General features: G+C 42.1%; 1 protein-coding gene across 2 annotated transcripts; it reads left to right on the top strand.

The window, feature by feature from the left end:
• Positions 1 to 38,490: 38,490 nt before the first annotated feature.
• adcy3a (adenylate cyclase 3a) lies at positions 38,491 to 70,008 on the top strand. 2 transcript variants are annotated; one of them, XM_030071965.1, is made up of 21 exons: positions 38,491 to 38,682; positions 39,840 to 41,088; positions 44,245 to 44,394; positions 46,288 to 46,418; positions 47,262 to 47,373; positions 47,888 to 48,015; positions 49,593 to 49,751; positions 50,543 to 50,708; positions 51,567 to 51,683; positions 51,775 to 51,917; positions 53,153 to 53,314; positions 54,130 to 54,217; positions 56,251 to 56,367; positions 61,046 to 61,329; positions 61,824 to 61,905; positions 63,135 to 63,293; positions 63,954 to 64,100; positions 64,328 to 64,441; positions 65,179 to 65,305; positions 67,063 to 67,187; positions 68,331 to 70,008. In XM_030071965.1, the coding sequence occupies exons 2-21, from the start codon at positions 40,303 to 40,305 to the stop codon at positions 68,508 to 68,510; spliced, it is 3,477 nt and encodes a 1,158-aa protein (XP_029927825.1). In that variant the 5' UTR covers positions 38,491 to 38,682; positions 39,840 to 40,302; the 3' UTR covers positions 68,511 to 70,008. The 2 variants fall into 2 exon arrangements, with proteins under 2 accessions (XP_029927825.1, XP_029927824.1); XM_030071964.1 differs by having other exon boundaries at positions 51,564 to 51,683.
• Positions 70,009 to 72,089: the final 2,081 nt, after the last annotated feature.

The following is a 72,089-nucleotide window of genomic DNA, read 5'->3' as shown; positions in this document are numbered from 1 at the left end:
TCAAAGAGTCTCACCGATAACATCTACACTTTGATGACTGAGAAAGCCCAACAATTTCCCACAGCTCTGCCGAAACGCTCTGTCTCTGACTCTGCCATTGTCGATAGAAATAGAGAACAAGTTGAGTTCCTTTACACGCTGGCAGAAGACGAGGTCAGGCGTTTCCTGCAGCTGGGCATGGTCTGGCTAATCACAGCGTGCCAAGAGAGCAAGGCTCAACCGTCAGTCGGGGTCCCTCATGCTCCTGATGAGCCCGCAGGACCACAGGGACGCTGTGAAGATTTCATTAGCATGACACCTGTCGAAGAGTTCGTCTCAGAAGACAGAGAGCCAGAGGACTCTGGGTCTGGAGGGCTGACACCAAAAGCTGTGGCCCCCCAGATTCGTCCTGAAGAGTCAGACGCCTCTGCCACAACACCAATGTCAGAGAATGACGCAGACGACAGCCAATTTGTGACTTCGCTGCTTGTGAGGCTGCTCGGTTACATCTCCAGCAGCAGCAAGACATCACTGTCAGAGGTCAACTGTGATCGCATCATAACCCAGTTGTCACTCTCCAGGGGCCCCAGTGCAAAGACGATAATCGAGGCTGTGCGCAGTGATTTGCGCCAGGAGTTTGGCTCCACAAATATGCTGCACAAAGCCATTGCATCACAGGATCCAGCCTTCGACAGTATGCTTGTCAAGGCCTTGGTGACCCAGCTGCAGGTGGAAACCGCACCCAAAGTGGATTCCTCCACAGCTAAGGGAAAAACCCACGGGATCCTGTGCAGATTCTCCAGAGGCCTGAAGCGCCTTTGCTGTGTGTCCAACAAGACGGAAGACGACAGCCCTAATGACGCCCCAGCATGTGAGAAATCGCCCTCTGACAGCAAAGCCGCCAGCGATGAAGCTCCCCCTCCTCCCAAAAAGCACAAAAACCCGTTCAAAAAGCTCTGTTCACGGCTAGGAACGTTTTTGGCAAAGCCCTTCAAGAAGAAGTGACTTGCTTTTCTGCCCGCAAACCACCAATGACTGTCTTAACCTTTTTTTTTTTTTTTTTTTTTTTAATCTTTTACTCTCATCTCCCTTCATTTTGAACATCTTGAAGCATTTCTCATTTATCCCACCCCCGCCCTATACATCACTCTATCAAACAGAATGACGCATGGGACGCTCAAGATGCTCAACATGAATTATTTCTGCCCCAATAAAATGTTCAAACTGCATTTTGATTTTGACATATCTCAATGTCATAGATAGATAGATAGATAGATAGATAGATAGATCACAAATTGGGAAATTCTTTTGTTACAGCAGTAGGATGTTGCTATTAGATTTATGTGTGTCTGTGTGCGTGTGTGTGTGTGGGGGGGGGGGGGGGGGATGCATAAATTAAATTATATGAAATTGGAAAGACATTAGGAATATAAAAATGTGTGTATTAGAAATTTGTAACAAAAAAGTATGTGTATTATGTAGGGTTGCAAAGGGATGGAAAATTTCTGGTAAATTTCCAGAAGCATTCCAGAAACTTTCCATGGGAAGTTCAGCTGGGGAATTTTGTAAATTTTGTTTTGTCATAAGCAGACATGCGTGCAAACTAATGACATTTTTGACTTTGGCTTATTTTGAGTAGATTTTTTTCTGAGTTCTTCAAGATTGATGGTGGATAAATGAATAGAAATAGGTTCAATGAATAGCTGAACACTCCTCAGTCAGCAGCTAAATCAAACTATAACCTACATTCTTGTATGATAACTGTATTTGTGTGAAAACTGGCCAGCAGAAGAACCAGCATCACAGTTGAGCTAGCTAGCACCAGATAGATAGCCTCTTAAATAGGTACTGTGTAAACACTTTTTGACTTATTTTTCCCAGTTAAACCATAGGTCAAATATATTTTCCCCAGTCATATCATCAAAACCTACATTAATGGATGTCGTCCGTGGGCTAAAATGTTAAATGATATTAGCACTATTAGCTAACTAGCTAACGTTAGCCAGCTGTAGCATTTGCCCATGTGGTCTGATATAGGCTAGCTAACGTTAGCGTTTACTATTTACCACAGCCGATCTTATTATTTAAATTTGCATACCTAAATACTGTACATTATGCTTTTACTGAACTGTTGAGTGTGCATATGATAAGATTATGAAGGATGATGACTCGACTTGATAAATGCTGCCTGCAATACATAAGTCTATTTAAAACTGAAACTGTCTTTGCTTATTAACAGGTACTTCTTGGGCTTCAATCCTGAAAGAGGCTCAAAGACCAGGAAGCGGACGACAGTGAACCCTCATATGAGCACCTTTTGAGGAATTAACTGACTTTGAGTGGGCATCATAGTTTTTTTTTGTTTTTTTTTTGCTGCAGCAGTTGTCAGGCTCAGCTTTGAGTAGTTCTTTATGTACTTTTTTTTGAAGACAACTTTGCACTACAAGATTTTTGTACAACGCTGTTGCGTGTGGATTATAGAATGTTTGAGAGTGAGAGGAGTGCCTGACCCCTTCACGACATCCCTTCATCGCTCTCTCCCTTCCTCTCTCACCTTGCCATGTAGGCCTCATTCCCATCCTCTTACTGTTATTGGGACACAGCTGGGTAGTTGAATGGCAAGTTTCTGCACAGTTTCTCTGCATTTTAAGATGCTTTGGAAAGTTTGACTAGGACTAGGAAGTTGAATTTCTTGAATTCTTGAATTTCTTGGCATTTATATTGAATAACCCTTTATTTGTAAATAAATATCCCATTGGGCTATCATTGACTTTACCTCAGAGTTGTGTGTTGGTGTGTTAATTGTACAATGATTGTAAATTCACAGTAAATGGAAATTTCATCTGCATTACTTTCACAGTAAATTACTAGCCAATTTTTGCATGATTTCCACAGTATACATAGTAAATTCTCTTTGCAATTCCGGATTCTTGACCCTGAGCCGCTTGAGTGGGCGGGGCTTATTGGCGGTCTATTTCAAATTCAGTTCGATGCTGTGATGTCATCAACTTGATGTTGATTGCAGGTGAGTCTCTGGGACTGAGACTCTGAGCTGCGCAGCAGAACTTACACCTGGAAAAATAAATTCATTCAGTTTCACAAATCTGACACAAACTGCTGACAAGAGATGTCCTGTTCTGTTTTATTCCGTGACTTTGCTCATTTGTCTAATGTACACAATGTGTTATCCTGTGTGTGTTTTATATTTTATTATATTTACAGCATACACTAAAAGATGCTGGATTTGAAGATCGAGGATAGGTGTGTGTGTGTGTGTGTGTGTGTGTGTCTGTGTGTGTGTGTGTGTGTGTGTGTGTGTGTGTGTGAGTGTCTTTCATATTTCATGTGAAATGTAGGCCTATGTCCATGTTTAATATTGCAACAGTTTAAAAAAAAATAACAACAGAAATACCCAGAAGAGGGGAATCGCTGCTCACCGTTAAGAAGCTCTTTCATCAACATGTGATGCGCTTCAAATGCTCTGTGTAATCAGTGAAGAGACCAAGAAAGACAAATGTCAATCAGTCAATAAATAAACTAATAAATGAGGAAAAAATGATCGAGTCGCTGTCCAGCAGGTGCACAGCTGTTATCCATGATTTCGGGCTTCCCCAGTATTGAGCAGGTGCAGCGCCTCGATAAATGGCCTCTCAGCGCAGTGACAGCGGCTGCAACGCCGGGTCTCATTGTGCTGGGACGGAGCTGCGGATCAGCATTTGATTTAAACAGAGAACTCAAGCTGAAGCCTGTTGGTTGTAATTGTAAATGTGCTAAGTGACCGACTGACGGGACAAACTTCCAGCACACTCAGCTCACACATCTGAACTGGGTAATCCACATCTTTCATCATCGTGATCAGCTGCTCTGTGATCGATCAGGGCGGATCAGCATTTCTCCACGGGAAATGATCGGGTTTAATCCGTGCAGCGAGCGGCCGAAATGAAATGAAACAAAGGACATTTGTTTTGCCTTGTCTCAGCTGTTGAAAATGTGGCTGGTCTCTGAGCCGCTTGAGTGGGCGGGGCTTATTGGCGGTCTATTTCAAATTCAGTTCGATGCTGTGATGTCATCAACTTGATGTTGATTGCGTCACAGCATGGCCCTCAGATGGCATAAATAGGACTGGCTTCCCAGTGTTAGACACCCCGCTCCCCAAAACTAACAATGTCGCAGACAAGAGAAGAAGTCCACATCCATCAGCAGGATCCGCTCCCACCAGGGGCCCAAGGATCTGAAAAACCTATAACACTGATAAGGCCGGAGAACCTATGTTCCCTGGCCCAATCATTCCTCAAAGAAATCACTGACAGCCAGTGGCAAAAGATGGCAGATGGCTCTCCGGATGCAGAAACCAAGACCATCCTTGCCAACATGTGCATGGAGATAATCCAGCTGGTGTCTAAAGAAGTCCTTGAAGTCCTCTTCAATATGACTGAAAGGGAAAGAAGGACCACCCTCCAGGCCATGAGCAGATCCAGCACACCCTCAGGCTGTGTGGCATTGTCCGTGTCGGAGGATCACATCCAAGCTATGCTCGGTGATTCACTTCAGAGGTGTTTTGCTAACAGCCTAGGCGTGCAGGAACAGTCATCTGTGTGCTCCGAAAAGCTCACACAGTTGGTTGTAAGAGAAGTAGCACAGAAGGTCAATTCTGCCCTCTCTATCGCCAGTCAGACCCCGACCGGGGCCGCAGAGAAGCCCAAGGTCCTTGTGAGTGGCTGTGTCTCTTCGGCCAACACACTGCTTAAAATGGCCCTACAAACCACAGCCATGTTCAAGAAATGCATGGCTACAGTGAAGAAACGGTGCACAACGTGGAAGAGCCGCAAGCCCAAAAGTGAACTTGGCAAGGCTATCACAACCTCCTTGGAGAGTGAAGATCAAATAGAGATACTGATGTCTGATGAGTTTGACAAAACTGAATCTGACATTGACACTGTAAGTGACTTTCCTATGAGGCTCCTCACAGACAGTCCTACCTCAGAAGCTAGCCACGCATCAAACCCTGTTTATCTTTTCCCGTGCGATGGTACTACTGAGCCTGACACTGCTTACAGTTCAAGCCTGCAGACGGACCAGACTGAGGCCTCTGTTGTCCTGCAGCTCCCTGCATCACAAGATGCCGGTCTGAGTCACACACAAACTCAAAAAATCAGATTCACCAAATTCTCAACGAAATACATCAGCCGTGTGGTGAAGAATCTGAAGACCAAGTGTCAATTGCTCTTCAAAGGCCACAGAGGCAGCACGACAACTGTTGTGTTGAAAATGCAAAATGGTAGTCGATGTGTCAGTGCTCGTGTATCTCCGAATGCAGTGAGTCCTCATGAGACTGAAAGTCTGTTGTTGTTACCAGGTGCTGTACCCGAGTCCACCGTGGCTGAGGTGGCCCCTGAGGTTTCTGCCTCTATAAGCAGAACCACAATCATCAATAACTCTGAGGAACAGCTGAGCAACGGCATGCAGGCAGCTGCTGATACAATTCAAAGCCTGGCGGAGATGATGGTGCAGCGAACCACAGAGCTGTCGGCACAGAGATACGCTAACGCATCGTCTCTCTGCAGAGGGCTGGAGACATTCATTAACAGCCGTGAATTACAGAAGTTTTCAAAGAGTCTCACCGATAACATCTACACTTTGATGACTGAGAAAGCCCAACAATTTCCCACAGCTCTGCCGAAACGCTCTGTCTCTGACTCTGCCATTGTCGATAGAAATAGAGAACAAGTTGAGTTCCTTTACACGCTGGCAGAAGACGAGGTCAGGCGTTTCCTGCAGCTGGGCATGGTCTGGCTAATCACAGCGTGCCAAGAGAGCAAGGCTCAACCGTCAGTCGGGGTCCCTCATGCTCCTGATGAGCCCGCAGGACCACAAGGACGCTGTGAAGATTTCATTAGCATGACACCTGTCGAAGAGTTCGTCTCAGAAGACAGAGAGCCAGAGGACTCTGGGTCTGGAGGGCTGACACCAAAAGCTGTGGCCCCCCAGATTCGTCCTGAAGAGTCAGACGCCTCTGCCACAACACCAATGTCAGAGAATGACGCAGACGACAGCCAATTTGTGACTTCGCTGCTTGTGAGGCTGCTCGGTTACATCTCCAGCAGCAGCAAGACATCACTGTCAGAGGTCAACTGTGATCGCATCATAACCCAGTTGTCAGTCTCCAGGGGCCCCAGTGCAAAGACGATAATCGAGGCTGTGCGCAGTGATTTGCGCCAGGAGTTTGGCTCCACAAATATGCTGCTCAAAGCCATTGCATCACAGGATCCAGCCTTCGACAGTATGCTTGTCAAGGCCTTGGTGACCCAGCTGCAGGTGGAAACCGCACCCAAAGTGGATTCCTCCACAGCTAAGGGAAAAACCCACGGGGTCCTGTGCAGATTCTCCAGAGGCCTGAAGCGCCTTTGCTGTGTGTCCAACAAGACGGAAGACGACAGCCCTAATGACGCTCCAGCATGTGAGAAATCGCCCTCTGACAGCAAAGCCGCCAGCGATGAAGCTCCCCCTCCTCCCAAAAAGCACAAAAACCCGTTCAAAAAGCTCTGTTCACGGCTAGGAACGTTTTTGGCAAAGCCCTTCAAGAAGAAGTGACTTGCTTTTCTGCCCGCAAACCACCAATGACTGTCTTAACCTTTTTTTTTTTTTTTTTTTTTTTTAATCTTTTACTCTCATCTCCCTTCATTTTGAACATCTTGAAGCATTTCTCATTTATCCCACCCCCGCCCTATACATCACTCTATCAAACAGAATGACGCATGGGACGCTCAAGATGCTCAACATGAATTATTTCTGCCCCAATAAAATGTTCAAACTGCATTTTGATTTTGACATATCTCAATGTCATAGATAGATAGATAGATAGATAGATAGATAGATAGATAGATAGATCACAAATTGGGAAATTCTTTTGTTACAGCAGTAGTATGTTGCTATTAGATTTATGTGTGTCTCTGTGTGTGTGTGGGGGGGGGATGCATAAATTAAATTATATGAAATTGGAAAGACATTAGGAATATAAAAATGTGTGTATTAGAAATTTGGAACAAAAAAGTATGTGTATTATGTAGGGTTGCAAAGGGATGGAAAATTTCTGGTAAATTTCCAGAAGCATTCCAGAAACTTTCCATGGGAAGTTCAGCTGGGGAATTTTGTAAATTTTGTTTTGTCATAAGCAGACATGCGTGCAAACTAATGACATTTTTGACTTTGGCTTATTTTGAGTAGATTTTTTTCTGAGTTCTTCAAGATTGATGGTGGATAAATGAATAGAAATAGGCTCAATGAATAGCTGAACACTCCTCAGTCAGCAGCTAAATCAAACTATAACCTACATTCTTGTATGATAACTGTATTTGTGTGAAAACTGGCCAGCAGAAGAACCAGCATCACAGTTGAGCTAGCTAGCACCAGATAGATAGCCTCTTAAATAGGTACTGTGTAAACACTTTTTGACTTATTTTTCCCAGTTAAACCATAGGTCAAATATATTTTCCCCAGTCATATCATCAAAACCTACATTACTGGATGTCGTCCGTGGGCTAAAATGTTAAATGATATTAGCACTATTAGCTAACTAGCTAACGTTAGCTAGCTGTAGCATTTGCCCATGTGGTCTGATATAGGCTAGCTAACGCTAGCTAGCTAACGTTAGCGTTTGCTATTTACCACAGCCGATCTTATTATTTAAATTTGAATACCTAAATACTGTACATTATGCTTTTACTGAACTGTTGAGTGTGCATATGATAAGATTATGAAGGATGATGACTCAACTTGATAAATGCTGCCTGCAATACATAAGTCTATTTAAAACTGAAACTGTCTTTGCTTATTAACAGGTTCTTCTTGGGCTTCAATCCTGAAAGAGGCTCAAAGACCAGGAAGCGGACAACAATGAACCCTCATATGAGCACCTTTTGAGGAATTAACTGACTTTGAGTGGGCATCATAGTTTGTTTTTTTTTTTTGTTTTTTTGTTTTTTTTGCTGCAGCAGTTGTCAGGCTCAGCTTTGAGTAGTTCTTTTTGTACTTTTTTTGAAGACAACTTTGCACTACAAGATTTTTGTACAACGCTGTTGCGTGTGGATTATAGAATGTTTGAGAGTGAGAGGAGCGCCTGACCCCTTCACGACATCCCTTCATCGCTCTCTCCCTTCCTCTCTTACCTTGCCATGTAGGCCTCATTCCCATCCTCTTACTGTTATTGGGACACAGCTGGGTAGTTGAATGGCAAGTTTCTGCACAGTTTCTCTGCATTTTAAGATGCATTGGAAAGTTTGACTAGGACTAGGAAGTTGAATTTCTTGAATTCTTGAATTTCTTGGCATTTATATTGAATAACCCTTTATTTGTAAATAAATATCCCATTGGGCTAACATTGACTTTACCTCAGAGTTGTGTGTTGGTGTGTTAATTGTACAATGATTGTAAATTCACAGTAAATGGAAACTTCATCTGCATTACTTTCACAGTAAATTACTGGCCAATTTTTGCATGATTTCCACAGTATACATAGTAAATTCTCTTTGCAATTCCGGATTCTTGACCCTGAGCCGCTTGAGTGGGCGGGGCTTATTGGCGGTCTATTTCAAATTCAGTTCGATGCTGTGACGTCATCAACTTGATGTTGATTGCGTCACAGCATGGCCCTCAGATGGCATAAATAGGACTGGCTTCCCAGTGTTAGACACCCCGCTCCCAAAAACTAACAATGTCGCAGACAAGAGAAGAAGTCCACATCCATCAGCAGGATCCGCGCCCACCAGGGGCCCAAGGATCTGAAAAACCCATAACACTGATAAGGCCGGAGAACCTATGTTCCCTGGCCCAATCATTCCTCAAAGAAATCACTGACAGCCAGTGGCAAAAGATGGCAGATGGCTCTCCGGATGCAGAAACCAAGACCATCCTTGCCAACATGTGCATGGAGATAATCCAGCTGGTGTCTAAAGAAGTCCTTGAAGTCCTCTTCAATATGACTGAAAGGGAAAGAAGGACCACCCTCCAGGCCATGAGCAGATCCAGCACACCCTCAGGCTGCGTGGCATTGTCCGTGTCGGAGGATCACATCCAAGCTATGCTCGGTGATTCACTTCAGAAGTGTTTTGCTAACAGCCTAGGCGTGCAGGAACAGTCATCTGTGTGCTCTGAAAAGCTCACACAGTTGGTTGTAAGAGAAGTAGCACAGAAGGTCAATTCTGCCCTCTCTATCGCCAGTCAGACCCCGACCGGGGCCGCAGAGAAGCCCAAGGTCCTTGTGAGTGGCTGTGTCTCTTCGGCCAACACACTGCTTAAAATGGCCCTACAAACCACAGCCATGTTCAAGAAATGCATGGCTACAGTGAAGAAACGGTGCACAACGTGGAAGAGCCGCAAGCCCAAAAGTGAACTTGGCAAGGCTATCACAACCTCCTTGGAGAGTGAAGATCAAATAGAGATACTGATGTCTGATGAGTTTGACAAAACTGAATCTGACATTGACAATGTAAGTGACTTTCCTATGAGGCTCCTCACAGACAGTCCTACCTCAGAAGCTAGCCACGTATCAAACCCTGTTTATCTTTTCCCGTGCGATGGTACTACTGAGCCTGACACTGCTTACAGTTCAAGCCTGCAGACGGACCAGACTGAGGCCTCTGTTGTCCTGCAGCTCCCTGCATCACAAGATGCCGGTCTGAGTCACACACAAACTCAAAAAATCAGATTCACCAAATTCTCAACGAAATACATCAGCCGTGTGGTGAAGAATCTGAAGACCAAGTGTCAATTGCTCTTCAAAGGCCACAGAGGCAGCACGACAACTGTTGTGTTGAAAATGCAAAATGGTAGTCGATGTGTCAGTGCTCGTGTATCTCCGAATGCAGTGAGTCCTCATGAGACTGAAAGTCTGTTGTTGTTACCAGGTGCTGTACCCGAGTCCACCGTGGCTGAGGTGGCCCCTGAGGTTTCTGCCTCTATAAGCAGAACCACAATCATCAATAACTCTGAGGAACAGCTGAGCAACGGCATGCAGGCAGCTGCTGATACGATTCAAAGCCTGGCGGAGATGATGGTGCAGCGAACCACAGAGCTGTCGGCACAGAGATACGCTAACGCATCGTCTCTCTGCAGAGGGCTGGAGACATTCATTAACAGCCGTGAATTACAGAAGTTTTCAAAGAGTCTCACCGATAACATCTACACTTTGATGACTGAGAAAGCCCAACAATTTCCCACAGCTCTGCCGAAACGCTCTGTCTCTGACTCTGCCATTGTCGATAGAAATAGAGAACAAGTTGAGTTCCTTTACACGCTGGCAGAAGACGAGGTCAGGCGTTTCCTGCAGCTGGGCATGGTCTGGCTAATCACAGCGTGCCAAGAGAGCAAGGCTCAACCGTCAGTCGGGGTCCCTGATGCTCCTGATGAGCCCGCAGGACCACAGGGACGCTGTGAAGATTTCATTAGCATGACACCTGTCGAAGAGTTCGTCTCAGAAGACAGAGAGCCAGAGGACTCTGGGTCTGGAGGGCTGACACCAAAAGCTGTGGCCCCCCAGATTCGTCCTGAAGAGTCAGACGCCTCTGCCACAACACCAATGTCAGAGAATGACGCAGACGACAGTCAATTTGTGACTTCGCTGCTTGTGAGGCTGCTCGGTTACATCTCCAGCAGCAGCAAGACATCACTGTCAGAGGTCAACTGTGATCGCATCATAACCCAGTTGTCACTCTCCAGGGGCCCCAGTGCAAAGACGATAATCGAGGCTGTGCGCAGTGATTTGCGCCAGGAGTTTGGCTCCACAAATATGCTGCACAAAGCCATTGCATCACAGGATCCAGCCTTCGACAGTATGCTTGTCAAGGCCTTGGTGACCCAGCTGCAGGTGGAAACCGCACCCAAAGTGGATTCCTCCACAGCTAAGGGAAAAACCCACGGGATCCTGTGCAGATTCTCCAGAGGCCTGAAGCGCCTTTGCTGTGTGTCCAACAAGACGGAAGACGACAGCCCTAATGACGCCCCAGCATGTGAGAAATCGCCCTCTGACAGCAAAGCCGCCAGCGATGAAGCTCCCCCTCCTCCCAAAAAGCACAAAAACCCGTTCAAAAAGCTCTGTTCACGGCTAGGAACGTTTTTGGCAAAGCCCTTCAAGAAGAAGTGACTTGCTTTTCTGCCCGCAAACCACCAATGACTGTCTTAACCTTTTTTTTTTTTTTTTTTTTTTTTTAAATCTTTTACTCTCATCTCCCTTCATTTTGAACATCTTGAAGCATTTCTCATTTATCCCACCCCCGCCCTATACATCACTCTATCAAACAGAATGACGCATGGGACGCTCAAGATGCTCAACATGAATTATTTCTGCCCCAATAAAATGTTCAAACTGCATTTTGATTTTGACATATCTCAATGTCATAGATAGATAGATAGATAGATAGATAGATAGATAGATAGATAGATAGATCACAAATTGGGAAATTCTTTTGTTACAGCAGTAGTATGTTGCTATTAGATTTATGTGTGTCTCTGTGTGTGTGTGGGGGGGGAATGCATAAATTAAATTATATGAAATTGGAAAGACATTAGGAATATAAAAATGTGTGTATTAGAAATTTGGAACAAAAAAGTATGTGTATTATGTAGGGTTGCAAAGGGATGGAAAATTTCTGGTAAATTTCCAGAAGCATTCCAGAAACTTTCCATGGGAAGTTCAGCTGGGGAATTTTGTAAATTTTGTTTTGTCATAAGCAGACATGCGTGCAAACTAATGACATTTTTGACTTTGGCTTATTTTGAGTAGATTTTTTTCTGAGTTCTTCAAGATTGATGGTGGATAAATGAATAGAAATAGGCTCAATGAATAGCTGAACACTCCTCAGTCAGCAGCTAAATCAAACTATAACCTACATTCTTGTATGATAACTGTATTTGTGTGAAAACTGGCCAGCAGAAGAACCAGCATCACAGTTGAGCTAGCTAGCACCAGATAGATAGCCTCTTAAATAGGTACTGTGTAAACACTTTTTGACTTATTTTTCCCAGTTAAACCATAGGTCAAATATATTTTCCCCAGTCATATCATCAAAACCTACATTACTGGATGTCGTCCGTGGGCTAAAATGTTAAATGATATTAGCACTATTAGCTAACTAGCTAACGTTAGCTAGCTGTAGCATTTGCCCATGTGGTCTGATATAGGCTAGCTAACGCTAGCTAGCTAACGTTAGCGTTTGCTATTTACCACAGCCGATCTTATTATTTAAATTTGAATACCTAAATACTGTACATTATGCTTTTACTGAACTGTTGAGTGTGCATATGATAAGATTATGAAGGATGATGACTCGACTTGATAAATGCTGCCTGCAATACATAAGTCTATTTAAAACTGAAACTGTCTTTGCTTATTAACAGGTTCTTCTTGGGCTTCAATCCTGAAAGAGGCTCAAAGACCAGGAAGCGGACAACAATGAACCCTCATATGAGCACCTTTTGAGGAATTAACTGACTTTGAGTGGGCATCATAGTTTGTTTTTTTTTTTTTTTTTTGCTGCAGCAGTTGTCAGGCTCAGCTTTGAGTAGTTCTTTTTGTACTTTTTTTGAAGACAACTTTGCACTACAAGATTTTTGTACAACGCTGTTGCGTGTGGATTATAGAATGTTTGAGAGTGAGAGGAGCGCCTGACCCCTTCACGACATCCCTTCATCGCTCTCTCCCTTCCTCTCTTACCTTGCCATGTAGGCCTCATTCCCATCCTCTTACTGTTATTGGGACACAGCTGGGTAGTTGAATGGCAAGTTTCTGCACAGTTTCTCTGCATTTTAAGATGCTTTGGAAAGTTTGACTAGGACTAGGAAGTTGAATTTCTTGAATTCTTGAATTTCTTGGCATTTATATTGAATAACCCTTTATTTGTAAATAAATATCCCATTGGGCTAACATTGACTTTACCTCAGAGTTGTGTGTTGGTGTGTTAATTGTACAATGATTGTAAATTCACAGTAAATGGAAACTTCATCTGCATTACTTTCACAGTAAATTACTGGCCAATTTTTGCATGATTTCCACAGTATACATAGTAAATTCTCTTTGCAATTCCGGATTCTTGACCCTGAGCCGCTTGAGTGGGCGGGGCTTATTGGCGGTCTATTTCAAATTCAGTTCGATGCTGTGATGTCATCAACTTGATGTTGATTGCGTCACAGCATGGCCCTCAGATGGCATAAATAGGACTGGCTTCCCAGTGTTAGACACCCCGCTCCCAAAAACTAACAATGTCGCAGACAAGAGAAGAAGTCCACATCCATCAGCAGGATCCGCGCCCACCAGGGGCCCAAGGATCTGAAAAACCCATAACACTGATAAGGCCGGAGAACCTATGTTCCCTGGCCCAATCATTCCTCAAAGAAATCACTGACAGCCAGTGGCAAAAGATGGCAGATGGCTCTCCGGATGCAGAAACCAAGACCATCCTTGCCAACATGTGCATGGAGATAATCCAGCTGGTGTCTAAAGAAGTCCTTGAAGTCCTCTTCAATATGACTGAAAGGGAAAGAAGGACCACCCTCCAGGCCATGAGCAGATCCAGCACACCCTCAGGCTGCGTGGCATTGTCCGTGTCGGAGGATCACATCCAAGCTATGCTCGGTGATTCACTTCAGAAGTGTTTTGCTAACAGCCTAGGCGTGCAGGAACAGTCATCTGTGTGCTCTGAAAAGCTCACACAGTTGGTTGTAAGAGAAGTAGCACAGAAGGTCAATTCTGCCCTCTCTATCGCCAGTCAGACCCCGACCGGGGCCGCAGAGAAGCCCAAGGTCCTTGTGAGTGGCTGTGTCTCTTCGGCCAACACACTGCTTAAAATGGCCCTACAAACCACAGCCATGTTCAAGAAATGCATGGCTACAGTGAAGAAACGGTGCACAACGTGGAAGAGCCGCAAGCCCAAAAGTGAACTTGGCAAGGCTATCACAACCTCCTTGGAGAGTGAAGATCAAATAGAGATACTGATGTCTGATGAGTTTGACAAAACTGAATCTGACATTGACACTGTAAGTGACTTTCCTATGAGGCTCCTCACAGACAGTCCTACCTCAGAAGCTAGCCACGTATCAAACCCTGTTTATCTTTTCCCGTGCGATGGTACTACTGAGCCTGACACTGCTTACAGTTCAAGCCTGCAGACGGACCAGACTGAGGCCTCTGTTGTCCTGCAGCTCCCTGCATCACAAGATGCCGGTCTGAGTCACACACAAACTCAAAAAGTCAGATTCACCAAATTCTCAACGAAATACATCAGCCGTGTGGTGAAGAATCTGAAGACCAAGTGTCAATTGCTCTTCAAAGGCCACAGAGGCAGCACGACAACTGTTGTGTTGAAAATGCAAAATGGTAGTCGATGTGTCAGTGCTCGTGTATCTCCGAATGCAGTGAGTCCTCATGAGACTGAAAGTCTGTTGTTGTTACCAGGTGCTGTACCCGAGTCCACCGTGGCTGAGGTGGCCCCTGAGGTTTCTGCCTCTATAAGCAGAACCACAATCATCAATAACTCTGAGGAACAGCTGAGCAACGGCATGCAGGCAGCTGCTGATACGATTCAAAGCCTGGCGGAGATGATGGTACAGCGAACCACAGAGCTGTCGGCACAGAGATACGCTAACGCATCGTCTCTCTGCAGAGGGCTGGAGACATTCATTAACAGCCGTGAATTACAGAAGTTTTCAAAGAGTCTCACCGATAACATCTACACTTTGATGACTGAGAAAGCCCAACAATTTCCCACAGCTCTGCCGAAACGCTCTGTCTCTGACTCTGCCATTGTCGATAGAAATAGAGAACAAGTTGAGTTCCTTTACACGCTGGCAGAAGACGAGGTCAGGCGTTTCCTGCAGCTGGGCATGGTCTGGCTAATCACAGCGTGCCAAGAGAGCAAGGCTCAACCGTCAGTCGGGGTCCCTGATGCTCCTGATGAGCCCGCAGGACCACAGGGACGCTGTGAAGATTTCATTAGCATGACACCTGTCGAAGAGTTCGTCTCAGAAGACAGAGAGCCAGAGGACTCTGGGTCTGGAGGGCTGACACCAAAAGCTGTGGCCCCCCAGATTCGTCCTGAAGAGTCAGACGCCTCTGCCACAACACCAATGTCAGAGAATGACGCAGACGACAGCCAATTTGTGACTTCGCTGCTTGTGAGGCTGCTCGGTTACATCTCCAGCAGCAGCAAGACATCACTGTCAGAGGTCAACTGTGATCGCATCATAACCCAGTTGTCACTCTCCAGGGGCCCCAGTGCAAAGACGATAATCGAGGCTGTGCGCAGTGATTTGCGCCAGGAGTTTGGCTCCACAAATATGCTGCACAAAGCCATTGCATCACAGGATCCAGCCTTCGACAGTATGCTTGTCAAGGCCTTGGTGACCCAGCTGCAGGTGGAAACCGCACCCAAAGTGGATTCCTCCACAGCTAAGGGAAAAACCCACGGGATCCTGTGCAGATTCTCCAGAGGCCTGAAGCGCCTTTGCTGTGTGTCCAACAAGACGGAAGACGACAGCCCTAATGACGCCCCAGCATGTGAGAAATCGCCCTCTGACAGCAAAGCCGCCAGCGATGAAGCTCCCCCTCCTCCCAAAAAGCACAAAAACCCGTTCAAAAAGCTCTGTTCACGGCTAGGAACGTTTTTGGCAAAGCCCTTCAAGAAGAAGTGACTTGCTTTTCTGCCCGCAAACCACCAATGACTGTCTTAACCTTTTTTTTTTTTTTTAAAATCTTTTACTCTCATCTCCCTTCATTTTGAACATCTTGAAGCATTTCTCATTTATCCCACCCCCGCCCTATACATCACTCTATCAAACAGAATGACGCATGGGACGCTCAAGATGCTCAACATGAATTATTTCTGCCCCAATAAAATGTTCAAACTGCATTTTGATTTTGACATATCTCAATGTCATAGATAGATAGATAGATAGATAGATAGATAGATAGATCACAAATTGGGAAATTCTTTTGTTACAGCAGTAGGATGTTGCTATTAGATTTATGTGTGTCTGTGTGTGTGTGTGTGTGTGGGGGGGGGGGATGCATAAATTAAATTATATGAAATTGGAAAGACATTAGGAATATAAAAATGTGTGTATTAGAAATTTGGAACAAAAAAGTATGTGTATTATGTAGGGTTGCAAAGGGATGGAAAATTTCTGGTAAATTTCCAGAAGCATTCCAGAAACTTTCCATGGGAAGTTCAGCTGGGGAATTTTGTAAATTTTGTTTTGTCATAAGCAGACATGCGTGCAAACTAATGACATTTTTGACTTTGGCTTATTTTGAGTAGATTTTTTTCTGAGTTCTTCAAGATTGATGGTGGATAAATGAATAGAAATAGGTTCAATGAATAGCTGAACACTCCTCAGTCAGCAGCTAAATCAAACTATAACCTACATTCTTGTATGATAACTGTATTTGTGTGAAAACTGGCCAGCAGAAGAACCAGCATCACAGTTGAGCTAGCTAGCACCAGATAGATAGCCTCTTAAATAGGTACTGTGTAAACACTTTTTGACTTATTTTTCCCAGTTAAACCATAGGTCAAATATATTTTCCCCAGTCATATCATCAAAACCTACATTAATGGATGTCGTCCGTGGGCTAAAATGTTAAATGATATTAGCACTATTAGCTAACTAGCTAACGTTAGCTAGCTGTAGCATTTGCCCATGTGGTCTGATATAGGCTAGCTAACGTTAGCGTTTACTATTTACCACAGCCGATCTTATTATTTAAATTTGCATACCTAAATACTGTACATTATGCTTTTACTGAACTGTTGAGTGTGCATATGATAAGATTATGAAGGATGATGACTTGACTTGATAAATGCTGCCTGCAATACATAAGTCTATTTAAAACTGAAACTGTCTTTGCTTATTAACAGGTACTTCTTGGGCTTCAATCCTGAAAGAGGCTCAGAGACCAGGAAGCGGACGACAGTGAACCCTCATATGAGCACCTTTTGAGGAATTAACTGACTTTGAGTGGGCATCATAGTTTTTTTTTTTTTTTTTTTGCTGCAGCAGTTGTCAGGCTCAGCTTTGAGTAGTTCTTTTTGTACTTTTTTTTGAAGACAACTTTGCACTACAAGATTTTTGTACAACGCTGTTGCGTGTGGATTATAGAATGTTTGAGAGTGAGAGGAGCGCCTGACCCCTTCACGACATCCCTTCATCGCTCTCTCCCTTCCTCTCTTACCTTGCCATGTAGGCCTCATTCCCATCCTCTTACTGTTATTGGGACACAGCTGGGTAGTTGAACGGCAAGTTTCTGCACAGTTTCTCTGCATTTTAAGATGCTTTGAAAAGTTTGACTAGGACTAGGAAGTTGAATTTCTTGAATTCTTGAATTTCTTGGCATTTATATTGAATAACCCTTTATTTGTAAATAAATATCCCATTGGGCTAACATTGACTTTACCTCAGAGTTGTGTGTTGGTGTGTTAATTGTACAATGATTGTAAATTCACAGTAAATGGAAACTTCATCTGCATTACTTTCACAGTAAATTACTGGCCAATTTTTGCATGATTTCCACAGTATACATAGTAAATTCTCTTTGCAATTCCGGATTCTTGACCCTGAGCCGCTTGAGTGGGCGGGGCTTATTGGCGGTCTATTTCAAATTCAGTTCGATGCTGTGATGTCATCAACTTGATGTTGATTGCAGGTGAGTCTCTGGGACTGAGACTCTGAGCTGCGCAGCAGAACTTACACCTGGAAAAATAAATTCATTCAGTTTCACAAATCTGACACAAACTGCTGACAAGAGATGTCCTGTTCTGTTTTATTCCGTGACTTTGCTCATTTGTCTAATGTACACAATGTGTTATCCTGTGTGTGTTTTATATTTTATTATATTTACAGCATACACTAAAAGATGCTGGATTTGAAGATCGAGGATAGGTGTGTGTGTGTGTGTGTGTGTGTGTGTGTCTGTGTGTGTGTGTGTGTGTGTGTGTGTGTGTGTGTGTGTGTGTGAGTGTCTTTCATATTTCATGTGAAATGTAGGCCTATGTCCATGTTTAATATTGCAACAGTTTTAAAAAAAATAACAACAGAAATACCCAGAAGAGGGGAATCGCTGCTCACCGTTAAGAAGCTCTTTCATCAACATGTGATGCGCTTCAAATGCTCTGTGTAATCAGTGAAGAGACCAAGAAAGACAAATGTCAATCAGTCAATAAATAAACTAATAAATGAGGAAAAAATGATCAAGTCGCTGTCCAGCAGGTGCACAGCTGTTATCCATGATTTCGGGCTTCCCCAGTATTGAGCAGGTGCAGCGCCTCGATAAATGGCCTCTCAGTGCAGTGACAGCGGCTGCAACGCCGGGTCTCACTGTGCTGGGACGGAGCTGCGGATCAGCATTTGATTTAAACAGAGAACTCAAGCTGAAGCCTGTTGGTTGTAATTGTAAATGTGCTAAGTGACCGACTGACGGGACAAACTTCCAGCACACTCAGCTCACACATCTGAACTGGGTAATCCACATCTTTCATCATCGTGATCAGCTGCTCTGTGATCGATCAGGGCGGATCAGCATTTCTCCACGGGAAATGATCGGGTTTAATCCGAGCAGCGAGCGGCCGAAATGAAATGAAACACAGGACATTTGTTTTGCCTTGTCTCAGCTGTTGAAAATGTGGCTGGTCTCTGAGCCGCTTGAGTGGGCGGGGCTTATTGGCGGTCTATCTCAAATTCAGTTCGATGCTGTGACGTCATCAACTTGATGTTGATTGCGTCACAGCATGGCCCTCAGATGGCATAAATAGGACTGGCTTCCCAGTGTTAGACACCCCGCTCCCCAAAACTAACAATGTCGCAGACAAGAGAAGAAGTCCACATCCATCAGCAGGATCCGCGCCCACCAGGGGCCCAAGGATCTGAAAAACCCATAACACTGATAAGGCCGGAGAACCTATGTTCCCTGGCCCAATCATTCCTCAAAGAAATCACTGACAGCCAGTGGCAAAAGATGGCAGATGGCTCTCCGGATGCAGAAACCAAGACCATGCTTGCCAACATGTGCATGGAGATAATCCAGCTGGTGTCTAAAGAAGTCCTTGAAGTCCTCTTCAATATGACTGAAAGGGAAAGAAGGACCACCCTCCAGGCCATGAGCAGATCCAGCACACCCTCAGGCTGCGTGGCATTGTCCGTGTCGGAGGATCACATCCAAGCTATGCTCGGTGATTCACTTCAGAAGTGTTTTGCTAATAGCCTAGGCGTGCAGGAACAGTCATCTGTGTGCTCCGAAAAGCTCACACAGTTGGTTGTAAGAGAAGTAGCACAGAAGGTCAATTCTGCCCTCTCTATCGCCAGTCAGACCCCGACCGGGGCCGCAGAGAAGCCCAAGGTCCTTGTGAGTGGCTGTGTCTCTTCGGCCAAAACACTGCTTAAAATGGCCCTACAAACCACAGCCATGTTCAAGAAATGCATGGCTACAGTGAAGAAACGGTGCACAACGTGGAAGAGCCGCAAGCCCAAAAGTGAACTTGGCAAGGCTATCACAACCTCCTTGGAGAGTGAAGATCAAATAGAGATACTGATGTCTGATGAGTTTGACAAAACTGAATCTGACATTGACACTGTAAGTGACTTTCCTATGAGGCTCCTCACAGACAGTCCTACCTCAGAAGCTAGCCACGTATCAAACCCTGTTTATCTTTTCCCGTGCGATGGTACTACTGAGCCTGACACTGCTTACAGTTCAAGCCTGCAGACGGACCAGACTGAGGCCTCTGTTGTCCTGCAGCTCCCTGCATCACAAGATGCCGGTCTGAGTCACACACAAACTCAAAAAATCAGATTCACCAAATTCTCAACGAAATACATCAGCCGTGTGGTGAAGAATCTGAAGACCAAGTGTCAATTGCTCTTCAAAGGCCACAGAGGCAGCACGACAACTGTTGTGTTGAAAATGCAAAATGGTAGTCGATGTGTCAGTGCTTGTGTATCTCCGAATGCAGTGAGTCCTCATGAGACTGAAAGTCTGTTGTTGTTACCAGGTGCTGTACCCGAGTCCACCGTGGCTGAGGTGGCCCCTGAGGTTTCTGCCTCTATAAGCACAACCACAATCATCAATAACTCTGAGGAACAGCTGAGCAACGGCATGCAGGCAGCTGCTGATACGATTCAAAGCCTGGCGGAGATGATGGTGCAGCGAACCACAGAGCTGTCGGCACAGAGATACGCTAACGCATCGTCTCTCTGCAGAGGGCTGGAGACATTCATTAACAGCCGTGAATTACAGAAGTTTTCAAAGAGTCTCACCGATAACATCTACACTTTGATGACTGAGAAAGCCCAACAATTTCCCACAGCTCTGCCGAAACGCTCTGTCTCTGACTCTGCCATTGTCGATAGAAATAGAGAACAAGTTGAGTTCCTTTACACGCTGGCAGAAGACGAGGTCAGGCGTTACCTGCAGCTGGGCATGGTCTGGCTAATCACAGCGTGCCAAGAGAGCAAGGCTCAACCGTCAGTCGGGGTCCCTCATGCTCCTGATGAGCCCGCAGGACCACAGGGACGCTGTGAAGATTTCATTAGCATGACACCTGTCGAAGAGTTCGTCTCAGAAGACAGAGAGCCAGAGGACTCTGGGTCTGGAGGGCTGACACCAAAAGCTGTGGCCCCCCAGATTCGTCCTGAAGAGTCAGACGCCTCTGCCACAACACCAATGTCAGAGAATGACGCAGACGACAGCCAATTTGTGACTTCGCTGCTTGTGAGGCTGCTCGGTTACATCTCCAGCAGCAGCAAGACATCACTGTCAGAGGTCAACTGTGATCGCATCATAACCCAGTTGTCAGTCTCCAGGGGCCCCAGTGCAAAGACGATAATCGAGGCTGTGCACAGTGATTTGCGCCAGGAGTTTGGCTCCACAAATATGCTGCACAAAGCCATTGCATCACAGGATCCAGCCTTCGACAGTACGCTTGTCAAGGCCTTGGTGACCCAGCTGCAGGTGGAAACCGCACCCAAAGTGGATTCCTCCACAGCTAAGGGAAAAACCCACGGGGTCCTGTGCAGATTCTCCAGAGGCCTGAAGCGCCTTTGCTGTGTGTCCAACAAGACGGAAGACGACAGCCCTAATGACGCTCCAGCATGTGAGAAATCGCCCTCTGACAGCAAAGCCGCCAGCGATGAAGCTCCCCCTCCTCCCAAAAAGCACAAAAACCCGTTCAAAAAGCTCTGTTCACGGCTAGGAACGTTTTTGGCAAAGCCCTTCAAGAAGAAGTGACTTGCTTTTCTGCCCGCAAACCACCAATGACTGTCTTAACCTTTTTTTTTTTTTTTTTTTTTTTTTTTTAATCTTTTACTCTCATCTCCCTTCATTTTGAACATCTTGAAGCATTTCTCATTTATCCCACCCCCGCCCTATACATCACTCTATCAAACAGAATGACGCATGGGACGCTCAAGATGTTCAACATGAATTATTTCTGCCCCAATAAAATGTTCAAACTGCATTTTGATTTTGACATATCTCTATGTCATAGATAGATAGATAGATAGATAGATCACAAATTGGGAAATTCTTTTGTTACAGCAGTAGTATGTTGCTATTAGATTTATGTGTGTCTGTGTGTGTGGGGGGGGGGGGGGGGGGGGGGGAATGCATAAATTAAATTATATGAAATTGGAAAGACATTAGGAATATAAAAATGTGTGTATTAGAAATTTGGAACAAAAAAGTATGTGTATTATGTAGGGTTGCAAAGGGATGGAAAATTTCTGGTAAATTTCCAGAAGCATTCCAGAAACTTTCCATGGGAAGTTCAGCTGGGGAATTTTGTAAATTTTGTTTTGTCATAAGCAGACATGCGTGCAAACTAATGACATTTTTGACTTTGGCTTATTTTGAGTAGATTTTTTTCTGAGTTCTTCAAGATTGATGGTGGATAAATGAATAGAAATAGGCTCAATGAATAGCTGAACACTCCTCAGTCAGCAGCTAAATCAAACTATAACCTACATTCTTGTATGATAACTGTATTTGTGTGAAAACTGGCCAGCAGAAGAACCAGCATCACAGTTGAGCTAGCTAGCACCAGATAGATAGCCTCTTAAATAGGTACTGTGTAAACACTTTTTGACTTATTTTTCCCAGTTAAACCATAGGTCAAATATATTTTCCCCAGTCATATCATCAAAACCTACATTACTGGATGTCATCCGTGGGCTAAAATGTTAAATGATATTAGCACTATTAGCTAACTAGCTAATGTTAGCTAGCTGTAGCATTTGCCCATGTGGTCTGATATAGGCTAGCTAACGCTAGCTAGCTAACGTTAGCGTTTGCTATTTACCACAGCCGATCTTATTATTTAAATTTGAATACCTAAATACTGTACATTATGCTTTTACTGAACTGTTGAGTGTGCATATGATAAGATTATGAAGGATGATGACTCGACTTGATAAATGCTGCCTGCAATACATAAGTCTATTTAAAACTGAAACTGTCTTTGCTTAACAGGTGCTTCTTGGGCATCAATCCTGAAAGAGGCTCAAAGACCAGGAAGCGGACAACAGTGAACCCTCATATGAGCACCTTTTGAGGAATTAACTGACTTTGAGTGGGCATCATAGTTTTTTTTTTTTTTTTTTTTTTTGCTGCAGCAGTTGTCAGGCTCAGCTTTGAGTAGTTCTTTTTGTACTTTTTTTTGAAGACAACTTTGCACTACAAGATTTTTGTACAACGCTGTTGCGTGTGGATTATAGAATGTTTGAGAGTGAGAGGAGCGCCTGACCCCTTCACCACATCCCTTCATCGCTCTCTCCCTTCCTCTCTTACCTTGCCATGTAGGCCTCATTCCCATCCTCTTACTGTTATTGGGACACAGCTGGGTAGTTGAACGGCAAGTTTCTGCACAGTTTCTCTGCATTTTAAGATGCTTTGGAAAGTTTGACTAGGACTAGGAAGTTGAATTTCTTGAATTCTTGAATTTCTTGGCATTTATATTGAATAACCCTTTATTTGTAAATAAATATCCCATTGGGCTAACATTGACTTTACCTCAGAGTTGTGTGTTGGTGTGTTAATTGTACAATGATTGTAAATTCACAGTAAATGGAAACTTCATCTGCATTACTTTCACAGTAAATTACTGGCCAATTTTTGCATGATTTCCACAGTATACATAGTAAATTCTCTTTGCAATTCCGGATTCTTGACCCTGAGCCGCTTGAGTGGGCGGGGCTTATTGGCGGTCTATTTCAAATTCAGTTCGATGCTGTGATGTCATCAACTTGATGTTGATTGCGTCACAGCATGGCCCTCAGATGGCATAAATAGGACTGGCTTCCCAGTGTTAGACACCCCGCTCCCCAAAACTAACAATGTCGCAGACAAGAGAAGAAGTCCACATCCATCAGCAGGATCCGCGCCCACCAGGGGCCCAAGGATCTGAAAAACCCATAACACTGATAAGGCCGGAGAACCTATGTTCCCTGGCCCAATCATTCCTCAAAGAAATCACTGACAGCCAGTGGCAAAAGATGGCAGATGGCTCTCCGGATGCAGAAACCAAGACCATCCTTGCCAACATGTGCATGGAGATAATCCAGCTGGTGTCTAAAGAAGTCCTTGAAGTCCTCTTCAATATGACTGAAAGGGAAAGAAGGACCACCCTCCAGGCCATGAGCAGATCCAGCACACCCTCAGGCTGCGTGGCATTGTCCGTGTCGGAGGATCACATCCAAGCTATGCTCGGTGATTCACTTCAGAAGTGTTTTGCTAATAGCCTAGGCGTGCAGGAACAGTCATCTGTGTGCTCCGAAAAGCTCACACAGTTGGTTGTAAGAGAAGTAGCACAGAAGGTCAATTCTGCCCTCTCTATCGCCAGCCAGACCCCGACCGGGGCCGCAGAGAAGCCCAAGGTCCTTGTGAGTGGCTGTGTCTCTTCGGCCAACACACTGCTTAAAATGGCCCTACAAACCACAGCCATGTTCAAGAAATGCATGGCTACAGTGAAGAAACGGTGCACAACGTGGAAGAGCCGCAAGCCCAAAAGTGAACTTGGCAAGGCTATCACAACCTCCTTGGAGAGTGAAGATCAAATAGAGATACTGATGTCTGATGAGTTTGACAAAACTGAATCTGACATTGACACTGTAAGTGACTTTCCTATGAGGCTCCTCACAGACAGTCCTACCTCAGAAGCTAGCCACGTATCAAACCCTGTTTATCTTTTCCCGTGCGATGGTACTACTGAGCCTGACACTGCTTACAGTTCAAGCCTGCAGACGGACCAGACTGAGGCCTCTGTTGTCCTGCAGCTCCCTGCATCACAAGATGCCGGTCTGAGTCACACACAAACTCAAAAAATCAGATTCACCAAATTCTCAACGAAATACATCAGCCGTGTGGTGAAGAATCTGAAGACCAAGTGTCAATTGCTCTTCAAAGGCCACAGAGGCAGCACGACAACTGTTGTGTTGAAAATGCAAAATGGTAGTCGATGTGTCAGTGCTCGTGTATCTCCGAATGCAGTGAGTCCTCATGAGACTGAAAGTCTGTTGTTGTTACCAGGTGCTGTACCCGAGTCCACCGTGGCTGAGGTGGCCCCTGAGGTTTCTGCCTCTATAAGCACAACCACAATCATCAATAACTCTGAGGAACAGCTGAGCAACGGCATGCAGGCAGCTGCTGATACGATTCAAAGCCTGGCGGAGATGATGGTGCAGCGAACCACAGAGCTGTCGGCACAGAGATACGCTAACGCATCGTCTCTCTGCAGAGGGCTGGAGACATTCATTAACAGCCGTGAATTACAGAAGTTTTCAAAGAGTCTCACCGATAACATCTACACTTTGATGACTGAGAAAGCCCAACAATTTCCCACAGCTCTGCCGAAACGCTCTGTCTCTGACTCTGCCATTGTCGATAGAAATAGAGAACAAGTTGAGTTCCTTTACACGCTGGCAGAAGACGAGGTCAGGCGTTTCCTGCAGCTGGGCATGGTCTGGCTAATCACAGCGTGCCAAGAGAGCAAGGCTCAACCGTCAGTCGGGGTCCCTCATGCTCCTGATGAGCCCGCAGGACCACAGGGACGCTGTGAAGATTTCATTAGCATGACACCTGTCGAAGAGTTCGTCTCAGAAGACAGAGAGCCAGAGGACTCTGGGTCTGGAGGGCTGACACCAAAAGCTGTGGCCCCCCAGATTCGTCCTGAAGAGTCAGACGCCTCTGCCACAACACCAATGTCAGAGAATGACGCAGACGACAGCCAATTTGTGACTTCGCTGCTTGTGAGGCTGCTCGGTTACATCTCCAGCAGCAGCAAGACATCACTGTCAGAGGTCAACTGTGATCGCATCATAACCCAGTTGTCACTCTCCAGGGGCCCCAGTGCAAAGACGATAATCGAGGCTGTGCGCAGTGATTTGCGCCAGGAGTTTGGCTCCACAAATATGCTGCACAAAGCCATTGCATCACAGGATCCAGCCTTCGACAGTATGCTTGTCAAGGCCTTGGTGACCCAGCTGCAGGTGGAAACCGCACCCAAAGTGGATTCCTCCACAGCTAAGGGAAAAACCCACGGGATCCTGTGCAGATTCTCCAGAGGCCTGAAGCGCCTTTGCTGTGTGTCCAACAAGACGGAAGACGACAGCCCTAATGACGCTCCAGCATGTGAGAAATCGCCCTCTGACAGCAAAGCCGTCAGCGATGAAGCTCCCCCTCCTCCCAAAAAGCACAAAAACCCGTTCAAAAAGCTCTGTTCACGGCTAGGAACGTTTTTGGCAAAGCCCTTCAAGAAGAAGTGACTTGCTTTTCTGCCCGCAAACCACCAATGACTGCCTTAACCTTTTTTTTTTTTTTTTTTTTTTTTTTTTTTTTAATCTTTTACTCTCATCTCCCTTCATTTTGAACATCTTGAAGCATTTCTCATTTATCCCACCCCCGCCCTATACATCACTCTATCAAACAGAATGACGCATGGGACGCTCAAGATGTTCAACATGAATTATTTCTGCCCCAATTAAATGTTCAAAATGCATTTTGATTTTGACATATCTCAATGTCATAGATAGATAGATAGATAGATAGATAGATAGATAGATAGATAGATAGATAGATCACAAATTGGGAAATTCTTTTGTTACAGCAGTAGTATGTTGCTATTAGATTTATGTGTGTCTGTGTGTGTGTGTGTGTGGGGGGGGGGGTGCATAAATTAAATTATATGAAATTGGAAAGACATTAGGAATATAAAAATGTGTGTATTAGAAATTTGTAAAAAAAAAAAAAGTATGTGTTTTATGTAGGGTTGCAAAGGGATGGAAAATTTCTGGTAAATTTCCAGAAGCATTCCAGAAACTTTCCAGGGGAAGTTCAGCTGGGGAATTTTGTAAATTTTGTTTTGTCATAAGCAGACATGCGTGCAAACTAATGACATTTTTGACTCTGGCTTATTTTGAGTAGATTTTTTTTCTGAGTTCTTCAAGATTGATGGTGGATAAATGAATAGAAATAGGCTCAATGAATAGCTGAACACTCCTCAGTCAGCAGCTAAATCAAACTATAACCTACATTTTTGTATGATAACTGTATTCAACGTATTCTCATGAAACGGTTCGTATGATATCGTATGAAAAATAATGCACAAATTTCCGTGCATATTCCTACGAATTTCCAGCAGCACGAGCGATCAGCGCGCCTGCGCGAGCCCCGAAGCGAGAGCCTTAAGAAAAATGGCGGACATTCCTTTTATTCTCAGTGGAAAATGCAATATTTTAAGAGAGCTTATGCATTCAAATGCGTTTTGATAACATTTCTAGCGGGAAATGTGCATTTTATTTCCAAAATCTTCGTTCAGTTAGTGTATATAATGTTTACTTTGTTAGTTATTACGAAGATTCTTTCAGGTTTCTATCGTTGCTATGGCTGTTGCTATGGACGCTGCTACCACTGTCGCTGATGTAGCTTCCGCTCGCCGTGGAAATCTGGGGAGGGAGGCGTGGGGTTAACCTGCTCTCACAGAAATCTGAAATGAGCATGACCTCCTAATAACGCATTGCGTGCTCCTCGCATGTAACCTGTTTTAACCGATTTCTATGGTTTTAATTCCGTGTGATCACCACACAAACGGTGTTCACTGGAAGTCGGAGAGATTCCGTGACGTCACGCTGTGGGTGGTAGTTCATAGATCCCGGAAGTGCAAATTTAATCGATATTCCAGAAAAAGGTCTGATTATTAGCCATAACGTTGTAACCATCCAAGGCAGACTTACCACGAGCTATGAGGATGTGTAACAATGGCACGTGCTTCAGCCAAGTCCACAAGTCCCGTATAATATCAACTTTATTTTAAGAAAACACATTTTATTTGCGATGTCACGGAGAAGCATTACCCATAATCCTAGTGTTTATCAGCGACGTATCTGATTTTACTTTCATCAATAAAGTCAATAAAGTGTAATAAAGTGCATGAAAGTTGATAATATGCTGATATGTTACGCCATTGAACACAACCCTTTCAGTCAGCGAAACAGAGCGGGTGGAAAAACCGCGGAAACACGTCAAAATAGCACTAACGATTTATATAGTCTATATATATATATTTTTTTTTTTCATAACACATCTTTACTCGTGGTATAAACATAGGCTACATGTTAAGGTTATGCTTTTGCTGTTGAAAAACTACCGGATGTATGGTTTTTAAACCTAAATTCACAATGTTTATCCTAACCCGGAAGAGGGGTACCAGAACTACAATTGGTGCAGAGTTGCAACACACAGAGGTGTCCTGCGCCATAGCTTTTGTAGTTCTAATATGTTATGTCTATTATATGAAGTGGTGATCACTAATTTTGCAATCTTCATTATAGTTTTTGGGTGTGGGAAGAACGCCTGTTTGGTCAGATTTTATTATTTTTTTTCTTAAGATAGTGAAATCATGTTTTTTGCATGTTTTGACACTAGTCAGTGGCGCCCCCTATTGGTTTGCCATCGGACATGATAGTAGAGGTCAAGAGCTTTCCAAACATGTTGACCCCATGTCTGTGCCATTTTTTGTTGCTGCACTGTAACATAGACAGACACTTTTAAAGGCTTACAGTGCAGCAACAAAAAATGGCACAGACATGGGGTCAACATGTTTGGAAAGCTCTTGACCTCTACTATCATGTCCGATGGCAAACCAATAGGGGGCGCCACTGACTAGTGTCAAAACATGCAAAAAACATGATTTCACTATCTTAAGAAAAAAAATTAGTGATCACAACATCACATAATAGACATAACATGTTAGAACTACAAAAGCTATGGCGCAGGACAGCTCTGTGTGTTGCAACTCTGCACCAATTGTAGTTCTGGTACCCCTCTTCCGGGTTAGGATAAACATTGTGAATTTAGGTTTAAAAACCATACATCCGGTAGTTTTTCAACAGCAAAAGCATAACCTTAACATGTAGCCTATGTTTATACCACGAGTAAAGATGTGTTATGAAAAAAAAATATATATATAGACTATATAAATCGTTAGTGCTATTTTGACGTGTTTCCGCGGTTTTTCCACCCGCTCTGTTTCGCTGACTGAAAGGGTTGTGTTCAATGGCGTAACATATCAGCATATTATCAACTTTCATGCACTTTATTACACTTTATTGACTTTATTGATGAAAGTAAAATCAGATACGTCGCTGATAAACACTAGGATTATGGGTAATGTAGTGCTTCTCCGTGACATCGCAAATAAAACGTGTTTTCTTAAAATAAAGTTGATATTATACGGGACTTGTGGACTCGGCTGAAGCACGTGCCATCGTTACACATCCTCATAGCTCGTGGTAAGTCTGCCTTGGATGGTTACAACGTTATGGCTAATAATCAGACCTTTTTCCGGAATATCGATTAAATTTGCACTTCCGGGATCTATGAACTACCACCCACAGCGTGACGTCACGGAATCTCGCCGACTTCCAGTGAACACCGTTTGTGTGGTGATCACACGGAATTAAAACCATAGAAATCGATTAAAACAGGTTACATGCGAGGAGCACGCAATGCGTTATTAGGAGGTCATGCTCATTTCAGATTTCTGTGAGAGCAGGTTAACCCCACGCCTCCCTCCCCAGATTTCCACGGCGAGCGGAAGCTACATCAGCGACAGTGGTAGCAGCGTCCATAGCAACAGCCATAGCAACGATAGAAACCTGAAAGAATCTTCATAATAACTAACAAAGTAAACATCATATACACTAACTGAACGAAGATTTTGGAAATAAAATGCACATTTCCCGCTAGAAATGTTATCAAAACGCATTTGAATGCATAAGCTCTCTTAAAATATTGCATTTTCCACTGAGAATAAAAGGAATGTCCGCCATTTTTCTTAAGGCTCTCGCTTCGGGGCTCGCGCAGGCGCGCTGATCGCTCGTGCTGCTGGAAATTCGTAGGAATATGCACGGAAATTTGTGCATTATTTTTCGTAGGAATTCCTACGAACGTTTCATGAGAACAGCCTGCTGTATTTGTGTGAAAACTGGCCAGCAGAAGAACCAGCATCACAGTTGAGCTAGCTAGCACCAGACAGATAGCCTCTTAAATAGGTACTGTGTAAACACTTTTTGACTTATTTTTCCCAGTTAAACCATAGGTCAAATATATTTTCCCCAGTCATATCATCAAAACCTTCTTGACTGGATGTCGTCCGTGGGCTAAAATGTAGGCCGAGTCATGTGGCCTCAGTCGTCCTGCTGCAGTGTTTAGGACCCATGCACAGAAATGATCTGTGCATGGGTTTGAGGAACGCTAAGTGCAGCACAAAAATTCGACTGAATTTGCATTAAATCTCGTTGTTTTAACCAGGATTATGCTGCAAGATGGTTTTTCTTCAACTACATTAAGTTCCCGCTTATAGGCTAACATGCAATTTTGCAAATTTCCAGATTATTCCTGTAAATTCCTGTTAATTTCTATATATTCCCATTAATTCCCATAGAAAGTTTCCAACTTTGAAAATTCCCGGAATTTTGAAACCCTAGTATAGGTGCAGGAGATGCACGTGCCTCAACTCCAAGTGATTCAACCACAAGGTGGCGACAGTTAACCATGCTTTTGCATATTAATAAAACACAAATTCAAATGTCCAGTATTTTATCGCTGTATAAATAGAAGCTTCATCATATTCAACTGTGTGTGTGAAATAAACAGTAATTGTGTGGTTAGACATTAACACTGTTGAATTAATTTTAATTTTAATTTAAATTCACATTTTAATTTAACTATACAACTTGTTGTATAATGACAAATAAACTTCCTTGTATCCTTGAAATGAAAGTGGCATCACTGCTATTCTACATTTGTCTCATCTTAGAGTCACATTATGATGAAAATGAAATATTAAGGTTATAGGTTACATTCTTTTGTGAAAACAATGTATTCATTTTTTTTTCTTTTTGGAAACCTGGTGTAGATATGAACTTCAGACAAACTCCATCTATTTTTGTCTTTGCACAATTCCCACATGTTGCCGATGGAGAAAATAAGTATGATGATGATGATGATGATGATTACTATTACTGTTATTACTACTACTAGTAGTAGCAGTAATAAGAGTAGTAGTAATATTATTATTATTGTTGTTGTTGTTGTTATGTTATTATTATTATTATTATTATTATTAGGTTTGATTGGCTGATTAGGTGAAAATTGTGTGCCAACTCCCAAAAATGTCCAAGTTGGAGTGAGGTAAAAAAGTGTGTTTTTCCCCTTCGCTCCCCAGATTCTGGGTTTCAGTTATAATAGAAAACCAATTTTCCTAATACTTTACCAATTTTTAAGGATGTGGAATGAAAATTGTGGGCATTTGAGCAAGTTAAAGAAAGATTTTTAGATGATTTTCCAGGCCTGCTTCACTCTATCGATGTTGTCACCCACTCTAACTCTGAACATTCCATTCAATACACACCCATTAGAAACTCAGTCGGGCCAAAAAAAGCACCACACTTAAACTATGTTTTCTACCAAACTAAAACAGACATGAAAACTTTAAATTGACATGCATAAAGTTGCACTTCTGCTGACCCATTTAACCTTTGAATTGAGTTTGTTGGCGAAAGAATGAGGGTGCTGTGAGGGTTTGAAAATGCATGGGTGTTGGCCGGTTCCCCATTAATTCACCTTTGTCTTGTTTCACCTTTGTCTCTGTGTGAGTGTGTGTGAATGGTTGATGAGTGTTTGTCCGAGTGTGTGCTCTGTCTATTTCAGATCCAGGTCTTCATGGTGTTGGTGGCTGTGTGGCTCGGGTCTCTGGCTGCTCTGGTGCATCCGACTTCCCTTGGCGTCATCATCCCTCATCTGCCACCTGTGTTTTTTTTTTTACCTTAGTGCCTTTGTCTTATGCATATATATCTTTTGTTGTTTGTTTTCTGTGTTTACAGCATCTATTGCACATCTGTCCATCCTGGGGAGGGATCCCTCCTCTGTTGCTCTCCTGAGGTTCTTCCTATTTTTCTCCCTGTTAAAGGGTTTTTTTAGGGAGTTGTTCCTCATCAGATGTGAGGGTCTAAGGACAGAGGATGTTGTATTTTCCTGTGAAGCCCTTTGGGACAAATTTGTAATTTGTGATTCTGGGCTATACAAATAAATAAAATTGAATTGAATTGAATTGAATTTCCAAAGAGGCCAAAAATGCAATTGTAATGGGAAATTGCAAAAAAAACGGAAAGTCAAATCACTTTGAAAATTGTCAGGCAGCTTCATTTCCACAAGACACACGTTTTTCGTATTTTGTGTGTGGATTGCCCAAAATCTCTGCAACCTAGAGCCTTGTGAAATTTTGCCCATTCATTTCCCATGGGCAAAATTTTTCGTTAAGGTGGAATTGTGAAAAATTGGTAAATTTTCTAATTTATTGTGTGGGGGTAATGTGAAAACTGTGGGAGGAGTAGCACGCCATAAAACGTGCAGAACAGTAATAATAATAATAATAATAAAAGTATGCAAGAGAATAAGATGTGTTGTCTTTTCATGGCAAGCACAATAAAAATACTAAGTATGCAAGAGAATAAGATGTGTTGCCTTTTCAAGGCAACACATGCAAGGTGAAAGGCAAGGTGAAAGTCCCATATTCCAACTTCCAGGTACTCTTGCAATCACTATGCAGCTTTCTTGCTTTGCATGCATACTGGGAGTAAGTAAGTGTAAAATTAATTAGAAGGAAAAAAGGAAAATAACATATCTTCAGTTTTATTGCTGTTAAAACATAAAAATGAGAATTTTTTTTGGGATTTCTTAAGCACAAAGAAATATAAAATGACAGAAATCCCTGCTTATGAAAACTCTATAGGTTTAGGAAAGCCACTCTCAGTGGAGTTTCCCAGGATGCTTTTGGGCAATGGACATTTACTGAGCCCAGTTCACTATTGTTTGGCTCATGTTCCCAGTTTAGTTCTTTAGTTTGAATTTATATTGTGTAAAGCTGAATTTTTAGAACAATGTTGAGAAGGATAATTTCTTCACCACAAAGCCATTATTTGTTACTTGCAGAATATGGATTCAGATTCAGTTGCTTCCCTCTGTGGCAGCACAAGATAGATAGATAGATAGATAGATAGATAGATAGATCTTTATTGTCATTGCACAATCATATACGGTATACTAATGCAACGAAATTAGGGCTCAGTACTTTCGGTGCAGGTCAGAATAGAAAGCATCGTGCAACCTGCTGGTTGAATAGCAGAGTCTCTGATATCAGAAAAATGCAACAGTCACGGAGAACCTGCCTAAACTTCAGTCAGTTTGCAGGAACATCTCGTTTCTTCCTTCATTAAATGTTTCTGGTGATGTATCTGATATAAAATAAATGACAACTGAAATAATTCCAATGTTTTTATTGCAGATAAAAAGGTATTGTACTGCTGCTCCGACTCCGACTCATTATTGTGAGTAGCTGGGTTAAGGCAGGAAACTGGGTACATTGTCTTTTATTACTTAAAACCCTACATGCACTCCCCCAGTACTCCTCCCTACCCCTGACTTTGCTTGGACTGTCAGGCAGCTAGAATTATCATGGAGAAACCCAATCACTGGGTCCTTATGCCAGTTTTAATGGCTCTTTAGATGTGCGCATGTGTAAGGCAAGACAGCGGATAAATAAGATGATAATAAATAAACACAATAAATACACACTGTACAACATGGCGGTTCTACAATATGCACTCATTTAAACCTCAGATAGGTCCATACTGCACCTGTCAGTGACTGAACTTGTTACTCAATGGTTTTTGAAAGTGTGTTATGGAAGAATTTTTTCCAGAGGCTTTAGATAAGTGAGTGCCCAACACCTAGAGTTTTAATCAGACCCAAAAATTCAGGCCTGACCTGAACCAACCGCCCAAAAAATCTGTCCAAACTTAACTGATTTGGGCCTGAGCCCAGCCAGAAACTGAATTTCCACTTAAACAAACCAACAAACAAAAAATTAAAATGGTTTATAGACCTGGACAGTCATGTGATACTTCAAAGGCCCTTGTGGTTTGGAAGCCCCATGCTTGAAAAAGCAGAGAAGTGTCCTCTGGAGTGCCAAAAACAAGAAGAAATTACCTGATAGCTGCCCTTCACATTGGAAAAAAAAAGACTGAATGTCCATCAGGTGCCCCTTTATGTAATAAATAAATAAATAATATTATTAATTATGATAAATTGTGTGCCCCTTTAATGAAGAAGTGGCCCTCCAGTGGGTAAACTGTGCTCCGTCCCTACATGTGTGACGATGTGGAAGTTTCTTCATGGATGACTAAATGTGTCATGCAGCTGCAGGACAGGAGGCCTGACAACAGGAGGAACAGGAGGCTCCCCTCGTGTCTCTCTGGTGGACAAAACTCACAAGGTGATTTCTTAGATGCTCTTCCAAGTGAGAAACACCATGCAGTGTCCTTGCAGTGGAGAGAAAAAAATACCGCTGGAAGAGAAGAGCTGCAGCGCTCTGTAGTCTCCGGTCCAGGTGTGGTGCAGGGCCGGCGTGACAGCGTGAGGCAGGCTAGAGCTGCCACCACACACGCTGCAAAGGCTTTGCTGTTTGCTGTGTGTTTACAAAGGGCCAATAAGTGAGGCTCATATCTTGCCAGCATGTTGATGTAATCTCTAATATAATCTGCACCGTGCCTGTTGTTTTAGATTTCAAAGCAGCCTTCAGGTTGGTTGTTAAACCTGTTCAAACAGTCTCAGGTCCTTTCACCCAGTCTGAGCTGTAAGCCTGCATCCTGCTGCAGCGTGGGAACACAGCACACTGTCTTCCCGCTGGAAACTTTAACCAATGATGAATTAGCAAAGGCAAATGTGTGCACACTGCAGCTGCTTTAACAGAGAGCTCTCTCACATTTTAGCCTAGCTGCTGAGCCAAGGAGCTAGCTATACTTAACAGGTAGCTGATTCTATGGTAACCTCAGTTTGGAAATCAAGCAGAAATGTCACAATCCTTCCCTAAAGGAATTATTTGAGAGTAAATTGTTTAAAAAAAAAAAAAAAAAAAAAAACCTACAGGACTTTAAAGTTTAGTGTGAATGGCTTTTTCACTTTGCAATTTATGTCAGAGGTGTTTGTGCATAAAAATTTGAAAAGTTCTTACTTCCCTGTGTATTTTCTCCGTGTTCTACTTGTAATCCAGATCATCTAACAACAATGTTCATCTTAATCACAAAGACTATTTCATCATACATGATGCACCATAGCTTTCTGCACACCCCACACATCTTTTTGCACACTCATGTTTTGGCCCCTGCTCTTCAAACAGGGTATGTGGACCTCCGTTTGAGACCCCATGCCCTAAAGGGTAGGGTTGTACGATTAATGAAAATCAGAATATTTCGGTCAGTTTTGGTGAGATTGTGATTATTGAATGTGATGGCTCGTTGATTTTTCAGGATAGAAAAGTGAGGAAGTGAGTTTGCAGTATATTTGGCTGACCTGGTGTCTGTTGACTGGAGGGGCGCAGTGCTCTCTACTGGCAGGAGGTAAAAAGGTGGGAGCGTTTGATTTGATGTACAAATCCAGAGAAAGTCCAGTAAAACAAAAGCAACATTTCTTCACAAAACGCAGAACAAAACAGAAATGTATAAAACTTCAGGTGGCAAAGAGAATGCTAAAATTCTGGGCGCTAACATCAAACTCATACAAGCCTGCTTCCAAAACAATTAATCTCTCTTCCCACTAATAAAATCGCATAATCCTCTGTCATCTGTCAAATTATGTACTCTAATCCAACCGGTAATCTGCCTCCACCATCATGTGTCCTGACTCCTGTTGCACTGATGCCTCAGCTGAAACATACAGTGCAGTATATTAATTATGGTGCTGGCTGTTCTCTGGAGTAATCCGTTTCCCCACTGTAACATCATTAGGGAAATCCAGCAGTAAATTAATTACTGTTGACATGTCCACAAGCCTGGCGATGTCTCTGTGGGCTACTGGGACTTCAGAGGCAAAAGTTAATTCAGCATTATTCCCCAGGCTAAAGGTGACATGTTCCCTATCCTGTTGTGTGCTCTCTTAATCAAGTGGCACGTAACAAGGTAAGTGAGTGTGCAGGCCCCAGAGAGTGTCCGAGACAGATTGAACAGACTTTAACGGCAATTTGGGACACTGAGAGCAGGGGAGGGTGTTGCTGTTGCTGAATTGTTCGTGGTTGATGGCCAGCCGGGGGTATTGACGGGAGGTTCAATGCAGGGTTTCAGTGGAACAATCAATAGAGGCCTACCGGCGGTGTCATTGAAAACTGCAGAGTTTGGACAGGTTACATGCAGGCAGTCTAAATGGGGCATCAACGGGCCTTGCAACGCCACCACACAAAATATGGCAAAATATGCCAAAACTGTAAGAAGGGCATTCTGGCTTTAAGGTCCACATGTTCCCTCCAGAAATCTAAGGGTGTGCCAAATGTTTTCATTTCATGTCTGATAAACAGCTCTTTCTGTTGAGTGCTACAAGGCTCACAATGAGAAATACAGTGTTGAGGCGATGGAGGCTGACCAGAGCTGCTTTTTTGGTATGTTAATATTACTAATGTGTCAGCATGAACATAGTAATGATTTACTGGTGGTGAAATGAAACATGTAACACCTGTAACAAAATGTTCTATTTCTTATGTTTTGTTTCTTTTCAGGTATGAAGAATGAAACCGCTGATCAGAACATTTTTACACATTATAATAATGGTAAGAATTAAAATCTTTATTTATATAGCTCCTGTAGGTGTAATATGTAATATGTTTTGTCCATATAGTGCATATGTATATGGCAGGTATATCTATCTATCTATCTATCTATCTATCTATCTATCTATCTATCTATCTATCTATCTATCTATCTATAATACTGCTAATAAGATTAAAAATAGATATGTAATGCTGCAACTACAAGAATAAAACCAAAAATTAATTAATTAATTAAAAAAGAAACTTAAAAGAACATTAAAAGACGACACCACATAAAGGCAAGTCTATCCAGCTTTGTAGGGGAGACAAGGAATAACTGTGATATGGGGTTAGCTGTAACGCCGTCCCTTCCACCAATCAGGAGTAAGCTGGAGTCATGTGGTCACTGTTACATACTCATTCCATCTTGATCTTTACAGTTTCACATGTTTACAGTTTCATGTGTTTGTGATCAAAACTGCAGGTTTTACTGCCAAAAGCCTGATTTAGAGGTGAGACAGTAATTTTTAAAACTTATTTTATGTGTAAATGATTAAACAGTTCTCCTTCAGGTCAAATTCGATGAATTCCAGTTTTGCTGATCTCAAACCCAGTTTTACTAAAGCTAGGAATAAAATGGGGTTAGTTTGTAACAGTTTCATCCAAAGTGTTATAACTAACCCCCAAATGAAGAACATATCTATTTCTGGTAATTCTGTGACTGATTAAACGGTGAGGGAAGGGAGATCAGTTCAATCAGTTCTCAAGTTTAACTGAACAAAATTTAATTTAATTTAATTAATTAATTAATTTATTTATTTGACAATCCAAATATGCACCATTAGCCATTGTAAAAGAGATGCTAAAACTGTGTGCAAAAGGATCATAAGCATAATGTGTTTTATTTCATAGTGTGGGCTCACTTTAGCCGTCTCTCCTCATATTTTACATCGTCCCCCAGCTGCTGTTACAACTTACCCTGATTTTGAGGTTGGTATTTGACATCAGCTCATAAAGATGATGCTATATTAATAGATACTGGAATAACTGCTGTTTGTAGCAGACATATGTGGGAACTTTGTGTCTAAACCTGAGGTCTAACATGAGACAGAATGTATTAGGATTGTTCCTGGTCTCCCCTACTTTAAGCAAACTTCCAGTAAATGAAATAACAGTGAAACCGAATGTTGTTATTTTGCCAGGGGAGCCAGTTTGAATGCCTAGACTGGCTGGTGAGGAGTGGAAATTAAATAAATAAAACAGCTCCCTCCCTCAGCAGCCACTGCCATGGTGCCCTTGAGCAAGACGCGGATTCTTCAGCTGCTGCTGTGGAGCAGCTCAGTGGCTGTCAGGGGGTTGTGGCCCCAGTGTCAAAGCCTGAAGTGATTGTGATTGTTGGGAAAAGAGCACAGAGGCCCGTTCATTTTTGCCTGAATGAAATAAAGCAAACACACAATCTGAGTGTGAACTGCAGCAGCCAGAGGCAACTTCAAGCACAGGTGGACTGATACAGCTATGCACGAATGATTAAAAATAAACTTTTGCTCTTCAAAACTATGAATAATAGTTAGAGGAGTGTTTACTAAGAATTATTATTATTTTTCCCCCATTATCATTTGCAGGCACAGAGGGAAAGAGGTGGTGATGGTTTAAGGGGGCGTGGTTATTGAGGGAGAAAAATTGGAGATGCAGGGATGGCTGCGTCAAGTTACACACCCAATGATAGACTGAAAGCGGAAGTACAGCGGTATTAGCTTCAAAATAAAATTAAAATGTCAGTTTGGAAAAAAGGTAAACTTGGAATGAACATCAAAACATGACTGAAAAAATAATTTTAGATTTTAATTGTTATAATTCTGACTGTTTTAATTCTGATTCTCCAGAAACTGGTGTAGTATAACTCTGAGCGCAGTGGGTTATAAAGCGATAGTGGACATTAGCTTGGATTGTGTGGGATTGTTGTTATTTGTATATTTTTGTTAGTCCTATAAACCTATAGGTTTATGTTTATAGGACTAATGAGAGGTAACCCCACCTTCCCTCAGTTCACCCATTGTTGCATAATTATAATTATAGTTGCTTTACTGTATCGTAAAGTGAAGAAAATTGACAAAACTGAGCAATCACAGTTTTTGTTTCCTTAAATCTTCAGCTTGAAATAAACTCTTTATAATAATTTAATTCAACAAACTATTTTACTGTTGGCTCTTTTCCACCTCTCTGATTGTATTATTTCTCAAAAACGTTGAAAACCTTGTTCATTAATGAGACTGTCTTTATATTAAGCGACCGGAAACTGTGTAGTTATTCCGTCTAGCTTGACAGTGGAGCGGTTCCGTGTCTTCTGCGGAAAACACCCAAGACCAAAAAAGCCAGCAGTGGGGGTTTATATTCCCGTCGAGACACTTTCTATGAGCCATTTTTATTTCTACCAGACTAAGGGTGAACATGTAAACTGCTGTGGTCAAGGCGGACTCATGACACCCACATCTTTTAAAAGAGGACACCCAAAAGAGACGTGAAACTGCCTTTCTAGACGGTAAGCGGATGCAATAATATTGCATATGCAGATTATTTTCACACCATCTGGCACAACGGGGACAAAATCTCAGCTTCCAAAATAGATGAATGGAAATAAGATGCCACACATCGCGTCTCTGGAAAAGGAAGATGCGAATTAAAAACGATAATCAGCAATTGTGTGTGGAATATATAGAGATATCATAAGTCATAGAGCTTCCAGACGCCAAATCGGGCGGATTTGTTGGATTAATAAATATGACTAAGTGGCTTTAGCCCTACATTGGTGGTCTGTGTCACCTGAGAATGCTCTGTGTGGCAGATCCTGATTGCAGCCGTGATTATTATTACAGTCCAAGTCACAAATGTCGTCGGCCAACATCAGAACAATTTATGGTATTTGTTTTTAAAACTTCTGTATTTCCCTTGCCTTGACAGAGCGCAACATGTAGGCAGGCCTAACATCGCTGAGGCTGGCCCCGGTACGTGCCGTTCTGTTAGTGAGGAGAGCACGGTATCCCAGACTCCATTCAAACATCCGTCACTTTAAATTTGCCGTCCTCGCCGTCCAAAGTACAAACCTCACACACGGGATTTGTATCCTTATTGGAACCGTTTACATTCACTCTTCAATCCGGCGTCCATGTAACACCCCAAGCAGCACTCATTTTTTAAAGAATCAGCTTTGATCATTGGTTCCCTCTGTTTGATACCACGCATCACGGCGTGCTTTGATAGGAAACGTGCACTGAGGGCTTTAGACAATTGTGAAGTTGCACTTTTATTGAAACATGTGCTGGTTCGTGCTTGGGTGCACGCCGAATTGAAGTGTATCCTCTGCCAATTTGTAAAAGGTCCTCAGTAATGCCCTAGCTGCTATGTGCCTTTGCCAGTAAGCAAAAATACACGGAACAGCTACATATTTGAACGGAGTTGGGCTAGAATTGCATTGGGAACTTACTGTTTTTTCCCAATATGCGAACAGAACAGGGCGCAGAAAAAAAAAAAAAACCCAGCCCATTTAGTTAAGACTATGATCATATTTTGCCTGCTTAAGGGATTACACAGTACCCTGATCAAATGCACCTGTGTTTGATGTACAGCCTCACTAACTGTGTTTTGGCTGAAGCGCTAATTCATGATGACATTTCCTCCTTATGAATCTCTTTTGTTTAGGCTATGTGAGGTGTGACTATGGAGGCCCGACATGAGCAAAGCTGTCCAACCAAGAGGAATGAAGACGGAGAGAGAAGACGGCATTGCAAACCTAAACTTTGTTGGTACACTGCTGTCCGTGATGAGCCTGTGACTCTGCCATGAAACACAAACATGGAGCGCAGAGTGCAAAAAAGAGCCGGTGAAGGAAATGCGTTTGTGAAGCAGCTGAACAAGGAAGCAAGAAGTGCGTATTCTCTGTAGTGTGTAATTGCAGAGTGTGTGCGCTAGATGAACTGTCTGAGTCAAATGACAGCGATCGATTGAACGTCAATGGGCACATCCGTGTAAGAAGGCATCTTTCCGGTGCACAGGGCCTGACAATCAAGACACTTTTTGTGACTCATGCTACATATGTGGCACCTCAGGGCAACAAGGTAGTTGCACAGCAGAACAGAAAAGAGCAGATGATAGAGCTTGATGTATGCCTGAAAGTTACCACGGTATCTTATCTGCTCCTGTAGGACGACAACCAGATTTTCATTTTTCTGATTTAAAAAGGAGACACGGAACTAGAGCCACTACGCTGTCCGCTATGCCTCGGAATCGGGCCTTTTCAGAGCCAGAGTACTCGGTGGAGTATTCAGCGGACTGCTCGGTGACCCTGCCGTCCGACCCTGGCCAGGCAGTGGGGCGAACACATGAAGTGACGGTCCGCAGCTCAGGATGCTGCCTCTGCCTGCCGCGGTTCATGCGCCTCACCTTCGCGCCTGAGTCACTGGAAAACCTCTACCAGACCTACTTCAGACGGCAGAGACATGAAACCCTCCTGGTGCTGGTCGTGTTCGCAGCCCTCTTCGACAGCTACATCATCGTCATGTGCGCCGTCGTGTACACGAGCGACAAACTGGCCTCTGTGGTGGTGGCATCGGTGGGACTGGCAGCAGATATCATTCTCTACCTGCTGTGCCGCTATGGGCTGCTGCCGGACCGCATCTCACGGCGGGTGGTGCCCTACGCCCTGTGGGTGCTCATAGCAGCTCAGATATTCTGCTACCTGGGTCTGAACTACGCTCGCTTCCACCAAGCCAGCGACACCGTGGGCTGGCAGGCCTTCTTCAGCTTCTCTTTCTTCCTCACTCTGCCTCTGAGGCTGACACCCATTGTGCTCATCACTGCTGTATCCTGTGGCGTCCATACCCTGGTTTTGGGCGTCACCATCGCCCAGCAGCAGCAGGAGGAAATCCAGGGAGCAGCGCTGGGCAGACAGGTGAGGCAGGTAGATGAGGCAGAAGTTGGTCTGAGATGCCTCAAGATGCTGCATTCCATTTGCATTTACCTTGGATGAAATCTTTGCTTTCCAATGCTTTCCTCTCAGGTAGATGTGAAAAATAGACACTCATAAGGTTAATCTAATTGTTATTATCAGTATCTGCTATCTCAGAAATGAAAAAAAAAAAAAAAAAAAAAACACTTGTTGAAGTCTGCCATTTGTCCCATAGTACAAGAACTTGTATGGAACAAATGTTTTTAAAAGACTGATACATGGACCAACCATACAGTTCTTAATGCGCAAGGTCATAATGCTGTACAACTATTGAAATCATTAGGTGTAGACCTATATATCACCCCATTTTTAGAAATTGTCTGCAACGCTAGAGTAGCCACAGGATCACAGAGAACAATATTTGCACAGTGGGACAAATGCTGAACTTCAATGTTTGTTTGTTTTTTTCATATCCCATAGTATCAAAGTTTATTGCAGTTTGGTGAAATTAGCATGTTCATTGCACCTTTGCACACACAAACTTGTTGTGAGCATACTTGGGAATGAAGCCAAAGTATCACTAGAACCTGTTTTTGAACCAACTGCAGCGTACGGCCAAGATTCCTGCAAGGTTTTGAATGGGTCATGCTCAGAGTACTGGGGTGAATGCAAACAAAATGCAGCAGCATCTTCAGGCCATCGGGCTAAAAATGGAGGGTAAGATTAATGTGTGTAGGAACACGTTGGACAAACGGACAAATGGGTGGATTTTCTAAAGAGTAGATTGATGTAAAGTAGTGCCTGTTTGAAGGAGTCCCATATATGGAGAAGGATTGAGAGGAAATTTGACTCTGTGATCTGTTAATCATGACAAAAGGATTGGGGCTTTGACCGGGAAGAATCAGAGAACGGAAAAACTGAAAAGTGACAGATCGCAGACATTGCATTAACAGATAGAAATAATGATAGGTGAGTGTGTGTATGTGGAGGAGGAATGGGGTGCCGTTGATTTGGAAAGAGAGATGTGGGCTTTTACGTGGCAGAATGGATTTAGAGAATGACACAGGCATTTGTGTGGGTTGGTGTGAAGGACACTCCTGAGGGACGGGTAGCATGCCTGACATGAAGAATATGACAGATAGAATGACAAATGCGGAATCTCGGCTGGAGTATTAAGTCCCATAGTGAGACTGCATTTTTTTCAGGTGGAGTGAACATACGCAGGAGAATAATAACTTCTTTCAATGAATCCCTCGCTGTCATGTGAACGAGCTGGTGTAGGGCAAATTTCACGTTTCGATTGAGTCCAGTTATGATCTCTGAACTCTGATCAATGGATGCTGTTGACGAGTCTTCATAGGGACTTTTGTCAAGTAAGTGAGAACACGTGTTGAAGACAAACCTCAATCAGCACTGAGCCCCGCAGACACCGTTATACAACATATGGAGTGTTCACCGTGTTCAAGGCCATGTACCCATTTGACATTGACATTCCAGGTCTGTTTACAGCTCTCTCGCTGATAGCGTTTTGTTGTCAATAAGCAACATTCTGCCTTGTCATTAGGCTACTTTAATTCCAGGGGACCTGTTCAATAAAAGGTCAAACACCCAATCTGAGCTTCCGTCTGTAATTGGAGGATCGAAACATTAGCAAAGGGCAGGGGCAGTTTGGGGAATGGTGGATTTACCAGTCTGACCCTAACCCAGTTGTTCAATGACAGCCACCCCAAATCTAACCTTGCCTTCAGACTGCCAGTAACTTGGTTTATGTGTTGCCCTGTTCTGTCTGGGTGGTGTGACAGGCTCCTGTTGCATCTCTAGTGGTATTTAGCAACAAAGAATTGCACAAGCAATGCAGATTTTGTGGCATTTGCATTGCCTTTCATAACATTAACATCATTTCAATCAGTTAAAGAGGCACTAAACCCCAAACCCCTGGTTTTTGGTGGCAGGTGATGTTATCCCCCATAGAGTACAACAGGTGGAGACATCACTGGCCACCAAAACTGGGAAGATTTGAATGGTTCTTACTGACTTATCGTTCATTTTGCATTTACCAGGTAGAAGTAGTTTCTATGAAATTAAATGCGAACAAGGAAGTCGGTACCAGACATGCCCGGTTTGCCAGATGTGTTTGGGGGCCTGTCTTTACAGATGGCATATTCCATCATGACTGATTATGCCTGGATGTTTCTAGTCTGATTGGTTTAGGGCCTAAAAAGGGTGTCGTGGGAAGCTTGATATCATGTTACAGCTCCATCCTAAGCAGCATATATGATTGTTAGTGCAACCAACATGATTTTAAACTGTTGTGGAAAAATGTTATTTGGTTTGTTTGAGTGAAACAGAGGAGTACATAAACACATGCATCTATGGTAACAGTTTGGCTTAGGCTACCTTAGATATCCTAGCCAGAACATTTCAATTTTTGTTGTGTTTTTGCCATCTTGAGTAGAGAATTAGTTGAATCGGTAGGGTAAATATAGTCTTACATAAAATGTTTTCATATTGTGTTTGCACCACAGACAAGCTCTTTGTTCCCTTATCAGTCTTTGTCATTTATGAAAATGTCGTATGTAAGACTATATTTAGCCACCAGATAGATTTTTAAATAATATCCAATGAATTAAGCAAAACATTAGGTAGGGATAGCTAACTTGACCACACTCCCCTTTTGGCCTAAACCAATCAGATTGGTTATGCCAGGGCGATTCCAATCATAATGTGATACGTCACCTGTAAACGCCCCAAGCACATCTGGAAACCTACGACGGACAAGGATTGTGAAAAGTTCAGCCATGCTGACAAAATTGTTGACCATCTAGCCTACATATGGACCACGTTTTGCTGTTTGCTCACCTGTATGATGAATGAACTTCCATTTCCACCTGTTGATTCTGTTTGGAGTAAGGCCTAGGTTTCCATTCAGGCCAGAAAGCTTGCATTTTAAGCAGATTTAAGTTTAACCTGTGCTCTTCCTGCTATTGTAGAAATGCAAGCAGGTCATTTGGACATAGTAAGAAAAAGGGGGCACTAATTTAATAAGGGAAAAAAATCCTATATGATCATCAGATGAGGCAGTATAGGCTTGCATGATAATTTTGTGTGTTTGTGTCTTAAATTATATTATACCTCTTTGCATCATATTTTGTTGTCCAGCTGCTGGCCAACATTGTGATCTATGTATGTGCCATCACTGTGGGGGTCATGTCGTACTACATGGCTGACCGCAAGCATCGAAAGGCCTTCCTGGAGGCCAGGCAGTCACTGGAGGTCAAGCTCAACCTGGAGGAACAGAGCCAGCAACAGGTAAATATCAATGTGTGTGTGTGTATGTGATAAATAGATACAGACATTTTCACTCTTGTGCGATCCACCACTGTCCAAATCTGGAAGCAGAGAGAAAATTCTTAAACTTTTGGTCTCAGAAATACAGGGTTGTTTTTGAAGGCATCTGACAGCAGCCACAGTAGACCACAATGCAATGCAGCCACAAGACTTGTATTTTGAGTAAAGGCTTCATAGTCACACAGCTTAATGAAAGTCAACCTGTGGACATGAAGGCATAAAGGCATTTTGGGAAATGTAGGAAATCATCATCTGATCCAAATTAGACAAGATGGTCAAAATGGCAAATCCCAATTACCATGAAATTCTGTCCTCCCCTGTCGTGCCTCCAGCAGGCCCAGCGGGACATTTGTATTTGACATTTGTGTTTGGTATGTTATGTCTGACCAATAAAGTGATGTGCTAAAGTGAAAAGTTTTTACCCCATCCTGTTGTAGTGTGTTATGAAAATATTGCATGGAGACATCTTGTGAATGCAAGCTACACTTTCATGCAGTCCCCAGTGGGGTTCTCGCGGCCGAGGCACCACTGTTTGAGCATGTCCAGCCTGCACAATGCACGCAGATTTAATTCCTGGCTATTTTGAATATGTGCGTACGCTGTGTGTGTTGGTTTGTTTGGCGTTTGTCTGTTTGAGTTAGCACTGTGTCAGCAGTCAGTCCCCCTCCCTTCTCCCGTCTCACATCTGTGGCCACTGGGCATTCTCGATCACTACTATTTATGGAACAGACGGTTTGTGCCGTAGAGAGCAAGAGAATGAGAAAAAAGGCCAAGAAGAGGGAGCGAGAGAGAGGAGGAAGGAGTGATTACGGAGGAGGGGAAGGAAGGAGGGAGCAAAGGTGTTTGGAGAAAGAGGGAAAGCGAGAGAGGAAAAGATATAGAGCAAAAAAAAAAAAAGGGCTGATAAGACCACAAGAGGAAGAAACTCCCAGAATACTAATGGAGAAGCATGGGCTGCTGGGAGACGAGGGCCGCCAGCCAATCAAGGAGCATCCGGTCGCTGCCGGTTACCATGGCAACCACCCTCCTGAGACGGTGTCAGCTGTAATCACAGAGCTGACTCGCTCACCCGATTTTTTTTTTTTTTTTTTTTTTTTGCCTCTCTCTTTCCCTCTCCCTCTCTGTCAGGGTCTGATAAGAATACTGAAACCTGCCATGCTTCCCCCTCCCTTTACATGCAGACTGATGTGTGTTTATGTGTGTCTAGGTATATGTTAATGCGTATGCACAGAATGCTCAGCTCAAGTGTCTTTATGCCTGTGTGTGTGTGTGTGTGTGTGTGCGTGTGCGTATGTGTCTGTATTTACTCAAGGTTTTTTGTTTTGTTTGACGCATTAGTGTTTTCTGCATTGCTGGGACTGGGTCACTGAGAGCAGGATCTGTGTAGCCATATTGACTGACAGTTTGAGGCCATTCAGCTCCCTGTAAACAATGCTCTCTAGAAAGACTGTCAAACCATGTCCTCAATAATATCCTGTCTCTTTTTTTTTCCTTCAGTATGCTATTGATCTGCCTCTTATTTCAATAAGGCCTTTGGGTCAAGGGTCCATAGAAACAATAGAACGGACATTCCTGTTATGTCCAGTGCAATTCGGATGCTCTTCTCCACTACAGCCCCAGTTCATGATCTAATTAAAGGATAGTTCATTCATTTTGAAAAATATATTACTCTTTACTTCCCCCTCTAGCTGTTGTGTAGGACAGTAGTGGCTCTGTCTTCCTTTCATTGTTACTGTTGGATACTGGCTGGATGCTCCAAATGCTAACTGTTAGCCTCCTGCTATTGAGGTGGACTTCCCCCCCAGCTAACACTCTTAGAAATAGCCATTGTTTTGTATTGCCTCTCTGCTGTAGGAACGTTTGTTGCTCTCCATCCTTCCAAAGCACATAGCGGATGAGATGCTGCAGGACATGAAGAAGGAGGCCAGCCAAAAGGAGATGCAGCAGTTCAACACCATGTACATGTATAGACATGAAAATGTCAGGTAACTTAGCACTTTTTCTGCTTTTTCCTACCCCAGACATGGGCCACTCTCATCAGGATCATGAGAAGAAACATATTCACATAACATATTTACATGTACCCGGAATTTTATCTTCCAAGTTTTATCTTTTAAAGTCTTGGAGGTGTTCCAGCGGTCGTCAGTAAAATGAGGGCGTGTTTAATTCTACTGTGATTTTATCAGTTAGGAGCTATCACAATTAGACAATGTAAAAGAATGACTATTCTAATTATAGGTTTCAGTCTCACAGCAATTTTCTCTGCACGTACGCTGTAGCCTGAATGACCTTAAGATGGTTTCCTAATTTGAGCAGCTGGTTGAAGACGGGATCTAATGCCATGGCTTCCCTTTTGAGTTTCTATAGAACAGATATTGTACATGTAAAAAAAAAAAAAAAAAAACAGACATGTAATTTCAGTTTCATCAAAGTCGATGTCCACTTTGAATGTCTCAGGAACAGAACACTCCATGTTCAAATCCACCACATTACTATGCAAAAACTGTTCTCTGCCTCCGACCAGAGCAAAGAGTGTGAGGCAGATACTGATATACAGTTTCTTAATGTACCATATGTACCATGTACTATTCTACTCTTGGGACTTTAAGAGCAACTTGATTGAACATTTAGACCATTCAGGCTAATATGCAGGCTAGACACTCTGGTAACTATACAACCCGACATTCTACCATAGTTTGCTTTTAACAGTAACCACAAAAATCTACCCATTTAGATTCTTGGGATTAAATCTGATGATTGGAGGTCTGTGGCCTAACAGTAATTGGTGTTTTACTATAATGATTCTTCTCTCTCTTTTTGTCATGCAGTATTTTGTTTGCAGACATCGTCGGCTTCACCCAGCTGTCGTCCTCCTGCAGCGCTCAGGAGCTGGTCAAGCTGCTCAATGAGTTGTTTGCCCGCTTTGACAAGCTGGCTGCGGTAAGTTTCACAGGATTACACAGATCTGCCCATGCTGAACATCTACATGTTTTCATTTGTTTAGGTTTACAAGCAAACCACAAAGTTTCAAATATTCTGGTAATGTTTAGCATCGGTATTCATCTTGAATTTTGATTGTTTGAGGGATGTGGCTGTGATCACAGTGTTCACAAACTAATAAACTACCCGTATACCCGCCTTCTATTGATGCTGGTTATAGAAAGGCATTTTGAAAAAAGAAAAAAGAAAAACAGAAAATCATTAACTGACCCTGGGCATGGAAAAGGGATTAGGAAGAAGTAAGTTCACCACAAATTAACTTGTGGAATGTACTAAAAATTATAGATTGGTGATAGATTACTCTGTATCTGAGCATTATGGAGACTTAGATATACAAATACATTCTTCATTCGTCCATAACACCAGCTACATATACTGTCAGTGACAGTAGTAATAGAACTAAAAGTCCTATCTTTAGTCTGTTTTTCTGACGTAACTTTATCTGTCTTGCTAGAAATATCACCAGCTGAGAATCAAGATCCTAGGAGACTGCTACTACTGTATCTGTGGGCTGCCAGACTACAGGGAGGACCATGCTGCCTGCTCTATAATGATGGGCCTGGCCATGGTGGAGGCCATCTCGTAAGTAGGGGATTGAAGCGGTCGGGACGTATAAGCACCAGGATCCTCTGATGTATGGGGCTGATTTGGGCTTTTTAGTGATGTGCTGTTTTAGTAAAAATCAGTGTTCTCCACCTTTTGATATGATGACTATGATGCAGTTTGATTGATGATGTTCTATATGTATGGTGGAAATACTGGTTGCTTATGGGAAGCCCTCAACCTGAACTGATTCTAATGGGGCATTATGGAACTAGGGCTTGGCCTGTATGGGTTTTTGAGACAGTACATATTGATGAAGTACAGATTTCTAGTTCCTCTATTTTCATGTTAAAAAAAATCCAAGCATTAAATGTTTCCTACAGTTTTTGCATTGAAAATCATCTGAGTAATAATGATAATATATTCATTCTCACTTGTGTGGAAATGTCTCATTAGAATTTACTCAGCTTTAGGGTTTCCATAGTCAGTCAGTGTGCAAACCTCTGCTCAGTGCTGAACAGTTCCCCAACTTGGCAAAGCTGCAGCCTCTCTGAAAATTGATTACATTGTCTTGCATTGTCTTGATTTAAAAAAAAAATAGCCTGTAAATGCAATACTGTTTTCGCAGCTTCCATGGTAGGAGCAGATGTCAGACTTTCCAACCAGCATTTGAATGCAGTTAATAGTTATGGCTGAAAAATGAAAATCTTCCCATGGTGCAAATCCCAGCTCTGGATTACCACCAAAATCTCATCAACTGATCTCTGGACATAGGGCCACCTGACCGCCCAATTTCATCCAAATCCACAGCTTTTGAGATATCTTTCTGAAAAACAGCATGTGAAAACACAACCTAAAATCATCTGAAAGACTGTAAGACTTGAAAATGATTGTATGTCTGCGATTACTCTCGACCACTTGGAGATGACTATGTGCGCCCTAACTCTAGTGCCATCCCACACTCCCAAGTCTTTATTTATGAGGGTGCCCTGATGTAGGATGTGTAGGTTCTCAGTCATCCAGGTCATGGTTCTCCACGTAGAGTTGAATCAAAGTCAACTGGACTTGTTGGTAGATTCTTGAAGATGTTTCACTTGTCATCCAAGATGCCTCTTCAGTTCTGACAGACTGATGGGGACTTCCAGGTGTTTAATCTGTAATTTACTCACTCAAATGTGCAAAATGACAGAACTGCAGCAGGGCTTCACAGATTTTGTTACCAGACAATCCACAGGCATTGATAAGCTTTCCAGATAATCAAGACGGTGTCATCGTATCCCAAAAGAGAAACAGCAGATGATCAAGATGGTCTTTGGTTGTACGTTTATCATTTGTAGAATCGCTCTTTATTTAAGGCTCTCAACCTCTAAGATTGATTGTCTTTGGGAAATGTTGACCGGGCCTGTTTATCCATTTCAATCAACTCTGGAAATTGGTTACAATGTAATTGTGTTTAATTCGGGGAGAAGCTGCCAGTGCAGAAAGCATGGATTCAGGGATTTGGAGCCAGAAGGATAACCAGATGGGCTGGTGTGAGTAAGCGGAGAGGAGAACGCTTCCAGCTGTGGGACGGAATAGTTATTATGTAACTGGGCCTCTCTGTTAACCACCAACAGGTATGTCCGTGAGAAAACCCAGACGGATGTGGACATGCGAGTTGGAGTCCACAGTGGCACCGTCCTTGGGGGGGTGCTGGGTCAAAAACGCTGGCAATACGATGTCTGGTCCACCGACGTCACCGTGGCCAACAAGATGGAGGCCGGAGGAATCCCTGGGTAATGACTCGCTCCCTTATACAGGTTACTGGCCGCTTATGTTACTTCACTTTGGTCTTGCTCCCAGCCACCCAAGACTTGTGAGTGGGTGACATGTCGGTCGTTACAGCAGCCTCTTCGATTGGTGGGTACTTGGTAAAGCTAGTGGTCAGTTTAGTATTTTGCTAGGAAGAAGATTGAAATTGCTGGTTGAGCAGTGGCGTCTACAGGAGTGGAGTCTCTTTCGCCATCTGACACCTCCTGCTAAGACTGTTAGAATAATCCAGGTCACTATGGGGAGTTACTTGGAAAATGGACTGTACTTCCACAGGCTCTCTGCTCTGTACTGTAAGGCCTCTTAATGCTCCTTATTTTTGGCTGCGTGTCATTTCTTGATAATTGAAGAACTGAAGCTTATTCTGCTTTTACACCTTATGACTCTGGATGAGCTGAGTGCATAAAACCTAAACATTAATGCAATCAGGGACATTTCACTGAGCACATACTGTATAGCATTATGTACGTGTTGCATGCTATGTTTCACACCCCAGTTACACAATAACAATCATTTATATGTGGGAGCTGCCCAGTACAACCACAGCCCTTGCTTATTTGTCTGGAAGCAGCAGCTGTACCGTGAATAATGCAAAATAAGTATCCTTGAAAAATGAACGTGTAATGGATATGAATCAAATAAAGATGTGATTCTACTGGATTTGCATCGCTCCAGAAAGTCTGCAGAATTTCCTGCCTCCTCGGTTATGACCTGCCTGACCTTTGACCTGTCTGTCTTGTCTGTACCCCTGGCCCAGTCGCGTGCACATCTCCCAGAGCACCATGGAATGCCTTCACGGGGAGTTTGACGTGGAGCCAGGCAACGGAGGCGACCGCTGTGACTACCTGAAGGAAAGGGGCATTGAGACCTACCTGGTGGTCGTGCCCAAAGGACCTGTGGGCAAGAACGGCATCAACGGGGTGGTGAGTCCAGTCAAATCACCTCAACACTTACACAATTCATATTTGTATATTTAAATGCTGTTATAACAAGAACCCATTTTAACGAGTTGATGCAAAGCGAAGTACTCGACATGATACTCAGCTATTTCTAAAAATTGTTATACGTAAAATTGCATTCGGATGTTCGTAGCAGTGTTAATTTCACTGACTGAGAAAAAGTTTTCATCAGCGACCCTCTTCAGGACAAACCAAAACATTTTGGCATAGTTCTTGTCAAGTTATGACATAATTATGATGTGGATCACAGTGTAATATCATAAGCTAGATAGAAAATATAAAAGACTGTAATGTGGAATGTAACTCTGTCACTAACAAAAAATTAAATGAATTTCCAGCGAAACATTTTGAAATATCCTGTTTTTGTCAACAAAAGTAGACTAAAACTAGCAAAACTCAAATGACTAAAATGTGACTGAAACGAAAATGTATTGTGGTTAAAAGGCTAAAATAGTAAATCAAAACTGGCTGTCAAATAAATACACTGATTTGTAGTTACTCAAAAGCAATTTTGAATATCATGTCAAAACTCAAGATCTAGTCAAAGTTGAAAATGCAAGGATGAGATTTGTGATGAATAAGGAAGAAAGTAAGGTCAAAAGCAGGAAAACAGTCATCTCTCATCAGAAAATCAGTTGCATTATCTCCCTCCGTTGCTCATACTGATGTCTTATTTTCAGGTTGTTTACTGCAAAAAAAATCTAATAAGGTATGAGTGATGATGAAACAAGTCTAATTAAGTCTCTCATGGAAGGACTTTTCAATTACGGACCTTGATAATGATCCGCCCTTACTTCCTGACTCCTTGTTTTCCATTAGAAGCTGTCTGTAACCTCCTCAAACGGAAACTCGCCGCTGTTAATCAACACTACCGAGTGCAACGGGAGTGTGAACACCGCCTGCACCACGCCGGAGGAACCAGAGGAACTGGACACCAGGGTAACAGAACTATCAAAACGTACATGTACAGCTCTGGAAGTGTTCTGCAGATATTCCACTGTCCATCTTCCTCTTCTTCCTGGACTTCCAGGTTGTGAATCCATCGTTCCCAAACCCGCGGCGAAGGCTGCGCCTGCGGGACCTGGCTGAAAGGGTGATCGACGCCCAGGAGAACGAGCAGGAGCTGAACAAGCTCCTCAACGAGGCTCTGCTGGAGAGGGAGACCGTACAAGCGTAAGTAAACACTCTCTTTGTAAGAGATAAAAGAGCTGCTGCTGCCTTCCCTGCTTATAGGAGTTTTGAAAAATATGATATTATTTGTGATATTACTTCACTCCCCCCAGCTGTTCTGTAGCACAGTAGTGTTGCTATCTTCCTCTCATTGTTACTGAGTGCTGGATACTGGCTGGATGCTCCAAATGCTAACTGTTAGCCTCCTGCCATTGCACTGCAAAAACTCAAAATCTTACCAAGATTATTTGTCTTATTTCAAGTCAAAATGTCTTATTTCTAGTCAAAATATCTCATTACACTCAAAATAAGACATGATGACCTCAGAAATAACTTGTTTTTAGACAGTTTTCACTTGTTTGAATGAAACAAGCAAATTTTCACTTGTGACACAAGTGAACAAGTGAAAATTTGCTTGTTTCATTGACAAAATTTGTTTCTTGTTTCAAGCTAATTTTCACTTGTTTTAAGTGAATTTTCACTTGAAACAAGTTATTTCCGAGGTGATCGTGTCTTATTTTAAGTGTAATGAGCTATTTTGACTAGAAATAAGACATTTTTACTTGAAATAAGACAAATAATCTTGGTAAGATTTGGACTTTTTGCAGTGTGAGCTGGACTTCCCCCCAGTTAACGTTTTTAATAATCTGCTCAAATTGTTAGTTTGAGTTTTATGATGTGTAGCACAATTTTTACTGCTGGATATGGTGCAAAAAATGTGGACTATTTTCAAAAAACTAAAAAAGAAAACAACAAAAAGAAAAAACTTTTCTTCCCAAGACGTGTATTTCAAATCCACATTTTACAGTGTGTGAATAAGGCCGCTTCGGAGTTGCTGTCAGGTTTATTTTAGGTTTATTTTATTTGTCCACTTCAACGGAGCTAGGCTAATAACCTATAGACTTCAAGTCTTTATGCTAAGCTAGGAGGAAATGTTGCCTTTGGGAACCAAACCACTGGACACACAGAGGTGAAGATGGTGTCAAACATCAGGAAAATCAGGATGAAGGGTATTTTGCCCAGAATGTTGGAGTTACTTTAACTAGGCAGATCACACTCCAAGCACAAAAAAACAAGTTTGTATTCTTTTGTATAGTTTGTATTTTATTAATACTAGTTCAGTGTACATAATGTAAAGAGAGGTGTATAAATCATGCTTTGAAATGACTGAAGTATAACTAGGTAAGTGATGAGGTAGTGAGTAAAAGTGACTCCTTCCCCTTCATCTGTCTTGTCAGTCTGAAGGGGAAACACACCAACCGGCTCTCGTTGAGATTTGTGGATCCGGACCTGGAGACTCGGTACTCAGTGGAGAAGGAGAAGCAGAGCGGCGCCGCCTTCAGCTGCTCCTGTGTGGTGCTCCTGTTCACAGCAGCCATGGAGGCGCTCATAGACCCTCGGTCAGTCCACATCTGTCTTGGCACACCCATTGTATTCACACTGTGTCCAGATTGATTTAGTTAGTTGTGAATCCAGAAGGAACACACATCATTGTTGTCAGTGATTGTATTTTAGTGTTGTATTTTATCCACTTTAATTATAATGAATTTTAACTGCACGGCTCAGGATAGTAAAAGGATACAAAAACTCAGACGAAATGTCACTTAAAAGGAAGCCATTTTAACGAATTGAATATCATCTGCACCATTTACCTTTCAAATGAAGAATGGAGTTTAGAGTTGCAAAATGTGCAATTTAAAGGAAATGTGATAACACAGAAAAACAATAACTTTCTGAATTGTTTTCAGTATTCATTCAGTATTCATTCATAGTTTCCTTCACGTTTTCTTTTAACATTGTCAAAAGAGATTCTATTACATTATAATGAACTGCTCATGAGTTTGGCCTTTATGTCATTTCTACCCATGTGACATAGGACTGTACTAAGGCTGGACAATATGGACAAAATCAAATATCACAATAGTTTTGACTGAATACCTCTATATTGATATTGTGATGATATTGTAGGAGTGACTATTGGTGCTTTCATAAGATATTTACATTCAAGATTTTTTTTTATAAGTAGTCATTAGTAATTTGGGTATGATGATCAAGCAAGACCATAAGTTCAGAAAAGGCTGCCTTTACTGTAATGCAAATCACAACATTGATATAATATCAATATGCTGCCCAGCCCTAGACTGTACAGTATGTGGACTTAACCATTAGACTTACCAATATAATTTTTCCACTGTATGCCCCTGTTGTGGAACAGACTGATTGCAAACTATGTTACCCTTGCTGTGGGAGAAATCCTGCTGCTCATCCTGACAATCTGCTCTCTGGCTGCTATCTTCCCCAGAGTGAGTTAACACACACACACACACACACACACACACACCATTTCCTCACATCTACAGGTCAGAACCAGAAGTGCTGTGCTGCCAGTGCAGAGCTTCTGGTTTCTCATTTCTGAATGCCCAGATGCCCGAGATTTTTTAAAGGGATAGTTTACCCACTTAGAAAAATGTGATCTTCTTCTTCTTATTATTATTATTAGTAGTAGCAGCAGCAGTTTTATCTATCTTGCAGCTATCTTCCTCTCATCATTACTGAGTGCTGGATACTGGTTGGATGCTCCAAATGCTAACTGTTAGCCTCCTGCCATTGAGGTGGACTTCCCCCCAGCTAACAATCGTAAAGATAACCACCTTAATCCACTCAAAGAGGGTTTAACATCACATAACATTACATTAAGTATTCATCAACAATGTGGTAACTTCTGCACTTCTTGGATCGTTTTTTTTTTTAAATGGTCAGTAATATTTGCTGCACCATTTCAAGCTATAAAAACTACACATCATCACACTCAGACTTTGTATATAACAATTTGAATGGATCAAGGCAGTTATTTGTAATAATGTTAGCTGAGAGCAGGGGTTGTGGGATAGCATGTAAGATGTAAGATAGCACCACTACCGTCCTACATAACAGCCAGGGGGAAGTCAAATAATATCACATATCTCAAAATGGGTTCACTATCCCTTCATTTGCAAAATGGCAAAATGAAAAATGAGTGTATACAATATTTTCAAGACCTCACCAGCTGAATTCGGTGGCTAAAATTCTGTATTTATCCTTATTCAGGACATTTTAAGACTATGTCTGGACTTGCAGACACCCTGATAGTGCTGCAAAATTATCGCTATTCTAAATATCGAGATAATGTGTGAGAATTTGGCACAGTCTGGTATTACAGTTAAATGATTGTTTTGTGCATTTATCTTAACCACACGTCAATATCTCATGTGTGAATTTACTCTTACTTCCAGGGATAACACATTGCAGCATTATGTAAGTAGTGGTAAAGTACAGCAGGGTGGTGTATCTTCCACTCTGTTTACTGTTTTGGTGTGGACCGGCACTTTTGATCTAACCTCCTCATCCAGGTCATGGAAATTCAAATTTATTGACGTCTAGAGTTATGTAGCTCGCTAACCCAATATTGACTGTCACCCTAACAGGCAACACCCATCCCCAGGCTTCTCACCCCTTGTATAATACACTCACAATATACTCACACTCGCCTATAGACAGTCAACTAACTGGATGGTCAGACTCTCTCACACACACACACACACACACACACACACAGTCAGCACTCCAAAAATCCAAACTCACCGTAAATATTGCTCAAGGGCACTTCAGTTCCCATCAATATTAAATGTCACAAGTGCACTATATCAATGTAATGGACACAACATGCATTAACTGGAGCATGTGAGCATGAAATCATGTGCATGTGAAAACAGAGCATATGAGTTTCAAAGAGGAAATAATATACAGGAACAATTTACACAAATTACATGAAAATTGTCAGAAAATTTGCCTCCCACCCTAAAATACAAGAAAACTGTATTAAACATTATCAAAACTGACTTTCACAAGCATTAAATGCTGATCTGTGCACACTCACTTCATTTACCTCAAACACGTGGGGAGAAAAGTGATGAGCAGCATCAAATTAGAAGGAAAAGATATTAAGACATTAGTAAAACCTTGAAATGACACAAAAAAAAGGTGAAAAAAAATGCTTAAAAAAATCTCAAACAAAACAGAAACCTAAAAAATAAAATAAAAAACAGAAAAAAATACCAAAATTAAAATAACCAAAATTAAAATTAAATTACAAAATTATAAAAATTAAAAATAGATTTTAAGTGAATTAAGTGAATTTTTTAAGAGGTGTAAATAAAACCTTTAAAAAAGATAAATAAATGAATAAATAAAAAACAATATTCCACCGTTTTTGTACCGTGATATTATTCTTAAGCTCTTAAAAAAACACGCTTGTTTTTTTCTCACCAACAGTAACTGACACGATGTCTTGTGTTAGGTGTTTCCCAAGAAGCTGGTGTCTTTTTCCACATGGATCGACCACACCCGATGGGCTCGTAATAGCTGGGCCATGGCAGCCATCTTCATCCTCACCATGGCAGATATTGTGGACATGGTGAGTCATCCTCCACCTTTTCTTACTGCTAGATGCTCCACAAACAGAGCATTTACTATAGTCATGGAATGAAGCAGGAAATCAAGTGTTTTGCAGCTGCGTATTACCGCCTCCAGATGCTGCTGAGGGATTGCTGCACCTCCAGTCCGTCACAGCAAAGCCCCACCAGATATGCTCTGTTGGCATAACTCCATGAGAATAGATTGCATTTGCATCTATGAGTGTGATCAAATGTGTCCAACCCAAATATTTCAGTATTCAAAGAGGAGTTTCATGGCATGGGTGTCCATGGCCGCGCAGCCGCATGCAAGCCTTACATCACCGAGACATTTTGGACAATTCTCTGCTTCCAGCTTTAAGTTTGGGGAAGGCCCTTTTCTGTCCCAGCATGACTGAGCCCCACAAAGCAGCTCCATAAAGGCATGACTGGCTGAGTTTGGTGTGGAAGAACTTGACTGGCCCACACAGAGCCCTGACCTCAACCCCATTCATCACCTTTGGGATGAACTAGAGAGGAGATTGTGAGCCAGTCCCTCTCATCCATCATCCATGTCTGAGCTCACAAATGCACAATCTGGGTGGACCAACTCCATATTAATGTCTATGGATTTAGAATGGGAGGTCAGAAAAGCTCCTGTAGGTGTGATGCGTAGGTGGCCCAATACTTTTGTCCATATAGTGTAGCTGTGTAAACTTTTACTGACCGGGACATGGAGTCGGAGAATTAATAGTCACTCAGTCCAGATGGGTTGAGGATAGTGTAGTGTGGCGAATGGAAATAAGTTTAATTATAGTTCTAAATATTTAACCTGTTAAAATCCCCTGGAACTGGCGGTGCACCGGGTTAGGATTCTGAGACTCTAATGATTCCAGAAACTTCAACACTCAGTAGTTCCCATAGATTTTGGCCCAGATTTTGCACAGTTATGTGGTGATTTTCCAACATTGAGCATGGCCTGGCTATTGCTATTTAAATATGACTTTCTGAAGACAAGAACCAAAAAAAATGTTTTAAGCAGATGTAGTGTTGCAGTATGGCATTTTGGCCATACAGTTCTTCTAGTATAAGCTTTTTTTCATTTGGATTTTTTCATTGTATTTCAATAAGTACCACTGGGAAGAGATTTATTTTTGAGGACTGTGAGGAGAGAAACATGGGTTCAGTCTTTTTGGGAACAGTAGCAAAGCAGGAAATTATTTAATAGATAGATATAAAAAATGCAGGAATAAAACTTATACACATGAGGATGATATTGATATGGCTCTGGTAAAGAATATAATTGAGGGAATTGTGGAGCCACTAACTCACATATCTAATTTGTTGTTCATAATAGAAACATTCCCAGAAAAAATGGAAGTGGCAAAAGTTATTCCATTATTTTAAGGTGGTAATAAACATCTTTTCACTAATTATAGACCAGTATCCTTGTTATCACAGTTCTCAAAGATACTTAAAAACTTTATATTGAAAGACTGGACAGTTTTAATGAAAAACTTCTAATGGACAGTCAGCATGGTTTAAGATCAGCTAGATCTACATCCATGACACTAATGATGCTAGCAGAGGAAATAACTGCATGTATAGAGAGAAAAAAAACACGCACTGGGAATATTCATCGACTTTTCATTCATCAAATATTCATCAGCTTCATGACACAATCCGTCATGAGATATTATATAAGAAGATGGATAGGTATGGTGTCAGAGCAGTAGCTCTCGACTGGCCGAAAAACTATATAAGTAAAAGGATGCAGTTTGTTCAGAAGGGTCACCACAGGTCAGTGTGCTTAAACATTACCTGTGGGGTCCCTCAGGTTTCAGTCTTGGGACCCAAATTGTTCATTTTATACATATATGATATATGTAAAATGTCTGACGTACTGAAATTTTATTGGCTTTGCAGATGACACAAATATTTTATGTTCTGGGCATTACCTGCAGCAGCTTTTTGTGGTTGGGAAGAAAGTGTACAAAATGTTGGTTTGACAGAAATATGCTTTCATTAAATTTGAATAAAACTATATATTATGCTATTTGGAAATCATAAGATAAGCACATATGGAAATTGGTAAGGACAAATTTGAAAGAGAACATGAAAGCAAGTTTCCTGGTGTTTCATCGATCACAAGCTCTGCTTCAAACCACACAAAGTACAAAGCTCAAAGGCTGTGAGAAGCAGTGGAATACTGAGTAAAACCAGATATATCTTAAATCAGAAAACACCACACACTCTGTACTGCGCTCGTACTGTTCAATATCTTTTCAGTTGTGCTGAAGTTTGGGAGAACACTTACAAAAGCAACCTACAAAAGATATGCACATTGCAAAATAGAGCTATAAGGATAATAAATAATGCTGGATATCGAGAGCATACCAACTTTTTCTTTTAAGTCAGACACATTTAAATTTAACCAAGTCCATAAATTTCAATCTGCCCAAGTTATGTATAAGGTAATAAATAATGTTTAAGAGGGAAATTTAAGAGATTTAAGAGGGAAATTTAATTTAAAACATTGTAATGTCTGCACAGCTCTTAAAAGCATGTGCTTTTCAGTTTGTGGGGTAACCCTTTGGAATACCCCTGATATGGAGATAAAAATATGCAATAACATTAAAAAATTCAAATGCAGCTACAAACAATTATTAATGGACACACATAAGATAGAGGAGCTTGAAAAGTAGAAAAAAGTGTGATATTTTTGCCTTTATTTTTGTTATACAGTACAGGCCAAAAGTTTGGACACACCTTCTCATTCAATGCGTTTCCTTTATTTTCATGACTATTTACATTGTAGATTATGTACTTAACAAAAAAAGGTGAAATAACTGAAAACATGTTTTATATTCTAGTTTCTTCAAAATAGCCACCCTTTGCTCTGATTACTGCTTTGCACACTCTTGGCATTCTCTCCATGAGCTTCAAGAGGTAGTCACCTGAAATGGTTTTCCAACAGTCTTGAAGGAGTTCCCAGAGGTGTTTAGCACTTGTTGGCCCCTTTGCCTTCACTCTGCGGTCCAGCTCACCCCAAACCATCTGGATTGGGTTCAGGTCCGGTGACTGTGGACGCCAGGTCATCTGCCGCAGCACTCCATCACTCTCCTTCTTGGTCAAATAGCCCTTACACAGCCTGGAGGTGTGTTTGGGATCATTGTCCTGTTGAAAAATAAATGATGGTCCAACTAAACGCAAACCGGATGGGATGGCATGTCGCTGCAGGATGCTGTGGTAGCCATGCTGGTTCAGTGTGCCTTCAATTTTGAATAAATCCCCAACAGTGTCACCAGCAAAACACCCCCACACCATCACACCTCCTCCTCCATGCTTCACAGTGGGAACCAGGCATGTGGAATCCATCCGTTCATCTTTTCTGCGTCTCACAAAGACACGGCGGTTGGAACCAAAGATCTCAAATTTGGACTCGTCAGACCAAAGCACAGATTTCCACTGGTCTAATGTCCATTCCTTGTGTTTCTTGGCCCAAACAAATCTCTTCTGCTTGTTGCCTCTCCTTAGCAGTGGTTTCCTAGCAGCTATTTGACCATGAAGGCCTGATTGGCGCAGTCTCCTCTTAACAGTTGTTCTAGAGATGGGTCTGCTGCTAGAACTCTGTGTGGCATTTATCTGCTCTCTGATCTGAGCTGCTGTTAACTTGCGATTTCTGAGGCTGGTGACTCGGATGAACTTGTCCTCAGAAGCAGAGCTGATTGGTTCTTGCCATAATATGAATTTTAACAGTTGTCCAATAGGGCTGTCGGCTGTGTAGTAACCTGACTTCTGCACAACACAACTGATGGTCCCAACCCCATTGATAAAGCAAGAAATTCCACTAATTAACCCTGATAAGGCACACCTGTGAAGTGAAAACCATTTCAGGTGACTACCTCTTGAAGCTCATGGAGAGAATGCCAAGAGTGTGCAAAGCAGTAATCAGAGCAAAGAGTGGCTATTTTGAAGAAACTAGAATATAAAACATGTTTTCAGTTATTTCACCTTTTTTTTTGTTAAGTACATAACTCCACGTGTTCATTCATAGTTTTGATTCCTTCAGTGAGAATCTACAATGTAAATAGTCATGAAAATAAAGAAAACGCATCGAATGAGAAGGTGTGTCCAAACTTTTGGCCTGTACTGTATGTAAATGTTATATATAGCAATAATCATTGTTGTTGGATCTGTTACAGGAAAAAAATAAAGATAATGAAAGAAACATTAAAAAAAATAAATAAATGGTGTTTTTTAATTATTGTCATTCACAGCAGAGTGAACTGCCTGTGCTGATTTTTGCAGAAAAAGAAGATGCAGATGCAGATGCAGTATTTTGGGGTGTAATGGAGAAGTATGAGTAGTTATGAATTAAAAAGTAGAGTACTTTACTTTAGTAGTGAGTGTCTAGTGCAGGGGTGTCAAACTCATGCCATGGAGGGCCAAGAGGCTGCAGGTTTTCATTCCAACCAACAACTCCACCAGGTGATTTCACTGATTAGTCCCGCCTCTCTGTTTGGAGGTAGGGTGATCAGTGAAATCACCTGGTGGAGTTGTTGGTTGGAATGAAAAGCTGCAGCCTCTTGGCCCTCCATGGCACGAGTTTGACACCCCTGGTCTAGTGTATCCAGAGTGATACTTACTTGGAGCAGGGACCTGGACACTGTTTGCACTCTGTCTTTGTGCCCCGTCCAGCTGAGCTGTCAGCCTCGAGTCCCGGAGTCAGGCAGCACCACGGCCACCCCTCCCTCCTCTTCCTCCTCCACCTTGTCTGGCCCAGAGGGCTGCGTGGAAAACCCCAAGTATTACAGCTACATCGCCGTGCTGGCTCTCATGGCCACCACCATGCTGGTTCAAGTCAGTCACATGGTCAAGCTCACGCTGATGCTCCTCATCACCCTGGCAACCGGCATCGTCAACATTTACAGCTGGAGGGACATTTTTGACCGCTACGACATGAATCGCTTCCAAGACTACAGGTGAGTGAATATCCTTTTCCATCAGTTGGATCGAGGCAAATAAAAATGCTTCCTGAACATCAGAATAAAACACATCTATCAGATAAATGGAAATCATATTTTAAGGGCAGATTTACCCCTTGAAACTCAAGATCTTTTATTTTGAAAGGTTTCATTTCACCTTCTTAAGAAAATTCACTTTTTTGTGTGATTAATTTTATGGTACTTGTTCTTGTAGTATAAATTTTATTGAATTTAATACATTTGAATAATTTAATAATTTTAATTAAATTAAGTTTTCTGGTATATTTTTTACTAGTTCCTTGCTAATTTTCAGGCATTTCTTGCTAATTTGCTAATAATATTGGACATATTGGTAATCTACATGGCTACTTTGTCACCTGAAAAAAACCTGAGCATTGTTCATGTCAGCAGTGGCTGCTGTGTAAAAGGTTTGTTGAACTGGGCATAACAAGAGCTTCTGTTTGTTAAATTGTCAATTTTCTCGTTTTCAGGTCATCCCTTGTGCCCTCCAAGTTCACAATGACAATAATGATCTTCATCATGATGATCAGCTTCTATTACTTCTCCCGCCATGTAAGGAAGTGTCTGCCATGTTGCTTTTACTTTCATAGGCACATTGCTAAAGGATAGGTTTGGTGTTTTTCAACCTGCATTGCATTAACATGTTGATTGTCATCATTTATAATTATGCATAGAGCAACATCACTGCTAGCTTTAGTGATGAGAAACTTACCACTCAGTAGCAGCCCCCTTGTTATCCATCATTTTTAGCTTCTCAAATAGGGGTAGGGGAAAAATCGATTCACTTAATTATGTCATTTTTTTTTTTTTTTTTTTTTTTTTGGGGGGGGGGATGATTTTTTTTTTTTTTTTTAAATAAATTTTTATTACTTGATAGATTGAAAGTAAAGATACTGGTATCATGGTAAAGTAGACGACCTAAGGAATCCATTGGTACCAACCATGTCATGCGAGGTTGTTGGCAATGGGACTAAATATTGCTCCAAAATTCAGCTCAATTTTAGCAATGGAAAAACAGGCATGGGCATTTTCAGTTGGATGAAAATGAAAATGGGTTCTCTGGGCACCAGTGGCTCTCCTCTTTGTAGACATGGCCACCTTATGCTAATCCCATGCAGTCTGGGGAACAAACCATGCAGGTGTTTGCATGCAGTATTACTGTGTTATTTCCACCTATTCTAAAATGGTGTATTTCTGTATATTGGGGCCGAATCAGAAAAGAAGAGGATATAGAGGATAATTAAAAAAACAGAAATCGCAATAAATCGTAATTGCAATATCAAATCGCAGTCCTCGTAGAATCGCAATACTTAAAAATCACAAGATCAATCAAATCGGCACCCAAGTATCAGCATCCCACCCAAGCAGCCCTATTGAAAACAGAGTATGAAGTTTTTTACATTGGCGGTTCCAAACCGCAGTGCAAGGTGACCAGGGAATTTTGCTCACTTCAGTACCCAGAAATCATGCAACGTGTCAGATGTCAATAAGCTGCACAGAGCATGCTGATGTTCAGCAGCCCAGCCAATGTGTAGTGCCTAATACTGAATTAAAGCATTAAGAGCAAAAGAGCACTAAAGACGTGAGTAACCTTTCTCTGGAAAAAGCGCTGCTTACTGAACACTGAACACATGTTTTGTTTGTTTACATGAGAAAGTTCAAATCTATATATATTGAATATTGGCACAAATTATTAGCCATCAGCAGTTTCAGTCAAAAGTATCCATATCTGTACTCGTATGGTCAAACCCTAACTACAGTCCTTTTTCTTGTGGCTGGAGGTGGAGAAGCTAGCTCGAACCCTGTTCCTATGGAAGATTGAGGTCCATGAGCAGAAGGAGAAGGTGTACGAGATGCGGCGCTGGAATGAGGCGCTCGTGACCAACATGCTGCCAGAACACGTTGCCCGGCACTTCCTGGGCTCCAAGAAAAGAGACGAGGTAAGATCAGCAAACATCCACATCAGTTATTTTTGAGCTTTGAGCTTAGTAATCAGCAAGTTCAGAGGGTATGTTATTCATTTGCTTAGTACTCTGTGGTAGCAGTAATTTGTCACATTCCTTACTACATTTTTTTTTTTTTTTACTCCCATAATTGGTGGTTGCATCCTCTTACCTTCAGAAATCAGAATCTGTCAGTTTCTTCTCCCATGAAGGAACAGGAAACTGAACAGAGATGTTTAATGGCTAAAATCAAAGTAATGAGAATATTTCCAACCAGTGAAAATCAACTTTCCTATCCTTTCCCATCCAGGCTACCTCAGTGTGAGATACTAATGACAAATAGCAGGGAAAATGTATCATGGAATGGAACGGGAATGTAGTTTTGGATAATCCAGGAACATAATATTGAAAGGAAGTGATCAAAGTTAAGTTAGTTTTTGAGTGGTAGCTAATATTACTACGAACTGAAACGGCAATTTGTAACTACCTATGACTTGCAAAAGTAATATGATCAGAAAAATGTCGATGAGTAACATGTTACCGCCCATTATTGCTGTTGAGTTGGGGTATAAACATTTCATGTCTGTAGTCAGCAGATAGAAAGCAAGTGAATTAACTGTCAGTGTCTTGCCCTTGTTGTGAATCCAACATCTGCAGGAGCTGTACAGCCAATCCTACGATGAGATTGGAGTCATGTTCGCCTCCATCCCCAATTTCTCCGACTTCTACACGGAGGAGAGCATCAATAATGGAGGAATCGAGTGCCTGAGGTTCCTCAATGAGATCATCTCAGATTTTGACAGTGTAAGCATTGCTCTGCTTTTGTGTGTTTGGGAGGTCACTCTCTGAAACTTAAATGTGCCCATCATCAAACTGGATTTGGATAAGCTAAGATACAACAGAGATTAGTGATATTCACATTTCATCCAAATTTGGTTTGGTCAATTCATGGGATTTCCAATTTCAATTTCAATTTGTCCTCTTGACCCACAATGAGGCTGTCATTTTTGGGAATGTGTTGTCTCTGACAGCTGCTGGATGAGTCTCAGTTCCGCTGCATTACAAAGATCAAGACCATCGGCAGCACCTACATGGCAGCATCAGGCGTGACCCCAGACATCAGCAACGGCTACGCCTGCCTGAAGGTAAGGCATCAGTACGTGTCTCAGAGGAAACTGAAATCACACATGTCAACAGATAGATAATACGCAGATAAATAAGAGAACATGCACACACCACTGTCTGAGCTTTGGGCTAAGAACTGCTGCTCTGCCAGTACAATCCAGAGTCATCCTCTGCAGTACACAGTTTCATCAAGTTAAGGCTTTTTCGGGTCTATTCAGAGAGAAAATTGAGACCAATTTCACTGAAACAAGGACAGCCAGATCTCATCCCTGTAAGTGTTTAACTGTCACCATTAGGAGGCTTCATCATCTAGGGAAAGACATCAGTAAGTCAGTTGGTGACAAACCAGTTTCAAGGCCCTCCTCCCAAGTGGGTGTCCTGCAATAAATGCAGAAATTGAAACTGTAGACTTATGTGTGACTGGGCTGATTTCTCACCAGGAAAATATAGCACCAGGAAACGGTATCACTTTCAAGTCGTCTGAGAGTGACTTAAAAATGTTTTGTTGAGGTCAAGACGTTTCAAGGCCTTGAGTTTAGATAATAATGTTGAAGCCATTTTAAGACTTTTCCTGAACCTCAAACCCTCTGATAAATTGCTACATGACTGACAAAAGTTTAATTTGGTCTACTGTGTAACTTGGACAGGGCAGATCTTGAGAACTGCATAGCGTTGGAGTGCCATCTTTCTACTTATTGAAGAGATGAGCCAGACAGGAGGTGTCATGTGTCTGTTTTGCTGCTGTTTGGTTTGGCAGAAGGAGGAGCTGTCGGACAGAGAGCGCTGGCAGCATTTGGCAGACCTGGCAGACTTTGCTCTGGCCATGAAGGTCACACTCATGAACATCAACTACCAGTCATTCAACAACTTCATGCTACGCATCGGTCAGTGACAACCTTTCACCCACTTTATGTCTGTGTGTGTGTGTGTGTGTGTGTGTGTGTGTGTGTGTGTGTGTGTGTGTGTGTGTGTGTGTGTGTGTGTGTGTGTGTGTGTGTGTTGTACTTTTGTTCTTATGAGAACCAAATATCCTGTCAGGCACTGAAATACAAGGGACTAGGGATACAAATTATCGATTAATTCATTAATCGATAGTTGATTCACAGTATTGATCGATTATCAATTAATTGATAAGCGGCGATTTTCCTGAGAAGCTGAATTTCCCTCTGAATTTTCCCTCTCTATTCCTTATGATACACAGAAACAAATGCACATCATTTTCCTTAATCAATGATTTATTGTACCATTTGGGATACAGTTAGGGCAGGCAATATTCTGAATAGAAAATGTAATAAGATATTATGCAGGCTGCTTAACATGAAAATAAATTGGTATTTGACTGGTATTTGATTGATTGATATTGATATTAATTGATATTATACCTGGCTCGATGTAGTTTATTACCTCTCGAAATTCCTTGCTGTCAGCAATGTTTATCGGCAGCATGTCTTTTGTAACCATGTTGCATATTGGTTGGGTAATGCCCTCCGCTTTCCCGGCGTCACATTCCCTCCATCCCAACACTGCAGTGACTGTAGGCTGTGGAGCTGATCCACTCGCTCCTTGCAGCACAGCTGAATGTGAGGTATTTACGTGGTAATTCAGCAAAGTTGTGGAGTTGCTGTACTTGAAAGTACAACCACATATCGTGCATCTGGCATCTTTGTCATCATTTATCAACTTAAAATGGTCCCACACTACACTGACCGCTTCATGTTTGTTAAGGCTGGGCAATATACCGAAAATTTACCGATATCGTGATATTGATTTGAGGCCATATCGCCCAGCCCTAATGTTTGTTTTGTTCTCTTGTGTGCGTCCCAGTACATCCGGCGTCAGCACTCAGTACAAAGGCACCCTTGCGTGGACTGGCTGGGCACTACTACCCCCCGTTCAAATGGACCGTGGAATGTTCAATTAATTGCGATCAAGTTAATTTAATCGAGTAAATTCTTATCTATAATTAATTGATAATCGATTAATTGTTTGCATCCCTACAAGGGACAGTTTTCCACAGTAAGGACACTCTGGCCAGGTTGCAGTTCAGGACTGGGATTCACGTCTAAGATCAAAAGGAGTGGTGTAATAATGGTTGGGTCAATCAACACAACTTTCCTGAACCTTAACCATTACAACAAACCTTTCTCTAAACTTAACGTTAGTTTGCTAGCTCGCTCGCTCAGGAAATGGTCTTTTGGGTCGTATTAGAGACAAAAGTGTGAATCGGGCCGCATATATTTGTCCAAACTCGACCCGAGCCTGAGAGCATAGTAACAGAGCCCGACCCGAACCCAAGATTTTGCTTGTCCTCCATCACTAGGTTACATTTACCACCTGAAATAGCCTACCTGTTGCCTTCAGCGTGGTCATTAGGTCCATCTTTAGTTTCACTAAAATAATGCTGACACGACTGAACCCAGACTTAATCTCTAAATTTTTGTCCAAACCTGGCCCAACCCATTGAGTACGGATGTGCTTGGGTGGGGTATCCACACTGTATTAGAGATGCTCCTGTGGTCATGCTGGAGGGCTGGAACAAACAACCGGTATGGACGTGCAGGTTAGACTGGAGGATTTGTTGGTTCTTCACGAGTAGTATTATGTGATTCTGAATGACCAATCTGCCAATAATGTCCTGCAGGTCTGAATAAAGGCGGAGTGTTAGCAGGAGTGATTGGCGCCCGTAAACCCCACTACGACATTTGGGGCAACACTGTGAATGTGGCCAGTCGCATGGAGTCCACAGGGGTGATGGGGAACATCCAGGTAATGCCTTAGCCTGTCGTCTGTCAAAGTGAAAGTTAAGACATTTCCATGACAGTGTAATATTCCAAAAGAAGAAACATCTACATCATTTGCCAGAACAATCACAGCCTTTACTAACTTTGTTCTAAGCCACCAGTGAGACATTTTGAGTCGACTGTCCGTACTGTCTTTTTACTAGACTCCTTCCATACACCTCAGTGGGACTGCAGTGATCAATAGTTGAGTTTCTTAAGAATAACATTTGATTCTGATTCCTGTGGTCTCAGAGAATGAAAGAAAAAGTTGAGTTCCTCATTAACAAGATTAATCCTGCTTTGTGTGATGACAGTTTTGATGGCGGCTCCAACCCCAGGGAAGAGATTAGTCAGCAGGAGCTGTAGCCTGTCCCTCCAAGAGTTTGATTTAGAGCCCCCCACTAACAAAAAAAAATCAAATGGAAATTCAACTGCAGTATTTATGAGAACTTGCAGTTTTGCAGTTTTTCTGCATGAAATGCCAACTCAACAGAGTGCTACTACTTCTGGCCATTAGTGACTCATTTTTTGCACATCGTAGCAATGCAGTCATTTTATTTTACATTTAATCTGCATTATTACAGTCTTACTCCTCTTGAGCCCTTCCTTTGCATACTGTTACCTCTGTTTCTGTGTGAGTCTACCTCACACAGAAATACAGTTTAAACTGAAACTGTATTCTACACTGTATTCTACTGTATTCTAAACTCTAAACTACAGTTTAGCAGTCATAAAACACATTCACACGGAGTGAATTTACTGAGTTGAACGTTTAATTGTAATCTGGAGCCCATCTTTTTTTCTTTTCAAATAAATAAAACTGATGAACAGGAACTTTATTTTATGAGACACATGAATTTTTAAAAAATCACATTTTTCTTATCTCTTCAGTTCCACTTGTACACCACTTTTCCTTGATTTATGATTTTAACAATTCCCACAACTTTTCAGCAAAAAAATCATGAAAAAAGACCTAAAACTCAGCTGGCAAATCAGTTTCATTTTGAATTGGTTTCAACATGTCACAGTTTTGAGAAGGGATGCGTAACAAGCAAGAACTTTGGTTGCAGTAATCCCAGAAAGTGCTGATCAAAACTGGAGAACTCCTCCCTGTCTGTGTCGCCCCCAGGTGGTGGAGGACTGCTACAACATCCTGAAGGAGTATGGCTTCCGCTTTGTGAGGAGGGGGCCCATCTTTGTGAAAGGAAAAGGAGAGCTGCTCACATATTTCCTGAAGGGCAGAGACAAACAAGGCTCTTTCATCAACGGCTCCTCTGTTACCCTGCCACATCAGGTGGTGGACAGCTAAGGACCAAACACACCTACACACTCCCATTCCCCAACAGCCACATCTACTAGACCGCCAATGGATAGCGGGGCAGAGAGGATTTTTTGGAAAGAGAAATACGTTTGCCCATCAACCATGAAACATTTTGATACATGGACTCGTGAACAGAATGCTGACAAGCTCTGAAGCAATTTAAAGTACTACTGAGATGTTCACTACAGCCCTGGGACAACATGCCAAACACTACCTGCTGTACAGACACACACTGGTTTCCTCTCTGTGGAAAGATGTCAGTGCCAGCAGAAGCTCTTCATTTGAATTTCTCATAATTATCAAATGACTGAATTAAAAAATGAATTTGTCGAAGAATCTATTTCAGAAATTGAATGTTAAAGTCAAAATTTGGAAGTGAATGCAGTAATTTTAATGACAAATTACGATTGAATTTAACTTAACTGTTCAAATTCATGTATCTCAGTTCAGTTTCAGTTTGGTTTAGTCAGATTAAGCCCTGTGATGCATCTACATCAGAAAAAGATTGAATCTTGCAGCAGTGGACTGTGCACGGCCGCTACTAATCTCTAACCTGGTTTCCATTCTTCCTGCTCAGATACTTGGACAAATCCCTCGCTGGAATGTAGCCAGTGAAAGTGTAGACATGAGAGCAGGACCAAAACTGGATTGTTGTATTGAATCTCTGCTCATTTTCTCAATATGAACTGGGAAAACTGAACTTCAAATTATAGTCACAAATTATTCCTTACTAATCATGTTCAGTTTCAACTTGTTGCAGAGTTTCAAATTGTGCCTAACAAAGTCAGTTTATTTATTTAACTTTTTGAAACATGAAAAAAATATTTCTTTCAAAAACATTCAGAAAAAGGCAACCAGCAAGTTAAAAGAAAGAATTTACTCAGTATTAGTGGAAAAAATGGCATACAAGAAAATTAGCGGAAAATTAGAAAGTTGCCTGAAAAATATTTTTGAAAATTACATGAAAATTTGTAATAATAAGAGTTATATATTTAAATGTGAAAATCAGTAATGCTGTTTACTTGTGAGAGTGATGTAGTGAGCGAGTCAGCAAGAAATGACCAGAAAATCAGCAAGAAATTAGTAAAAAGGTACACAAAATGACCTGAAAATTGCCAAAAAAAAAAAAAAAAGGAAAGAAGAAGAAAGTCTAAACAAACTCAGAAAATTTGCAAAACAAATTACTAGAATTGTAGTAAAACATTACCTGGATTTACAAAAAAATAAATAAATAAAATAAAATAATAATAATGATAATGATAATGATAATGGTAATAATAATTTTCTAAATATACATTTAAAATTTAATTACTGGAACATTATCATAAAACTACAACAAAATTACCCTGCAAATTTGACAAATAAATAAAGAAATAAAGTGAATTTTGTTCAGAAGATAAAAGCCCGTCAACAGGCTTCTGGTGTCAAAGGATCCACAAAAAAAAAAAAAAAAAAAAATCATATTTCAACAGTTGGTTTAGTCAAAGGGGCGCTCAGAAAACCTGCTGAGGGTTGACTGAAGCCAGGCCCGACAACAGAGGAGCAAGGCCACAGTGATGGCTGACTGTGGCCTAGTGTTATTCCACTTTTTGTCAGTTGAGTCTGCACGGTCCTCAATTCAACCGACCCCTTGTCATGTCTGCATGGCGTACCTTTTAGATTTCTACAATTGAAATAGACTCTGCTGGCACTCATCTCTCCAGAATTCACACAATAACACAGTTGCTGATCATACACACACTTGCATTTGCCTTCTTACACACAGTACACACAGTCACCACCACGCCATCTACCCAGCACTCAAACCAAATGGCTTTTGGTCAGAGGACCACAATTTTGAACATCTTTCCCCTTTTACAGAATACTTCCATGTTTGGAAAGTGACAGACTGAATTGTGTTCACCTTTTCTTCACTGTTTCTGACACAACAGATTATTTAGAATTAGTCAAACTATAGGCCGAAGTGTGATGATGCAGATTGGTCTACCACCTGCTTCTACCCGAGTGTGTGTGTGTGTGTGTGTGTGTGTGTGTGTGTGTGTGTGTGTGTGTGTGTGTGTGTGTGTGTGTGTGTGTGTGTGTGTGTGTGTGTGTGTGTGTGAGGGTTAGGGGTGTGTGCATTGCTCCTAGGGTATTTCTCTACAGGCAGAGTATTCCTTCCTCTTCTCATTCTGACCTGGATTCAAGTAAAGTATCTGAGGTGGGATTGCCTGTCTTCAGCACTGCGCTTCTCTCTCCGCCTGGACTTCCTGCAGCACACATCACTGGGTTCTGAATGTTTCTGTGCCACAGCGCACTGCTGAGCAGAATGAAAAGGATCACAGAAGTGTGTGTGTGTGTGTGTGTGTGTGTGTTTTGAGAAATGGAGAGCTGACAGTATTGTAGAAGGAGCTTCATGCTGATTGTCGGTGCTGTAATTGCATATTGGTGTTGTCATGTGAAAACCTTATTACTCTGGTTGTGGTGATTTTTATCTTTTAAAGGGATAGTTCATCTATTTTGAAAATTGTGATATCATTTCACCTCCCCTCTAGCTGTTCTGTGTCTATAAAGTGTTAGCTGGGGGGAAGTCCACCTCAATGGCAGGAGGGTAACAGTTAGCATCTGGAGCATCCAGCCAGTATCCAGCACTCAGTAACAATGAGAGGACGATAGCACCACTACTGTCCTACTGGGGGAGAAGTGAAGCAAACAATTTTTCAAAGTGGGTGAATTATCCCTTTAACTTCACTTGAGAGATTTCATGCTACTCTGTGGGACTGGAAATTTTCAGTAGCCATGGGCTTATAAAATTGTTTCTAAAAATCACCACAGGACAAACTAAAAACTATATGGTGGTCAAGCTGAAAGCATGTCTGCTTTTCACAGACCCTAAAAGGTTTGAGGTTCTCACCCAGTAGCAGCAATATGCAGGAGGATGAGCACATCGCTGGGTAGGAGGGCAGATGTGTGTTAGTTTTAAGTGAATGTGAGCTGGAACAGTATTTCAGGAGTGCTTGTGCTTTCTTCTGCTGATTGTAAAGCCCATTAGTGTCTCTTGTAGACCGGATGAAAGTGCAATAGTTTATTCTTCTACAGCCCTGACACTCTCCTCCTTTAAGACAAGGTAAAAACATTCCTTCCCCTTTAATTCATATTTTTATATTATAAGGTATGAGCTATGTTCTATTTAAAGAAAGCAAAAGAAGGACTGAATATATCCTTGTTGTAAATACAGTTTAGACTATCTTTATTGGTTAGATTTAATTTATTGGAAAAGAAAGGGATGTTTTTTTCTTACACAGATGTGAAAGTGCCAATGTTGAAGGAGTGTCTTTGGATGTAAAGGCCAAAATATGGGCAAATGCCGTTTCCCGATTTGTATTTCTAAAGAATCTCAGGCTGGGGAACAAAATAGCACTTTTAAATAATCTGTTAAATATGTATTTGAATCCAGGTTTTGGTCAGGACAGAATTTTTGAGCTAAGTACAAATTCAGTAGCCTTGTGATGCCATCCACATCTGGAGAGCCCACACCTACTTCTGCTACATGACCTGAGCAGGGCCAGAGGGCCACATGTGAAAATG

The sequence above is a fragment of the Myripristis murdjan genome, chromosome 16 (genome assembly GCF_902150065.1).
Source record: "Myripristis murdjan chromosome 16, fMyrMur1.1, whole genome shotgun sequence".
NCBI classification, from domain to species: domain Eukaryota; kingdom Metazoa; phylum Chordata; class Actinopteri; order Holocentriformes; family Holocentridae; genus Myripristis; species Myripristis murdjan.
Note: the sequence above shows the minus strand (reverse complement) of the source record. Positions and strands in the feature narration are given on the sequence as shown.

Bases quoted from the DNA above. Each gene is read 5' to 3' on its own strand.
- adcy3a (XM_030071964.1), top strand. From the start codon at position 40,303: ATGCCTGAAAGTTACCACGGTATCTTATCTGCTCCTGTAGGACGACAA. The intron at 61,330-61,823 runs GTGAGTGAATAT...TCTCGTTTTCAG, and splicing joins AATCGCTTCCAAGACTACAG to GTCATCCCTTGTGCCCTCCA. The intron at 67,188-68,330 runs GTAATGCCTTAG...TGTCGCCCCCAG, and splicing joins GGGTGATGGGGAACATCCAG to GTGGTGGAGGACTGCTACAA.